The following is a 72,089-nucleotide window of genomic DNA, read 5'->3' as shown; positions in this document are numbered from 1 at the left end:
TTTGAAGGGAACTTTTATAAAATGTAATTCGTTTTCGCCCGGACGAAAGCTCCTATGTGATAATATGTTTGAAGATATTCTGACCCGCAGCAAGTACATTATGAAGAGCGAGAATGCCTTGACAATACTCACATAATATTGCACCTTAGATGACTGAACCTTACCGGCCAAAGTTCTAACCTAAAGTATTTCACATGGGAGATTTTGTCCCTGCAGCGACGAATTATTAGGTATTTTGTCTTGACTGTGAAAAGTTCCAATAAAAATAAGAATAAAGCAAAGAAATGCACTTGTTTGTAGAAAGGTTTTTGATTTATTATACCATCTCGTCTATGAGAAATATATGGTGGAACAAAAGTCCTTTCGCATCGTAATACAGCAGCAATATTCATCCTGGCAGGAGCCACAACCCGCACTACACGGAGAAAACACAGGTGTGCTTGTGAGACACAAGTGTGTTCTGTACTAAAGATGGACGCATATCACTTGTGATTTACCGTTTATCGCACAAGAATGACTCCTTATCAAGAAGTGACTTGTAATCCTACGCTGATCCAATGTGGACAGGCGACACCTCGTTAGTAGTATAATTGGATGGTTCTGTCGCCGCCTCCGCCTCAGGGCTCCCAGGTGCTCCTCCGCCTCCGCCACACGGGAGGTCCTCCCAGAGGCCTCCTCCGCCTCCCGAGGGGCCTTCCCAGAGGCCTCCTCTGCCTCCCGCGGGAAATTTGAATTGGTAAACAAAGCCACGTGCTTTTTGACAGCTATCATCGACAACAACGCATCGCTAACCTCAGTACTGCCATCTTGACGGGCCTAAACCTCAGTGGTAAAAACTTAACCTAACTAGCGCGAGATTTGAATAGGTAAACAAATCCACGTGTTTTTTGACAGCCACGTGCTTTTTGATAGACAACAACGTATCGCAAACCTCAGTGCAGCCATCTTGACGGACCTAAACCTCAGTGCTACCAACTTAACCTCACTAGCGCGAGATTTGAATTTGTAAACAAATCCGCGTGCTTTTTGACAGCTGTCATCCGCCATCCGTAAACTACAGAGCACCGTGCTGCCCTCTTTATCGCAGTAGCTGCAAATTCGTCACCTGTCATCGGCAGTGCTGCCATCTTGGCGGGCCTAAACCTTAGTGCTACCAACTGCACCTCACTAGCGCGAGATAAACAAATCCACGTGCTTTTTTGAAAGCTGTCATCCGCCATCTTTAATCTATAGAGCACAGTGCTGCCCTCTTTAGCTACTTACCTTTGAAATGTGGTGGCGGATAATTTGAAAAATGCTTTTTGACAGCAGCCATCTTTGAGCACCGTGCTGCCCTCTTAAACAAACTCACGTGCTTTTTTTTCTGACAGCTTTCATCCGCCAGCTTGCATCACAAACCTCAGTGCTGCACTCGTTAGCTAGATACCTTTGAAATGTGGTGGCGGCAATTTGAAAAATTCTACATTCTCTTGTTTGGAAACAAACCCATGCGCTTTTTTGACGGCTATCATCCGCCATCTTTAATCCAGAGAGCACCGTGCTGCCCTCCTTAGCTACTTACCTTTGAAATGTGGTGGCGGCAAATTCCACGTGGCTTGTTTGGAAACAAATTCCACGTGCTCTTGTTTGGAAACAAACTCACGTGCTTTTTTCTGACAGCTGTCATCCACCATCTTGCATCACAAACCTCAGTGCTGCAGTCTTTAGCTACATACCTTTGAAATGTGGTGGCGGTAATTTGGAACATTCTATGTGCTCTTGCTTGCAAACAAAGCCACGTGCTTTTTTGACAACTGCTATCCGCCATCTTTAATCAATAGAGCACTGTGCTGCTATCATGCGGGCAATTTCGTCAGCTGTCATCCGCCATCTTTCATCCACAGAACACCGTGCTGCCCTCTGTAGTAGCGGGCAATTTGAAAAGTTCTGTTAGCTGCCATCCACCACCTTTAATCAAGAGAGCCCCGTGCTGCCATCTTTAGCTAGATACCTTTGAAATGTGGTGGCGGCAAATTGAAAAATTCCACGTGCTCTTGTTTAGCAAACAAACTCACGCGCTTTCTGACAGCTGCCATCCGCCATCTTACATCGCAAACCTCAGTGCTACACTCTTTAGGTACATACCTTTGAAATATGATGGCGGATAATTTAAAAAGAAAAATTCTACAGCAGCCATCTCTCGACGCTAATTGCATAAGGTGGTGGCTATACATGACTCCTTAAGGGAGCCTACGCAAGATGGCTGCTATACACAGGTACTTATGTGACTCCATTGGGATGCTTGCGCAAGATGGGAATTATACATGGCTCCTTATGAGATGCCCTAGGGGTGCTTGCGCAAGATAGCGGCTGCTCTTATGGGACGGCTTAAGGGTCCTTGAACAAGATGGCTTGAGACGCCCTAAGGATGCTTGAGCAAGATGGCGGACACAAGATGGCGGCTATACACAACTCCTTATGAGACGCTTTAAGGGTGCTTGCGCAAGATGGCTGCCGCTCTTATGAAGAAGGCTAGCTTAGAGGCTAACGTGTCGTGCTAGTGCGATTCATTAAATTTGGGACTTAAATGCAAAATGTTAAATATCTCGAAAACGGTGCACCGTAGAGCAAAACGGACAACATTTTTCTGCCCAGTACCCAGGTTCGCAGTATGAGGAACATGATAGCATAAGAAAAACATAGTCTAATGATGGGATCAACGGTTCGGTTCCCACTTAGGCCCTTTGGCATTCGCTCTGTTTTAGCTTGTATTGAAGCGAGTCTTCGTAACATGATCAGGTCTAGCTATGGTAGAGAGTATAACGTACCTTGCTGATTCGATTCATTAAATTTGGGGCTTAAATGCAAAATGTTAAATATCTCGAAAACGGTGCATTGTAGAGCAAAACGGACAATATTTTTCCGCCTAATACCCAGGTTCGCAGTATCAGGAACAAGAAAAACGGACCCTAACCTCACATTGAGGGACAATAGAGCGTCGCTAACCACACTGCTGCCATCTTGACGGCGGTAAACCTCAAGGCTGCCACCTTATGCATGTTGTAGCGCGGAATTTATAATCCAACAACAGAACATTGCTAAACTCTCTGCTATCATCTTGAAAAGTTCAGTGTTCCAAACACTACTTCGAAAAACGTAACTCATCGCTCCTCGGGGATTTTATTAGGTAAGACGTAACCCCTAGGTTCCATTCCTTGTTCTGAACATGAAACCATTTACAAATAAAGATTAATTTTCTACACTTAACAAAGTACAAGCGTTCTTGCTGATAGCGATCGATGGGGTTGTTGCTCCTTTAGCCCTTTAGCCCTTTTGCCTATTAGCCCTTTAGCCCATTAGCCCTTTTGCCCTTTAGCCCTTTTGCCCATTAGCTCTTTAGACTATTAGCCCTACAAGGAATGTGCGGTAATCTAATCTTCTTAGAACAAAGGTATCCCCTGACATGTTCTAAACACATGTTGTATCGAGTACAGTGTTCTATTTTAGTCTTGATTATTTATTTAGTGTTCTAAACACTTCAATCAATGTTCCGATCACATGATAAAGTTCACGGCATAGAGTGCAAAATTCATATTTGTTTACATTAGAAGCTTCCTTCCATCCTTCAGACTTGAAGGCACCAAAATGAAGTATATTACATGATTTCTTCCTTCTATATACAGTGCACTCAACAAACTATATGTCAAGTTTTAAATTTGCATGTTTAGAAGTCCATATATTTTATTCGTCCTACAACCCAGCCCTAAAGCATGGCTAATAAAAGTCACATTATTGTAACTTATACTAACACACATTGAGTTTGCACCTGCGAGATATACAACCACAGAAACACTCTCCAATTTGTAAAATTTCGCACTATCGGAATTTATCGTTTTCCATTGTAATAATTTAATATTTTGACATGTCTCCCTTACGTGGTCTATGGCAGACAGTTCGTACGAACTGAATAGAACACACTACGATACGTCCATCTACTGACGTTCAAACCAACCTGACCTCAAGGTTTACTTTTCATGTCAACGTGGTGCCCTTCGAATACCCTCATATCAGGCAACCAACTTGACAGATTGCGCTTCGCGGTTTCTCCAGAAGATTACATTATTATTTTCATCTATTAACAAATACATTGCAGTCGGGCGATATTCATGTGGCGGTGTGCGATTACAGTCGTAGAGCAGCCAAATGAAATTTAAACATGAATTATATAACAACAAAATTCTGCAAACATTCACAAATCGTCATTATGCACGAAGCGGAACACAGAAAAAAAGACGTTAAAACAAGAAACGCCTGATGATTAATAATTTATTAGGAGTACTGAAATATAATATTTAGAAGTTTTCTCAAATACATTTGCAGAAAATAACGTGAAACGCTCCTCAACGTGTAACGTAACATGATCACAACGCAGTCACAATTTTCAATTGCTAATTGCGCATCACACTAGTTATAAGCGATTTCCAAACATGTTGACAATTTATAACGAAAGACCGGCGCACGCAGACAGATACAAACAGATATTTCTCTATAAGTAATTAACTACTTACGGAACTATCTAAATTAATCGGTTTAGCTCCATATAATATCCCTAAGGATGCCATGCCCGAATCTGTGAAATTGGAATACTCTACACTAGGAGTCATTTGTTCTGTCGCCATGGCAACATTCTTGTCTGGCGGAGGTTGTTACAGTATCCCACACGTAGTGAGTGCACAGGAAATCGCAGAGCAAGGCCAATCTTTCCTTAGTATCATAGAATACGCACAAATTCTTCACATCTTTTATTTGCCGTACATATTAATCGTGTCACATGCTACAGTAAACAGAAAGAAATATGAGAAATTTTTCAATGTAACCACTGAAATAGATCGCGTACTTTTGTCGGATAATGTTAGTAACATTAATGACAAATTTAATATAAGTTCTTCTTATATTCACCGGCACAAAAATGTAATTTTTCAATTAATACTTGTATGTTCTCTATTAATGATTATGTACAAAGCTGATTTTGTTCTGAATCTCACAGAAAGTGGGTCTTACTATGTTAAGTTACCCGATGTAGCTTATTTTTTGTACACTATTTGCCACACTGAATTCGTGAACACGGCCCTCTTACTAGAACAATGATTTGTGATGCTGAAAAATCTCTTTTGTCGTAGAATTGCTCTAGCAAGTGAAACTATAATAATATCTCCAAATCTTTATACAACTCTTCTGGACCTTGTTTGAGTAGAATTTCTCGTGCTGTCAGATATCGGGAAGACAGCATGCTCTCGCGTTTGAGAAAATATAGGTACGTGCACCACACTTCGCGAGCTGTAGTAGAAGATGTTAATTCTGTATTTGATTTAGAATTGCTACCTAGGTTTGCTGGCTGTTTTATCAGTGTTCTGTGTAATACCTACATATTTGTGAAAGCATTTCTGGCGAATCTGTAGGTGGGCATCAGTTTTATATTTTTGTGGGACTTGCTCGTTCTGGCTCAGATATTATGCACCACAGCTTCTTGTTATGCAACAACACGCGAGGCACGAAACACATCTATCGTGACCAACCTGATTCTAAGTCAAAAAATGATAACCATTTGGTCAATGTAATTGTCGTCATTTTCTCTGCAACTCGTTGATGTCAAATTGACTTTCATGGCCGGGTTTGGTTTTTTCTAACTCTTGACAACAGTTTATTTTGTGCTTTACCTGCCATTACACTCACATATCTGTTCATCGTATTTAACTGATATTTTTCTGCAGGAAGCTTGAGTTACGTTAACCGTCCTTTAATAATGCCAGATCACTTTGAATGAACGGCGAGGTAATTCCCTTCCCCTCAGGGTATTACACACTGTACATGAATATGCTGGGATCTCTACTGGCAGTTACCATTTCACTCGCTTCCTTGTAGGTTTGCCAGGAAATGTATCAGATACTAAACACCTCGACATATTCTGGTGGACATGAACATTAATTCATGTTATCGTATGTGATATACCGGCAAGGAAAGGGTTAAAATTAAGTTGTTACAAACAGCCTATTATGTACTAAAATGTCCTCTTTTTCGATGAAGAGCTGAACTGATTTTCAGGTAACTGAATAACGCCATTTGTTTGCAAATCAAGCACTAACCCGTACTACACATTTGGACATAGCCCACGAGTGGAGTTTTGGGGTTGCATAAGTCATAGTCGCTTAGGTTCAGAGCTCTATGTCGAGAGAGCTCCCAAATGACAGTGAAAAGAGAATTAAACGGGAAAGAAAGGAAAGAATAATGATGATGAATATAACACTTTACGGACTCAGAGAGAAGTAACAGTGGTCCAAACTTTATTACCGCTCTAGTCCTGTGTTCTGTGCTCAAGATATGAAGAGTTGAAAAACCTGCTTTACCAATGGATAAAATTTTATTGCATAACGCACACTTGTATATATTCATAACAGATCAGGTCTGTCGCCGAAGGGTCAGATTCCCTCTATTTTCTATATAGACTTTCCTTAAATTACTTCAAGGAACTTGGAGATGTACCAAACGACTCCCTCGATACATTATTCCAATCGATATTTCCCCTTTCTCTAAATAAATATGTGCGCCGATTTGTCCCATTTAATTGCAACTTTATCTTCATGTTACGATCTTCCCTTATGTTTAAAACGTCACTCAGATTCACTCGTCCTTTTTGTAAACAACGCGATTATCTAAATGACTTGCCTCCACAAAGCAATATTTTTATCGCACTGAACCGTAACGAGCTCTAATGTTTGATGGAATGATAAGAGAACAGCGTATTGCATTTTACATTAGCATGTGGCAAGTCAGAGGTGTTTGTTGAGTAATGTGCAGTGTTCCCAGTATTCTTGGAAACTTGATTTCAAAGTGAGGTATCTCAGAATCCTACCCACGTCGCACTGAAGATGTAACATTATATTTGTGCTGCAGTGTTCCTCCTATTGTGCCTACTCATATATTATCCACTTGTAAACTGAATATTGCTTACTCTATGTATTCTAAACGTCGAAGTACGTGACGATACGATATCTGAAACAGGGTATTCACATAATTCAAAAATGAAAATAATGTATATAGAATCAAGCTCTCTGTTTCTACTTGAACTCACAGTGTGAAAGCTTTGATTAACGGTATTCAAGACAGTATTAAATTATTGGGCTTCGAGAATGATGTAAATTTATCGTCAACTATAACAAATCTCCAATGACCTTGTTGTTGTTGTTGTTGTTGTTAGTCGTTTAGTCGCTTTCGACTCTCCGTGACCCCATAGACCAAAGTGCGCCATTTCTTCCTGTCGTATACAATTTTCCGAAGTCTTTCTAAATTGAGAGCCGTGGCTTCCTTGATGTCATCAATCCACCTCATCCGTTGTCGCCCTCTTCTCCTGTTACCATCAGTCTTACCCAGCATTAAGGTCTTTTCCAGTGAATCATGTTTTCTCATGATATGACCGAAGTACTTTAGTTTTTGCCTGAGTATTTGACCTTCCAGTGAACAGCCTGGGTTGATTTCCTGTAATATGGACTTATTAGATCTCTTCGCAGTCCACGGAACTCTAAGGAGTTTTCTCCAACACCATAGTTCAAATGCATCTATTCTTCGGCGCTCAGCCTTTCTTACTGTCCAGGTTTCGCTTCCGTACATTGCTACTGGGAAGACCATAGCCTTCACTATACGAATCTTCGTTCTTAAAGTTACGTCTCTACTCTTGAAAACGTTATCAAGGTTGGCCATTGCCTTCCTCCCAAGGAGCAAGCGTCTCTTAATTTCATGGCTGCAATCGCCATCAGCAGTTATTTTGGAGCCCAAGTAGATGAAACTAGGAACAACCTCCATTGTTTCACCATTTATATGCCAGGAGGTGATAGGTTTAGTTGCCATGATCTTCGTTTTCTTGACATTCAACCTTAGTCCAGCTTTTGCACTTTCTTCTTTCACCTTCATTAGTAGATACTTAAGTTGAAATATAAGTAGACGGATAAAATATTTAACTTAAACCATCCGGTCCGATTTCTTGGATGTAACAAAAATTTAGCGATACTATTCTTTGACTATGTGGTAAAATTTTCAACATTGTTGAAGACTGTCAACGCAGTCGGGTTTTGTAAAAGAAGTGCGAGTGTATTTCATTTAAGAGGACAGGTAGACTGTTTAGCTTCAAGTGCATGATAACATTTCTTGGATCTCATTAAAACTTCGCACTTATCACACATCATCCTGTTCTTGGCCAAGTGAGAACGAACGGGTGAAAGTGAAATAGTGGCCACCAGTGGAGACAAAATTCCCTTTGGAAATATTTCAGACATTGAATGTTCTACTGAGGTTGTGAGCTGTAAGACTCGCATGTGTTCTGTTTTAAAACAGGGAGTGAATTATGTACAAACTTTTAGCACACATGTAATTAGAAATAAGTTGCTGTGTTGTTGATGCAGAATAGGATATTCACTGTCGAGATTTCAGGTGATAATTAGTGGATTCCAAAATTGTAAGCAAGTTACATATTTGTTTTCATTAGTAGCTTCCCTCCATCCTGCAGACTCATCGGCGCGGCCTCCAAAATTTTGTTAAGTTTGAACTGATATTCCAGCATAAGCTTGTATCTGTTTTACACAATTCTTGCAGTCTCCATACAGTGCACTATAGAATCTATATCTCAAATCTCACATTTACAAGATATTGAAGTCCATCAATTTCATTCTTCCTATAATCCATCAATGATGTATAGATAATTGGAGTCATATTTTTTGTAACTTACTCTACCACACATTGAATTTGTTACTGTCACCTTGCACGTACGATAGACACAATGAAAGGAACACTCTCCAATTCCTAAACCTTCGCATTATCGAAGTGAATAATAGCTTTACTTCTTTGCCGTTTCTCCGTTACGTGGTCTATGCCAGACTGATAACACGAATTGAATGAAACACACTACGACACGTCAATCCACTGACGTTCAGACAAAACCTGACTTCAATTATCATACTGTGTTACATTTCATAGCGCTTCGGATCCCCTTGTTTCAGGAAACAATTTCCTGGGTTATTATATAATTATTTTGTGTATTAACAAATGCATTGCAATTGGGAGATATTCCGGCGGCAGTGGTTGCTTTTAGTAAAAGATCAGTGAAATCAAATTTAAACATAAATTACAGAAGAACAATTAATACAGCAAATATTTACATGAAGAAGAATATTACAAGGAATTCTGTCAGTATAAAAGATCGTGATTACGCAAGAATATGAATAAAGAACAAAATACAGTAAAACAAGACACAATTAGAAATCATGATGTAAATATCTTAGAATTGTTCGCACAGAACTTTACAGAAAAAAAGCGTAAAATATATACTAATTGTGTATCACAGTAGTTGTAAGCAATTTACAAATATGTTGACAATTCCGAATGAAGTACAGCGCACAGAGACAGATACAAACAAATATTTATCTATTAGTAACGAACTATTTTCAGTAATTTCACCGTTATGGAAACTATCTACATTCTTTGGTTTAGCGCCATATAATATCCCTACGGGTGCGGTGCCCGGATCTGTGAAACTGGAGTACTCTACACCAGGAGTCATTTGTTCTGTCGTGATGGCAACATTTTTGTGCGCTGGTGGTTGTTACACTTTCCATAACCTGGCGAGTAGGTTAGAAGTGGAACAGCAGGGCCAATCTATTCTTAGCGCGATAGAAACCACAGGATTATTTCTGGGTTTTTGCTTACCGCTCATATTAATCATTTCGCATGCTACAGTAAACAGGAAAAAGTATGAGAAGTATTTCAGTGCAATCACTGAAATAGATCGCGTACTTTTCTTGGAAAATATAAGTAACATTAATGACAACAATAATATAAAACGAGTTTGAAAAAGATTTCTACAAGCTCATGAATAACAGTGTGTTTGGTAAGACTATGGAAAATGTTGACAAACGCGTTGATGTAAAATTGATTACAAACTGGGATAATATTAAGAAAAGGTATGTTGCTAACTATTTAATAAGTAAACCAAATTTCCACAGCTGCACCATCATACATGAGAATTTAGTTATTATACAGATGAATCGTGTTAAGGTTAAGTATGACAAACCTACCTACGTCGGCTTTGCAGTACTTGAATTGGCATTCATGTATGAATTCCATTACGATTATATGATGAAGAAGTACGCGCATAATGCGCAATTGCTCTACACAGATACCGATTCGTTTATTTATCAAATCAAAACTGATGACTATTACAATGATATAAAGCCAGACTTGGGTAGGTTTGATACAAGTAACTATCCTGCAAATAATCAATATCATCTACCGCTAGTGAACAAAAAGGTTCTAGGTAAAATGAAAGATGAATGTGCTGGGAATATTATCGATTCATTTGTAGGTACTAAATCCAAGTCATATTGCATAAAACTCTTAAATGAATTACAAATAAAGAGATTGAAGGGGGTTAAAAAGAATGTCGTTCAGAATCAGCTAAGTTTCGAAAACTATAACAATTGCATTAAAAGTAATCCATCTGTTTTGCATAAGCAAATGTCTGTCATTAGAAGCAAGAAGCACCAGTTGCACACTCATTTAATTAGTAAGGTAGCCCTTAATAATGTTGATTGCAAACGGTTTTTCATTCAAAATTCTACCAACACGCTAGCCTGGGGGCATAGTAGTATTGATAGGTACTACTTTAGATAAAGCAGATGTACACATTATGCAAGAGGTGTGTACTTACGTTACGCTGTCTTACATCACAATTCACTGTACATATTGTAGGGAGAGGTACGCTGAGAGAGTAGTACGGCAAGTTTAAACATGTACATTCAAGAATTGCATCGAGAAGTACGCAAACATCACTAGGGTAAAAACGATTCGAGATAAAACTTGTACATACAAGATGTAAATAAATAATGTAAAATTGGCATATTCTTTTATTTTAGGTTAGGTATTACTTTCCTCCCGCTCCTTATTTGCAAGATAGAGTTTTTGTTTATTAGTCATAGAAGAAAGAAGGTGATGAGCAGATTCGTAAGTATAGTATCGTCTAGTTCGGTAAGTATCTCGAGAGTAGAATTTTTTGTCAAAAAAGCCCATAGCTTTGTTTCCAAACAAGAGCACGTGGAATTTGCCACCACCGGGCAGCACTGTTCTCTCTGGATTAAAGATGGCGGATGACAGCTGTCAAAGGTAAGTAGCTAAAGAGGGCAGCACGGTGATTAAAGATGGCGGCTCTGGATTAAATATGGCGGATGACAGCTGTCAGAAAAGCATATAGGTTTGTAAAGCACGTGGAATTTGCCGCCACCGGGCTGCACTGTTCTCTCTGGATTAAAGATGGCGGATGACAGCTGTCAAAGGTAAGTAGCTAAAGAGGGCAGCACGGTGAATAAAGATGGCGGATGACAGCTGTCAAAAAAGCATGTTGATTTGTTTCCAAACAAGAGCACGTGGAATTTGCCACCACCGGGCAGCACTGTTCTCTCTGGATTAAAGATGGCGGATGACAACTGTCAGAAAAGCATATAGGTTTGTAAAGCAAGTGAAATTTACCGCCGCCACATAGAGAGCAGCACGGTGCTCAAAGATGGCTGCTATCAAAAAGCATTTTTCAAATTATCCGCCACCACAAGGAGGGCAGCAGTGTGAATAAAGATGGCGGATGACAGCTGCACGTGGATTTGTTTATCTCACGCTAGTGAGGTTAAGTTGGTAGCACTAAGGTTTAGGCCCACCAAGATGGCAGCACTGCCGATGACAGGTGACGAATTTTACATCTAAAGAGGGCAGCACAGTGCTCTGTGGTTTAAAGATGGCGGATGACAGCTGTCAAAAAAGCACGTGGCTGTCAAAAAGCACGTGGCTTCGTTTACCACGCGCTAGTTAGGTTAAGTTGGTACCACTAAGGTTTAGGCCCGTCAAGATGGCAGTACTGAGGTTAGCGATGCGTTGTTGTCTGTCAAAAAGCACGTGGCTTTGTTTACCTCGCACTAGTTAGGTTAAGTGACAGCTGTCAAAAAAGCACGTGGCTGTCAAAAAGCACGTGGCTTTGTTTAAATCGCGCTAGTGAGGTTAAGTTGGCACTACTGAGGTTTAGACCCGTCAAGATGGCAGTACTGAGGTTAGCGATGCGCTGTTGTCTGTCAAAAAGCACGTGGCTGTCAAAAAACACGTGGCTTTGTTTACCTCACGCTAGTTAGGTTAAGTTGGTACCACTGAGGTTTAGGCCCGTCAAGATGGCAGCAGTGAGGTTAGCGATGCGTTGTTGTCGATGACAGCTGTCAAGAAGCACGTGGCTTTGTTTACAAATTCAAATTTCCCGCCAAAATTCAAATTTCCCGCGCCGCGGGAGGAGGAGGAGGCCGCCGAACTCTCCCATTATACTACTCCGATACGTTTATAATTTCCTCCTCCTCCTCCGAAAAATCTGAGGCAGAGTCCTTTATTTCATCGGACAAAAAGTCAGGTTTGTCTTCTTCATTGACTTAACGAGATCTAATATAGAAATATACTTCATGTAAGTACGCCTAACTTTGCCTAATTACCCGAAAAGTACAGAGGATATGACATTTCAAAGAAATATATTTTAGTTACATGACCAGGCGCGCGGTTCGCTTTGTCAACCAACTTTGTGTTCCAGGAATTTGCTCGAAGTAATAGCACACGTTTCGTTTCCACGGTTGTCGAAACTCGACTGGACTGAAGGTCAAGAGTGAGAGCAAAGGTATTAGGTGCGAGGTGGTGAAAGACTGACAGTTCTAGCAATTATGGCATAAAAAAGCGCGATGGTTGACAAAAACAACCAGCGCGCCCGGTCTAGGATTAAGTAATTGTTCCTTGATTTTCCCGCGTTCGGCTTTTAACCTTGACCTTCCGTTCGAATCCCTACATCAGAGATGATTCTTGACTGCACCCGGACTTTTCTTGAATTATATTGAGAAAATATTATTTAGTTGTGCTTGAATATGGAGTGGAATATTTATGGACCTGATGTAAATTGGTCATTTTGAAAGCAAAGATTTACTCGATACTAGTATTGAGGCAAGGCAGGCGAATTTTACAAATCACACAGGTAAGTTGTAGCGGGGATTGGCGCATATACATAAAAAGAATGGTTCGATATTGAAAGAAAATTACAAGTTGAAAATGTGAAGTCAACAAGTTCACCAAAAAACCAGGTCGTGGGAAAAGAATTTAAGTAGAAGCAGATTTGCATAGGTCAAGTGTAGTGAGAAATTGAATTTAAGTTACAAAACTGTAACAAAGAGCTCGTCTCGTGCCCACGTGGATGTAAAACCTCTTTACCCCATCGTAAATTAAAATTAATTTCTGATAGAAAGATCGACGGGTGAACTCATGCGACAAATTAAATCTTGAAATAAAATAAGATTAAGATACATTAGGAAATTGAATACATTTGCTCACCAAAAGAGAATCCAGAGATCGCGAACATCATGTCCGCTGGACAAGATCCCGAAGCAGAGAATGAAGCTCCCTTCGACGCGCTTCCGGAATATAGACAGCGCTGGGTGTTGCAACAGGGCACAGCCAAGCAACTTGAATGACCAATGACCGCACAGGAGTTGCCTTTCGATTCTATTTAAGGCAAAGAAATTTAAATGTTTGATTTGACGCTTGGGGTATTGTCCTTGGAAACTTCGTTTGTAGATAGCCTCTTGTGTCCCGTTCGGTTGTCGTATGAGCCCAAGATCGAGATCGTTGCTGGTTTGCAGTCATTTTCAATCGGCTCCAAAATCGGCAACTCGAAAACAATGATAGTATGACACTTGCACCGCGTTTCCAAACTATTGCTCAATGTATGAGAATGCTGGCTTTGTTATGTAGGAACGAGAGTTCAAGAAGAAGGGTTTCGTGCTGAATGCTTGCAGCGATCTTCATGAGGTTCTGTAACCTTATCAGCACTGTAATTAAAACTGAGAAACTAAGAGGACTTTTCCACTTTGCGAAACTTACAACAAGGTATTTCACCCCGTTTATCGGCCTGTTCGGTCCTTCTTACAACTTCGTCTAAGTCTTGTTGCAGTTGCTCACAATTCAATGCTCGAAACATTGTGACATCATTCATTAAGTATTTATATAAAAGTGTTTACTAAAACAGCTTTAGAAAATCCGCCCATTCGTTCTACTGGACAGATTGTTTATTTTCTGATTTATGCTCTCCTGAATAACCTGCCGGTGAATTGTGAGACATTAATAGCTCTCAACCTTCAGCAAAATTCGAGTAATCATAAAATAAATTCAATAAATGATCACAACAATAATTTCACACGAAAGCTTCCCGTAACCCGCAATACATTCTCTACTTAGCAGGTTGCTAAGCAACTAACACATTCATTAATATTCTTCTATGTGTGATTTTCATCTTTGGTATCAAGCCAGAAATTATACACTTCCTCTGATCACGTAAGAATACTATTCCCTGATGTATACCCTTCCATTCTCTAACCTTTCCCAGTTTCCGAATATATTTAACAGAGCGTTCCTTGTAAGTTACTCGCTGCTAAGAGAAGAAAATGTACGTACAAACAAAGCAGACCCCATCATGATATTCGCCTTCAACAATATCCGCATACACCTATCGAAGGATAACCTACCTACACTGGAAAGTGTTAAGGCCAAGTATCTTGAAAGAGATCTCTGCCTGGCAAAAGAAAAAGCTCCATCGAGAATAAGCTCCGAGATCACAAGACAACCATTCTCTGAAGAAGAACTGCGGTTAAAAGTACTATTTCTTGTACCACACAAAACCACGATTTATATCAAGAAATGCAGGATAAACACTCTAATATATGGTGAGATTTTAACTAAACAAACGACAAAATGACGTCAGAATGGATGAATTCTGACCACGATCTGCGGCTTCTTATTAAATGTTCAAACGACAGGTATATAATAACTAATTTTCTGACCTACTTATAACGAATGCTGTGGAGAGCACGGGTACTGTAGTATATAAAAAATAACTAGCATAATAATAGCACGTTTCTGTACTTGCACGATGTTAATATATTAATAATAACAGCATAAACTTAAACATATTCCACGTCGTTTGATCTAATCAACACTATTTTTATAAAGTAATGCTGTGAATTTTATCACCCAACTGTTCACGAAATATCACTTTCTTCTGTCATGGAGCGTTAATGCATCGACATCGTAATAGTTACTGTGCATATGATTAATTTCTTTTTACTATTTCTCCTAAAGATGAATGCAGTGAAACCAATTTATGAATACGCTTATGATAAATGAGAGAAGAAAGAGAGAAAGACGAAAGTATTCAATACCAAATGGATAGTTATTAGTGTACCGAGGGGTACACCTCAACACCGCACATTTAAAATATGCGCCTGGAAGAACGCTAACACTTAAAGTTTACAACAGGCATTTCAAGTGTTTGGGACTTTTCTCCATAGGTGTCTCTATTAAAAACCTGATGTACTGCACTCTGGTGCAAAATGGAACAACTAGAAATTTAGAGAAATTTTGTGTTTGTAGGTTTTCTGAACTGAATTGAACTTCTTTGTTTTTCATACTTCTATGCTGTTAAAATTTCTTACTCATCCCGCCAGCTTTGGAGTCTGGCCAATCAAAAATTCTGTGTATTTATTTTTCTGACAGTGATAGGCTTCTTGTCCAGTATAAATGAGGGGTTTGTGTCTGATTATAGTCCATAGCCTTCTCTAACTTTCCTCTCGGGTATAAAAGCTGACGCTTTTTCGAATTCACTTGTCATACTTATCGTCGTGCTATGGAGTGTGTGTGCTAAGAGAGGAGGCGGGGGCCTCATCTATCGGTAAGCAGAACACCAGCAAAGGTAATGGCCACCGTTTTCTATCTCAGTAATTATCTCCGCGAGCTGACTGGAGGGGAAGTTTCCAATCTTTAACTATGTAACATTCCGTTTCCTAAAAAGTAAACATCTCATGTAAAAGTTCGAGTAAATCAAGTGTACTGAAATTCAGGAATGGAAAGTACAACACCCTCTCCAGTTCCCTGTCAACTTGCATTTGAGGTGACTATGTTTTGTAACCGTTTTCTATCTGTAGCCTTGTAACTTAAATTTCCTCCATCCAGTCCACTCAGTAGTGTGGGATTAGCCTCTGCATGGTCGGACCACTAGCCCAAGTAGGGGTTTTTGTCTTTTATTTCCAGGAGCGCGAGTGTCCGTTTCCATACATTTTGATATTTGGGTCAGTAACTTACTCTGTACCTTTTACGAAGGCCTGGTAGAATGGGTACTCGATACCCCTGTGTAAACTTAAAAAGTAATTAATATGGTCTTGTAGATTGCAGGTTGTGCCTAGGGAGAGCTGAAAGTGGAATTTTATTGACCAAAGACGCTCTAATCCGAATTGTGAAAGTAAATGGTTGCCTTGAGTAGGCTGCAAGGGTTGGGAGCGCAGTCTCCTTGGTAGAACTGTAGAGCATTGTGGCTCTTTCATCATTGCAAAATATACTTGTGTGAAAATTGAATGGTGCCTTTGGAAGATCATATCTTGTAAACTTTGGAGCAAAGTGCTCTTGAAAATTGTGATTTAAATTTCCTATAAAACAAATAGAGAGATTCGTCTCCTTGCCTATCTAACTACACGCACGCAACAGTAGTGGTGTAGGGACTTCGTAAATAGAGAGCTGGAAATAAGTCTTTCTGGTTTCGGACTTATTTCAACAGTCTAACTTTAAATTTAACTTCAACTGCGGTTGTTTTCAAGAGTTCCCGCTACAATAATATTTTCAGAAAATCTTTCATATTCTTAATTTTACCTTCAAGATTCAACAAGTACATATTTCTCCAGCATAAAATGAAGACCCCTTACGTCGATTTTATTCGTTAACTTGGACATTGACTTGTTGGAAAATTTTAACCCAACATGAATGAACATCTCATCTCATCATCATTATCATAATCATCACAAGTGTTTTATTTGTCTCGTCAATCTTTGTTAAATCTTTAAGCTGAAGACATTCCATAATTGGAACGAAGCATTTATATTTAGAATTATACTCGGATATTAATCTGAATTATGTTATGTAAATAATAAACTAGCTATAAGGAATTGACAAGTATTGGAAGGTGGGAATCTGCTTGTAATCTAACCTTAGTTGTGTTGAGCCAAATACAGGACAAAATATGAGATTTATAAGCTGTAGTTATTAGTACCTCTACAGAAACCCGTGCAGAGCCACAGTCCACTTTAACAATTACAGCGAATGTATGCAGCGGTGTGTTATCAAGATTCACTTTGAGATGCCCTATAATCCTCCCTTGACGTTGTGCGTTTCACGCAAATCTAATAAATAGACACTGAATGATATTCTCTGTAAATTTGTGCCAAGTAAATAATTAAAGCACTGCATTCAATATTCAGGGAATAAGTGGAACATTTTTGGTGCTGATAAAAATCGTATTTCTTCAAATCGATTACCTAAATGACTAGACTACACGTTATAGATTTATCGCAATTAAACGCACCGACAGAAAAATGTGTGAGCTTTTATGTTGTCGTAATAACTTTAAACCCAGCATACCAAATCCAGCAGATCCATTGAAGTCCCTGTTTATTCTTTCTGACAGTGTGTACATATCCTCAAGTGCATTAGAAAACATTTGGTAGTAGTACATAGCCTAGTCTTGCCATGCAAATACAATGGATACTCTGAAAAATGTGTTGGCGTTGATTGCACCTACTCATAGTAGAAAAGCTAAAGCACTTGCTTTCAGAATGTTCACCACATACTACAAATTTCAAGGAAGGTTGCTACATGCTATTTTTCTCGTCACCCCGACATGATATAATTTTGAAAAATTTTTCTGGTAGTTCTACATTTTCTCGTGGAAAGAATTGCCACTACATTTCTTAAGTTTACTTTTGCAGGATGAAACACAGCAATAATATCTTGTTTAACACTCGCAATAAACATCCCGTGAATAGAACGTTTACAATAAACACTGTCTCGGCTCTTGTATATTTATCAATGTGCACAAAACATTTTAATGTAAATCCACAGCCTGTTTAGAGACATTTGACCGGGTCAGGAATGGAACGAATGAAGCCCCATTTAGCGGCAAGGACGGGCACTGTGCCGGCTGCCAAAGCCTGTTACACTCTTCTGGGGCAATCATTAATGACTGACAGACGAAATAAAATGGTATTAGAGAGTGTTGCTGGAATGAAAGGTGACAGGGAAACCCGGAGTACCCGGAGAAAAACCTGTCCTGACCCCACTTTGTCCAGCACAAATCTCACATGGAGTGACCACGATTTGAACCACGAAACCCAGCGGTGAGGGGCTGGCACACTGACAACTGAGTTACGGACGCTTCTATTTTCTTAATCTTACGTTTAAATATAAACCATATACTCACCATAAGCTGAATACACAAATCAACGCCTTTTACAATTAATTTGAAGGCTTTGTTGTTTAACAGTGGAGGGCTAACACGAAGTCTAGTGGCGACTCTGGAACTAGAACGTATTTAGCGCTATGTAAACTGCCACTAATCATGTGGGCAGCGGATTTACATATTCCACCGTTTGTATTCCAGTTATAGTCCAGCCTATCAGAGGCTCAGAGCAAGGTATTGATTAGATTGGATATTTCCAGGTTACAATTCCACCTTCATTAGCACAATCTCTTACAGAATTATCGGTGTTCTTAGTGCGGATGATGTTATGAAAATAATAATTCAAAGAAAAACGACATATTTATGGAAAATCCGATGTATAATGCGATAAATTTGATCAATATTTCGGTATCGAATATCGATAAATTGAAAAGAAAATGTCGGTATTTCGTAGAAACCGATATATCGTTGCCATCCCTAGTCCCGTTATATTTTACTTTTAGTGGAGTGTACCTTTCTCTCTTTAGAGATCGTAATCTGATGTAATTGTGTGGCTACGATATATTGCTCATGCCTAGAGGTCTCGTTCTAATGTTTTATTGAGTGTAATACATTCCTCACGTTCTTACACTTAAACATATCATTAAAAATATTTAACAGAAATATAACTTAATTTAACAAATACTATCAATCATTAAGAACAATATATAGTGCTATGCAGACAGTAATAATAGAAAGTAAAACATGACAGTACAAATGAAGATGATTACAAGAATCTAAATTTGAGAATTGGTGGCAGTTGAGAAGCAAAGGTCAGGGAGTGTGTCTGTACAAGGACTTCCCTCCCGCAGACCACTGTGTTAGATACCACGATGGCCTGTCTTGCACGGTGTGGAGACATGTGCTGAAAATGACATGTAACGTTGCACCTGTAAGAGCTGAATCGATAAGGTACCTTGATGGTTACCTCTGCAGAAGGTGCAGTGGGGCTAAACATTACCTCATGTCTTGGGTTCCTCTGCCTTCAGTGAAGGTCTTCGAAACACCAAACATCTCAACATCAGGTCGTCCATAGCACAGACAGTCTATGATAAATGATTTCTAGTGTATGAGGAAGTCCATGGCATCGGGGAAAATGGCAGCACGAGAAGGATAGGCATGTTCGCCCTTAAGAAACCTCAGTAAGATTTGAAACACACTCCGACCAACCAACCAATATGGACCGAGAAAAGAAGTCTATCTACCTGCCTACAGTGCCGTGTTATAAGAATAAATACGAACTGGACGACGTGGAAGTGAAGGGTCTCAGCATCAGTTCCCAGGAGTTCATCGAATGGGCGCTGAAAGTGCTCAGGGGTTCTCTTTTGATACTCAGACATCACTTACATTCGTCAGACTGAGACATAATTTACTTTGATTGCTTTATTTTTGAATGAAATTGTTTTTGTGTATACTTTGTCTTCGGCAAGCTCCGAGTGAGAAATATTTTGAGAAGAAAAAGAAAGAAAATAAGGAAACGCAGTAAAAACCTATAACTAGCAACTACATTTCTAATTTTATGAATATATTCTCAATCACTCTTCACTCATCAATCAAGTCAGGTAGAAGTATTCAGCAAGTGATTTCGGGAGATCATCTTGAATGTCCTACGAGAACGCAAATCTCTAATGTTAGGAGGGAGGTATTCCACAACATAGAGGCAGTTAATACGAAGAAGAGGTGGTAAGCACTGGAGTGACGGAGACATGTACTGTAGTAAGAGAGGGGTGGGTATAATAGGAAGAGAGGTAATTTATGTTTTATGAGAGGTAATCCGGTACACCTGAGTTTAGAATTCCATGCAGAAGGGATAACATTGGAAGACAGCGACGCTGATGAACACTTAGCCATGACAACTCCCTATAAAAAGGAGAAAATGTGAGAATCATACCCAAGTTAAAATATAAATCTGATACGTGTGTTTAAAATCCGTTCTAGCATCTTATTTCTGTCTTAAGGTATGACCGTAAGTACAGTGTCACTGTATTCTAATTACTAAAGTGTGGGGTTGTGTTAGCAGTTGAGAAATGATGGGAATTCTTGTAAGTCCTCTTATGGTACACCTTGCATTCAGGTGCACTGTTTTTTCTAGGCTATGTGAGCATTTTTTTCCTGTATTACTTACAATGATGAATGAAAGGATATGTGTTATCATCAAGTTACTTTCTCGGTCGTGGATTTGATATTTCGGTCTCTGGATGTGTAAGTGTGCGAGTGATATTTCAATTGGACGTGTATCAATGTCTTGAATCGTGAAACAATCCAGGAAGAGGAGACAGAGATGATGAAAGAAGAAAAGTAGGAAGATGTTGCTATCAGTACAGAACCACCATCGAGTACACAGGTCCAAAGGACCATTAAAAACAAAAGAATGGCAAAGCGGCAGGTATGGACAGTATCGCACCGGAGTCCTTGAAAGTGGATATTGGTACTTCAGTAGAGATTCTGTTTCCACTTTTCAAGAATATTTGGGAAGAAGAGAAGATCCCCATAGATTGGAATGAAGAACTCTTTATTAAGCTTCCGAACAAAGGAGATTTATTAGAATGTGGTAACTGGAGAGAGATTACCCTCCTCTCGATACCAAGTAGTAATCGTAGAAAAGATGAAAAGGCGAGTTAACTCAAGGCTGAGGATGGTACACTTTGCGTACTCAGAGGTAAGTAAATGTGTTCCAAACTTTATTACCAGACTAGTCGTGTGTTCTTTGCTTAAGACATGAAGAGTTGGAAAACCTGCTTGACCAATGGATAACATGTTATTACATAGAGCATACTTGTTTGTATATGTTTACCACGGATCAGGGCTACATTACGTCGTTCAATTCAATCATCTTATGTCGCTGTTGCTCGCTTAGCACTACCCGGGGGACACGTGCAGGGAAATCTTGCGGACGTGAGCCCAGATGCCATTGCAAATAGAATGGTTGAAGTCACCCGAGCCAAGAGGGATAAATGCCACACGAAAACTGTGAAACGTAAGCTCACCGAGCTCAAACTTGGAACAGTGAAGAATGAGGAACTGTCTAGACCATTCTCTATTCAGGAAGTTGAAGCTGCTATCAAAATGCTGAAAACCGGTAAGGCTGCTGGTCCTGGTAATATCTTCAAAGAAATTAATTCGAAATATGGATCCACATAGCATAAAGTGGATCACTTCTCCTTTTACTTACATCCTTCAGACTAACACCCTGCCAAATCAGTTCAAACGGTCAAAGGTGATCGTCCTTCTTAAGCCTGGAAAGTCAGAGCAGAGACCTGTAAACTACGGCCCAACACAACTTCTCAGTTGCACACATAAACTCTTGGAGCGAGTCCTCCTCACTAGGATAGCACCACTCACTGACGCTGTAATTCCCCCAGAGCAAGCTGGTTTCAGAGGAAATCGTAGCTGCACTGATCAAGTTTTGTCTCTTACCACTCACATCGAGGCAGGCTTCCAAAAGAAGTTAAAATCAACAGCTGTCTTTATTGATCTGACAAGCGCATAAGATCCTGTCTGGCGACATGGACTAATTCTTAAAGTGCTGGAAGTAATTCCCTGCTTGGAAATTGCAAACCTAATTTCCAACATGCTCTGTGAGAGAGAGTTTGTATTATTCCTAGGCGATTCTAAAAGTCGTAAAAAAATTAAATAACGGTCTGCCACAGGGATCAATGTTGGCCCCAGTTTTCTTTAAACCTCTACATCCATGACTTACCACCAACCACAGCTACTAAGTTCATATGTGCAGATGACATTGCACTGGTAGCTCAAATCAGAAATCTTGAGCATTCTATCAGCAGACTTGTTCAAAATGGCAACATTCTTCAAGTCTTGGCGTTTGATCCCAAGTGCTTGTAAGACCGAGGTTTAATGTTTTCATCTCAGCAACCGACTCGCAAACTACGAGCCATCTGTTTTATTCCTTGGTGAAAAACTAAAATACAACCCGTTCCCGAAATATCTAGGAGTAACACTGGACAGAACTCTGAGCTACAAAGAACATCTCACCAAGCTCTCTCACAAAATCGCTACAAGGAATAACATCCTACACAAGCTTTGTGGCAGTTCCTGGGGAGCCTCGGCTGACTGCTTACGGTTAACGGATATCAGTCTTGTCTACTCTACGGCGGAATACTGTGCCCCGGTACGGCTGGAAAGTGCACATGTGCATAAAGTGGATACTAAGTTGAATGATACCAAGTGTAAAGTCAACACCTCGCCACTGGTTACCCGTACTTAGTCATATCGCACCACACCACATGAGGAGAAAGGAAGCTCTGCTGAGAGAAGCAAAAAAGATCTGGTCATATTCCGCATTGCCAGTTCACCAGGAATTTTGTTACCCATCGTCAGGACGACTTCGATCTAGGAGACCAGCAAGTATACTCGCCGGCCGACTCTTGAGGGATAATTTAAATCTAAACGAGACCTGGCGGGATGGGTAGTCAATTACATTATCTGGAACAATTGCTCATGACCTAAATCCAACCCAGAAAATTAAGGGATTCGACCTCCCAAGGAAACTACGGTGTCGCCTCAACAGACTGAGAACTGGGCATGGAGGCTGAAATTTCTTACGCCATAAGTGGGGTTGGATGGATTCTCCAATGTGTGAATGCGGTGAGGAGGAGCACACCATGGACCATGTCATAATGCGCTGTTCTCTTCATACCTAATCCGGAAGCCCCAGTGACCTGTTTCGTCTTTCAGAAAGTGCTGTAGAGTGGCTGAAACACTTGGACCAGGACTTATAAATTTTTAGTTGTAATCACCATACGATTAAATAAATAAATAAATACAGATCAGGCCTAACACTCAGGTGTCAGATTACCTTTAATTTTCTACCTAGACTTTTCTTAGATTATTTCAAAGAACTTGGAAATGTACCTAACGTTTCCCTCGATACATTTTTCCAATACATAATTCCTCTTTCTATATATAATTATGTGCGTCAATTTGCCTTACTGTATTTCAACTTTATCTCCATATTATTATCTTTTCTTTAAAACCCCACTCAGACTCGTTTGTCTTACTCATAATCAACGCAAGTATCTAAATGACTTGTCTCCACAAAGCAATAGTTTTATCGCAAGGAACCTTAACGAGATCTACATTTGATGGAATGATAACAGAACAGCGTATTGGATTATAAATTAGCATATGGCAAGGATTTACGAGTTGGTTTTATTTTATCAGTTTGTCAGAGGCGTTTGTTGAGTTATGCACAGTGTTCCCAGCGTTCTTGAACACTTTATTTCAAAGTGAGGCATCTCAGAGTCTTACCCACGTCGAGCTGAAGACGTAACATTATATTTGTGCTGCAGTGTTCCTCTTATTTTGTCTTCTTATGTAGCATACAAATCTAAACCGAATATTGCTTACTGTGTGTCTGTGTGTATTTTAAACGTCTTAGTATATGATGATACGATAATTCAAACAGGATATTTTCAAAATTCAAATAATAAAAATAATACAAATAGAATCGAGATCTCTGTTTCAACAAGAAATCACAGTGTGAAACATTTGATTAACGATATTCCAGACAGTATAAAATTATTGAACTTTGAGAATGGTGTATATTTCTCGTTAACTATAAAAGATCTCGCATGATCTTCATTTCGTACAAATATCCTACAATATCATCAAAGCACACAGCACACATATAAATAGAGGGATGCGAACGATTTCATGGATCTAACAAAAAAATTTCAATAATCTTCTTACCATCATCCTGTCTTTGACTAAGTGGGAAGAGTTCCTAAATTTTTGTAGACAGGTAGATTATATAATTTTAAGTGCATGATAACATTTCTTGGATCTCATTAAAACCTCGCACCCATCGCACATTATCCTGTTCTTGATCAAGTGAGAACGAATTGTTGAAAGTGAAATAGTGGTCACCAATGGAGAAAAAAATTCCCTTTTGAAATATTTCGGACATTGAATGTTCTACTGAGGTTGTAAGATGTAAGACTGATATGTGTTCTGTTTTAAAACAGGGAGTGAATTATGTACAAATGTTTAGCACACATGCAATTAGAAATAAGTTGCTGCGTTGTTGATGCGGAATAGGGTCTTCACTGTCGAGATTTCAGGGGTTAATGAGTGGATCCCAAAATTGTAAGCAGGATACATATTTGTTTACATTAGTAGCTTCCTTCCATCATCCAGACTCATAATCGCGGCCTCAAAAAATTATTAAGTTTTAACTGATATTCCAGCAAACGTTTTTATCTGTTTTACACAATTCTTGCAGTCTCTATACAGTGCACTTTAGAACCTTTACCTCAAATCTTACATTTACAAGATACCGAAATCCGTCTATTTTATTCCTCCTATAATCCAGCAATGTTGAATGGATAATAGGAGTCACTTTTTGTAACTTACTCTATCACACATTGAATTTGTTACTGTCATCTTGCCCTTACGATAAACACAATGAAAGGAAAATTTTCCACTTCGTGAAACATTGCATTATCGAAATTAATAATAGCTTCATTTTTTTGCAGTGTACATGTTATGTGGTCTATGCCAGACTGATAACACGAACTGAATGCAACCCATTACGACACGTCATTCTACTGATGTTCAGACAAAACCTGACTTCAATGATTATACTGTGTTACATTTCATAGCGCTTCGAATCCCCTTATTTCAGGCAACCAATTTTACCGATTTCCTTGGCGATTATATAATTATTTTTGTGTATTAACTAAAGTATTGCGACTGGTAGATATTTTGGTGGCAGTGCTTGATTTTAGTAAAAGATCATTGAAATCAAATTAAACATTAATTACAGAAAACAATGCAGCAAACAATTACATGAAGAAGAATATTACAGGAATTCTATCAGTATAAGAGATTGTGATTACGCAAGAAGACGAATAAACAACAAGATAATTTAAACCAGATACAATCAGAAATCATGAATAAAAAGAACTTAGAAGTGTTCGCAAGAAAATTAAAGAAGAAACGTTAAATATTCCATTACTCATTGTGTATCATAGTAGTTCTAAGCAAATACCAAATATGTTGACAATTCCGTATGAAGTACGGCGCACAGAGACAGATATAAACAGATATTTCTCTATAAGTAACGAACTATTTTCAGTAATTTCACCCTTATGGAAACTATCTAAATTCATTGGTTTAGCGCCATATAATATCCCTATGGACGCCATGCCCGGATCTGTGAAACTGGAGTACTCTACATTAGGAGTCATTTGTTCTGTTCTGATGGCAACATTTTTGTGCGCTGGTGGTTGTTACCTGGTTAGTAGGCTGGAAATGGAAGAGCAGGGCCAGTCTATTCTTAGCGTAATGTGCACCGCAGGATTATTTCTGGGTTTTTGTTTACCGCTCATATTAATCATTTCGCATGCTACAGTAAACAAGAAAAAGTATGAGAAGTATTTCAGTGCAATCACTGAAATAGATCGCGTATTTTTCTTGGAAAATGTAAGTAACATTAATGACAACAATAATATAAGTACTTCTTATTTTCACCGGCACAAACGAAATCTAATTTTACAACTAATACTTGTATCTTCTGTATTAATATGTGGATACATAGCTGAATGGGTTCTGATTTTCACAAGTACAGGGTATTACTATGTTGTATCATTACAAGTAGCTTATTTTGTGTCCGGCATTTCCCACATTCAATTCGTGAATACTGTGCTGTTACTAAAACACCGATTTGCAATGCTGAACGAATATATTTCTCTGTGGAAATCCTCTAGCAAGTGTAACTATAATAATTTCTTCACATCTTCACACACCTCCTCTCCAGCATATCTCAGTCGAATTTCTCCTGCAGTCACGAGCCGAGTGGACAGCATGATCGCCAGTTTTAGTAACTACAGGTACGTGCATCACACCTTATGTGTTGTAGCAGAAGAAGTTAATTCTATATTTGGTTTAGAATTGCTGCTTAGGTTTGTCGGTAGTTTTATCAGTATAATATTTCATACCTATCTCGTTTTGAAGAGCATTGTTGACGAATCTGATGATGGGTACAAGTTGTCCATCGTGTGGGACTTGATCATCCTAGCTCAGATAATGAGTATCACAGCTTCTTGTTATACAACAACACGCGAGGCAGGAAACACATCATCTATCGTGACCAGCCTGATTCTAAGTCATAAGAATGAAAGAGGTGTTCTCAATGAATTGTCGTCATTTTCTTTACAACTCGTTCATGTCAAAATCACATTCACGGCCGGGTTTGGTTTGTTCACCCTTGACTACAGTTTATTTTGTGCTTTCCTTGCTACTACACTCACATATCTCATCATCGTACTTAACTGACCTGTTTTTGGTGGAAGCTCGTGTTACCTTAACCTTCTTTAATAATAAGTTATCGCTCAAAATGACCGCAGAGGCAATTCCGTTTCTCCCAAGATATCTCACACTCTCCAGGAAGATGCAGGGATCTCTACTGGCAGTTACAGCTTCACTCGCTTTCTTTTAGGCTTGCCAGGAAGTGTATCAGTTCCTAAGCAACTCGTCTTATTCTGCTGGTAATGAGCATTAATCAACTGTAACTTATTTGATACACCAGAACGAAGGCGTTAAAATTGCAGTAAATCACCATGACTTCGATTAATATCTGAACTCTTTTCCAGGTAATTAAATTACGCCGTTTTTGACAAATGTCGCACAAACCTACACTACACATCTGAACATAGCCCATGTGTTGCTTTTTGGTATGCTGTGATGTCAACGAATAGAAGACTCTCTGCGAGTTTACACGGTTCAGCTGCAACACGGCCCTACAGCCCCTTTGATCGAGACTCATATGTACTCAGTGTTTGCAATTTAAAAATGTCTTGTTTAAATCGTTCCATATTTTCTGCTCATCATACAAAATTCTTTTAAAGGAAAACAATAACATTGTTTAACCGTAGTCAAAGCATTTTAAGTCTCAAATAATCTTTAACGACTAATACAAAGAATGGTACATATTTAGGCCATATTCTAGGCGTTATCCTGCCAATGGAAATGTATTACTGTGATCAAACTAACGCAATTTACGAATAAATTAAAACATTACTTTGAGGGGAATTTTTGTCCTGACTGTTCAAAGTTCGAATAAAAATAAGAATAAAGCAAAGACATTAACTTATTGCTAAAAACGTTTTGTATATCGTCTCGTCTATGTGAAAAATATGGTGTAACATAATTCTTTTCACATTGTAATATAGCAGCCATATTCAGCCTGGTGGGGCACAACCCGCTCTACAGCAGCGATCGCACAGGTGTGCTAGTGAGACAGTACTGTGGTCTGTACTAAGGATGGACTCATATTATTTCCCGTTTACTGTTTATCGCACATAGAGACTCATTTCAAATCAAGAAGTGACTTGTCATCCTAATTTGATCGATGTGCACAGATAGCGCCTCGTTCTCCATCTGCCGTCAAATTTCTTTTTTTCTGCCCTAACTTGGATTTTTATCTCCTTGACTTGACAAACACCCCTTTCTGCTGTGATTGATAATTAAGGCGAAAAATATTAAAACGGCTATCCTAAATTACCGACGATACTTCAATCGTTCTAAATGTTTTTCTGCGTGCTCTCGCCTCTTTCGGGTGTTGCATATGATTTATTTGTTTCGGTTTATCTTAACACCACGGGTCGGTAGATGCAGGGTGGGTCTTGGCTCAAAAGTGGTCACGGCTGTTCCTTGGTCCAACAGCTCTGAACTCTGACCAGCCAACCGAGTAGAGGAGGGGTGGCCACGGCTCTACCACAGTCTAATACACACAGTCGCGAAGCTCCTTAGTGATGAAATGGCATCCTGTTGACAAGCGGAACAACACCAGCGCTCGTAGCGGCCAGCAAGCCGGTACTGTTCTCTATCCAACAGCTGATTGTACCTCCCCGTAAGTTATAAGTATTGCAGCCACCTGAACAACTATTTTAATAGTAAATTTTACAAAACACGCTGATAGACTAGAATATTTATTACTATAGCATGGAAAGCCTTGTTAAGGTTAGCCATTTTCAAAGACCTTTTACTGAACTGAATTTGGTTAAAATCTCAGCAACCTAAATGACTGAATTTTAGGTACTTCGTGTTTTTTCTATGGCACTGAAAACTTTCATTACAAAATTTGATGATGTAGTATAATCTTAGTTTCACAAATAATTTCAATAGCAACAGCTTAGTACCTTCACAGCACTCCTGTGGAGAATTAGGTATTTCCATTAGGGAGTTAACGAACAGCATTCTCCTCAAACATTCATGAAAGCCTATTTTCACACTTGGTTACACGTAGTCAGGCCACCAAAAGCACTATTATGTTCATAATTTTTGAAATGACTCCCTGTCATCTAGAGAATCTGTCTTATCTTCTATAAACTGTCTGCATGTATTACAATCGTGAACAGAGAGAAACAAAGTAAACCGAACACATATTTCATGCTATTTAACTCACCAAAATCTTTTGACAGTTCGACATTCGGAACATCTATAACTGACTGAACATTAACACTATTTAATAATGTTGACAATTTAAGTTTATGAGCACTTTTATGTCCAACATTAAATGGTCCCAACTGAATACCTCATAGTTACTACTCTCTTTTGAAGTGTTATTAAATAGTTGACTGAATGTAGCACTGTTGAATGCAGAAATGAACTGCTTTGGAGAATGATTGGAGCAAAACCCTCCTTTCTGCCTTATTATAGAGAAGAAATGTTCCAGGTGATTCTGGTTTATTTTTCGCATAATTGGTATCTATTATCATTACCAGCAATTCATTTTTCAACACCCCTAATGCAACAATATTCATTATCAACGCCTTTATACACTTTATCCTATTTGTTACATCTTTATTGTACACATCCACAAATCTCCAAGATTCTACGAATTCTCTAAAACCAGGAAGTACTTCAAAATGCTCAGAATGACATGTGACGGCATTTCTCAACTTAACTGGACATTTAAGACTATAACAATTAAAATATCAAATAAATCATTCAACTTCTGGCAAAACACTGCAGTAGGCAAGGCTGCTGGACGCATACTGCCACCTGACACAAGTGTTTCAATAGCGGTTGCCACAGAGTGGCTTAGCACACGACAAGCAGTGCTAACTTTCATTTTTCAAAAAGGTGGCATCTCTACAGATATTTTGAAAGCTTTGGTGCAAGTTTATATTTTCTTTTAGTGTCACTTTCATATAAGTCTTTGACATATTGCCAAGGTGCAGTTCCTACTTCACCACTTTCTAAGCTGTACACCATATTATATTTAAATAAATTGTTCCTAACAGTTTTTATTAAATGAGGTGTGTCATAAAATAAATAAATATTGTTATCACCAATTGTTATGTATGGCTTTGATTCAGTAATGCCCAAATACTTTATGCACTCCATAAAATTAGGGTCTTGATCACATACACAAGTCTTAACAGTCAATCCTATTTCTTTCAGTTTATCTACAACAGTAAAAGATAAGTTTTTTAAAATGCTTGGCACTTATTCCATCCTGAGTGAGACAATATAATAACGGCTGCCTGAACTTGCTAAAAAAAAACCATTTATCATCATAACAAATGCACTATTTGCAACGTTTGGTGTACGTTCACCTCCTAAATCTTCAAACCCTATAATATTGTCACTAGAAGGATCATATGCCATGTTGCACATTAATGACATTTCATCCACTGAAATATTCACGAATCTTTCATGTTCTGGAAAATACTTTAGTTTTTCTTTCAGTAGTTCAAAAATACCTTCAGTTAATCCACATTTAAGCCGAACACCCTCCATGTACTTCTGCAGTGTTTGTACTGAGGGGAGATCAAAGTACTGACACAGAAATCGGTAGCCTTGCGGATTACAGTATAATAAGTTTAGAGCGAATAACTTAATTTCCTGATTCCATCTAACTCCACACTTATTTTTTAGGGGTTTCCTAATTTGGTGTAACAATATATTAAGTGCCTCCTTCGTCAGCTATTTAGAACCTGTACATTTCAGTTTTTCTCTGTCCGAAAGAACACTTTTCCTACCTACTTTATGCTTTCTACCTTGACATTTGCATGTGCATGTACACATCTTTAGCTCCCTACACTTCCGCCACAAACGAACCACTTCATCTGACTTATATTTGCACTTCTTCTTCAGGCTATCAATCATTTCATTCAATTTGTGTATTTCTTCTGCCGCTGACACTTCCACTGGATTACTCGATACAGATGGTGCGATGTCTGAAGTAGTCTCTGTCCTAACAGCAGCTCCTGTCCTCTCAACACCTCTTGACTGCCTACAAGATAATTTCTTCTTCTTTGATATGGGTCCATCATCTCTAATCAATAACGTTCGCTTTAAGGAAATCCTTGGAGGTTTATCTGGAATGTCCAATACAGTTGGAACTGCATTCCACACTAATTTCTTCTTCCCGACTGACATACTGGCTGTCTTCAAAATGATTCGATCACAACTTTATGTTATTGTACAAATAATTCACACCTTTCTTCATTAAATCAGCCCTCCTGCTATTTACAAGCCATTTACTACACCTGAAAATTAAAATATCGCTACGTGTTAGAGGAAAGGTTTGGGTTAAAACGTTATTTAATTTCATAATAGGGTGGGTTTCCCCCACTGAGTTATACTTCTGGATAACTGACAAACCAAAAACCTACTTATTTGAACTTCTATTTATACATCTTCACAATATTGGTCTATTATACAAAAATATAAACCGTAGCCAATAAGCCTTGCCTTACCTTTCAGCATCTTTAGGAAACCTAAAAAATGATAGCTCTGGTGTCTTCTTCTTGTTATTGGAACAGTTAACTGCACTACACACATCTCCTCTCCTGAACACCGTCTCAATTTAACAGAAAATGAATCAGTTGTGATGGAACTACCCCACACTAACCTTGCAAATTATACACAACTTACACATCTCAGTAGACCAGAAGCTTGCTTGCCACATGGAGCGCTGGAGTCGCTTGGATGAAAAAATGGACCAAGCTTCGCGACTGTGTATATTAGACTGTGGCTCCACCGTTGATCTACGCCTCTGAATTCGGGAGACGGGATACGGCAGGATCTCACGGCTGGCTCGAACCGACTGCTATCCCGAGAATGGTTTTCCATTCTCCTGCACCAAGGCGAATGCCGGGACATTTCCTTGTACATGCCACGGCGTCATCCCTCTCACTTTCTCGGAAACAAGTCTCCTCGCCTGATAGATGGCGTCAGTGTCTAGGTGGCCCGCCTCACCCTTTAGGGGAGAATGAGAAGGTAGTGTTTATCTTAACAGTACAATCCTTGTGATGTGTACTTATCCTCCATTTTCAAAATGAGATGTTTGTCATAGGTATCTTTTGAATTTTCATGATTTCGTCGGATTTCTTTCCATTTTTGTGGCTTGGGCCTCTTTTCATCTCGTTTAATTTCACAGACTGGAAATGACAGGCGGTATGCTTCCCGGCATATTTTACTTGTGGTCGAGCAAACCTTTCTCTGTTTTCAGACCCTACTTCGATTTACATATCTGGCGACGATATGTTGCTCTTGCCTAGATGACTGGTTCAAATGTTTTGCTGATGATGATGTTTGTTGTTTAAAGGGACCTAACATCGAAGGTCATCGGCCCCTCAAATGTTTTGTTGTGTGCAATACACGCCTCATATTTGTAAGTAAGTAATTCGTTTTTATTCTTGGCGAAGTTAGGACTCAAGTCCCTCCTTTACACTTAACCAAAACATCCGTAAGTATAGTGTCACTTGTGTGGGGTTGTGTTAGCAGCGATTGTTGTTGGCTGTGCAGTGCAATGAATGTGAAAGACCTCTCATGGTAGAACTTGCATTTTGGTTCACTGTTTTGTCTAGGCTATATGAGCATTTGTTTTATAATGATGACGAATGTGATATGTTTTGTCATCAAGTTACTTCTTCGGTTATGGATTTGATATTTGAGTCTGTGGACGTATGGGTGTGTGAATGATTTGTTAATAAGACGTATATCACTGTCTGGATTTCCAAGATTTTTTTAAAGAGTACCATGCATTATTATACACCGCTATGCAGAACTTAAGATTGAGACAGGTAACGTAAAATAACTTATCAGCTACTCAGTGGAAATGAATCAAAATGCGGTATCAAGTTTCCTGAGGTCTCCCACACGTGCTTAGAAACATGGCGTGAGGTCCGCGTGACTATAGTGCAAAATGGGTCTGGCCCTACAAAACGAGACTGTTGAAGGAACGTGATAAGGCTGTGTCAGTCAATCAGCGAGATGTTTCGGTGCTCTGTGGTGGTGTTATTCATTGCAACATGGCTCGGGGACGACATTTGGATGACTTCACATGCGGATGAATCATCGGGAAACTGGAAGAATGACGAAGTGTGATGAGTGCAGCCTAATAGTTTGGTACTGCTCACAGCATTGTTTCACATGCATAGAGGACATTCCGAGAAACAGGCACTGCTGCCCATAGGGGAGGAGGGGATCGAACACGGTCAACTACAGCTGCAGATGGCCGCTACATTGTGCAACAGGCAAAAAGATACTCACGACAAAAAGCGGGTGCAATTGCAACCACATTTAACAGGACTGCAAGACACCTAATCTCACACTCGGTAGTGGCGCAGCGACTGCATGGGGAAAGGCGATGGTGCCAAGATCAGGTCGTGACTGACGGGGATTGAGGTCGCGTGCTCTTCTCAGGTGAAAGCACGTTCTGTCTGAGTGAAAGTTGCGAACACGTAATATACCCAGGAACATTGTCGAACATGATCATTTTGGTGGTCCAAGTGTTATGGAGTGCGGAGTCATAATGTTGCGTGACACACCGTTCTCCAGAACTTTGAACGGAGTACATTCACCGGTCAACGTTATTCTGACAGGGAAATCCTTCCCCATGTACGTCTTATCAGGGGTGCATTCGATCCTGACTTCATTGTTATGGATCACAATGCAAACCGCATCGAACAGCGCAGGTGAAGGAGCTCTTGGAACGAAAGGATATTCGGCGAATGGACTGGCCTGCGCATTCCCCCGACTTAAAACCCATCAAGCACGAGTAAGACATGTTAGGCAGACGTATTGCAGCACCTCCACATGTAACAAGACCATCCAGAAGTTCCCATCCATGCTGGTGGAGGAATGGAAACCCCTAGCAAAAGAACTCCTTACCAGTTTTCTGGCCAGCAAGGGAACACTTTGCAGAGCGTACATCGCTGTCCGTAGTGATCACACACCCATTTAAGAACTATGTCCCTTCTATTGTGAAGTCCAGGAGACCATCATGAATCTCAGTGACTTACTGTACATATAATGTATTGTCTCGGTATAAATGTGTCATTTCAGCTCGTCTCATCGTATAATCCTTTCAGCTGCCTACTGTATCTTACTGTAGCAGATTTTCATATGTATGGTTCAAGTTTCATCAAGCTCTGTTACTTGGCAGTGACAAAACATGCGGAGGTTACTTTCGTCGCCAAGTTTTGCACAGCGGTACATTTGGCATATTTCGCCAATGAAATGCTTATTCCTCAAGAAAATTTAGCTTTTACGTTTATTCTTTATTTTGTTTCGAAGTAGTTGTGGTACCGTAATAAGTTTATTTTTCTGAGAACCAGTTCCAGGTTAATTGCGCTCGGCGCATTCTCTTGTCTTTTGGCCCTCTGCCCCTGTTCTTTGCAGTCGCAGTATTTTGTCTACGAGAATTCCTTGGGATTGTTATTAAAGAATGTTTTATTGCGTGGGAGGTATATGATTTGTTGACTACATCTGAGATCAGTAGCGAAGAAGAAACTTGAAGTTTATGGGATCAAGTCTGACAATAGCCACAATAATCAGAATACCATGACAGCGAACTGTCCCCTAATGTATTTATTCGGTTGGAATAAGAATGGAATTTAGCCTTCGGTCTGTGTAATATCGACCTATTTGGAGATGCTGATGTTAGTAATATCCTTTTAAATTGTTATTGTCTTTTATCCTTTACGACGGCTATAAGCTAATAGTTTTTTGCGTGGAAATCATAAAGATTCATGAAGTGAGCTGTCTTATTTTGACAGAATCCCGACAGGTGGCGACCTTCCATCACATCTGTCATGAATGTATTTCCTTCGATCTGCGATTTGTCTTTTTTCCCTGACTAGACTATTTATAAATGTTTGGTTGAAAAATAGAGGCAGATTTACATGCAATTGGCCTTCCTAATTTATAAACGTTACTTTAACCGTTTTATTGGTGTTGATGTTGACCCTCACTTACACAAAGAATTCGGTGGTGTTCATCTTCATAGCACTCAAAGGTTTGGTAATCTTGCGTTTTGTTCTCCAGTATTCATATTTTGTCTTTAGACTCACATGTTTGCCATAATTAACCGTGAATGGTTGATTGATTGCTATGTTTCATGATGACTTGATGGCTCGAGTATGGGTCATCTCATCATTTTATTTCATTCATGATTTTTTTCCTTTCATGATTATGTAAATGAGTTTTGATGTACGTTCCATTATTCTGTATGCGCAGCAGTGTGGATACTTTTCTACCTTTAGGCAGAAATATGATTTTCTATTGGGAAGACGGTGTACTGCTGTAGGGAGAGAGCCTAGTTCTGATCATTATATTGCCTACTACACGCGGCTCACGTCCGTACAAAGTCTGTATGAGGATGCGTTGATGATGTTGTGTTGATACAGTGAATGTAAACCCTCTCGTGATTGACCTTGGATATTGAGACACTCCTCTGTCTATGGCATTATAAGTTTGGTTTGGTGGCTGAAGTAGGGTGTATATGTGAGGCCATTGGGCCATTGCTTCAGTCCTGCATTGCTATATGAGTGTCTGGACGTGTGGGCGGGTAAATTATGTCTCAATGTAAGGTTTCTCTAGGAATTAATTATGAGTTCCATTATTGTTGGCATATTTTTTCACTTTATATAATTTTCCCTTCGTTTACTCTTTACTGTGTTTTATTTCCATGATTAATTCAAATGCATCTATGGCAACCTGCGTGTTGATTTAACCCTAGACCGGGCGCGCGGTTGACTTTGTCAACCAGTTACGTTTTCAGTCGTTTACAGGCCTCCAATCGCATAAACATTTCATGTAACGGAGTTTATTCTTTTGTTTCAATGTTATTCTCCAAATAAAATTAAAAAACTTGTATTAGTGATTAATATGAATGTACTTAAAATGGATAATCTTGAATATATGAACTAATACTGATAGGGACATGAATTCTGGGCCTATTTAAAATGAGTTAAGCAGTAGATACATAATGAAATGAAAATAATGGTCATATGTTAATATTTTCACAATTATAGAATGAAATTATCAGATATAATAGCAAAATTGACCGAATAAAAATACTTTGTTGTCATGTCCAATAAATCTTTCACACCTTATCACCCGAGCAATACCATAAAATCACTGCGGTTCGCAAATTTAGCATCGCGATCACGGCTGTAATTCACTTCCTCCCGCCTCCTAGAAATGTACAAATTTTTCCAGTATAATAGTTCATCGACCATCTCAGCGTTTATCAAATGCATGAAACAGTCAATTTCTGTTGATACATTCCTCGCCTCCCCTTCCAGTCCTGACATTATTTTTACAATATTCCTTGCTTTCACCCTCGAAGTAAGTTTTGAAAACACAGCCACGTGCTTTTTGACAGCTGTCATCGACAACAACGCATCGCTAACCTCACTGCTGCCATCTTGACGGGCCTAAACCTCAGTGGTACCAACTTAACCTAACTAGCCTGAGGTAAACAAAGCCACGTGTGTTTTGACAGCCACGTGCTTTTTGACAGACAACAACGCATCGCTAACCTCAGTACTGCCATCTTGACGGGCCTAAACCTCAGTAGTGCCAACTTAACCTAACTAGCGCGAGGTAAACAAAGCCACGTGCTTTCTGACAGCCACGTGCTTTTTTGACAGCTGTCACTTAACCTAACTAGTGCGAGGTAAACAAAGCCACGTCTTTTTCGACAGCCACGTGCTTTTTGACAGACAACAACGCATCGCTAACCTCAGTACTGCCATCTTGACGGGCCTAAACCTTAGTGGTACCAACTTAACCTAACTAGCGCGTGGTAAACAAAGCCACGTGCTTTTTGACAGCCACGTGCCTTTTTGACAGCTGTCATCCGCCATCTTTAAACCACAGAGCACTGTGCTGCCCTCTTTAGATGTAAAATTCGTCACCTGTCATCGGCAGTGCTGCCATCTTGGTGGGCCTAAACCTTAGTGCTACCAACTTAACCTCACTAGCGTGAGATAAACAAATCCACGTGCAGCTGTCATCCGCCATCTTTATTCACAGTGCTGCCCTCTTTGTGGTGCGGATAATTTGAAAAATGCTTTTTGATAGCAGCCATCTTTGAGCACCGTGCTGCCCTCTATGTGGCGGCGGTAAATTCCACGTGCTTTACAAACCTATATGCTTTTCTGACAGTTGTCATCCGCCATCTTTAATCCAGAGAGAACAGTGCTGCCCGGTGGCGGCAAATTCCACGTGCTCTTGTTTGGAAACAAATCAACATGCTTTTTTGACAGCTGTCATCCGCCATCTTTATTCACCGTGCTGCCCTCTTTAGCTACTTACCTTTGACAGCTGTCATCCGCCATCTTTAATCCAGAGAGAACAGTGCTGCCCGGTGGCGGCAAATTCCACGTGCTTTACAAACCTATATGCTTTTCTGACAGCTGTCATCCGCCATCTTTAATCCAGAGCCGCCATCTTGAATCACCGTGCTGCCCTCTTTAGCTACTTACCTTTGACAGCTGTCATCCGCCATCTTTAATCCAGAGAGAACAGTGCTGCCCGGTGGCGGCAAATTCCACGTGCTCTTGTTTGGAAACAAAGCTATGTGCTTTTTTGACAAAAAATTATGCTCTCGAGATACTTACCGAACTAGACGATACTATACTTACGAATCTGCTCATCACCTTCTTTCTTCTATGAGTAATAAACAAAAACTCTATCTTGCAAATAAGGAGCGGGAGGAAGGCAATACCTAACCTAAAATAAAAGAATATGCCAATTCTACATTATTTATTTACATCTTGTATGTACAAGTTTTATCTCGAATCGTTTTCACCCTAGTGATGTTTGCGTACTTATCGATGCACTTCTTGAATGTACAAGTTTAAACTTGCCGTACTACTCTCTCAGCGTACCTCTCCCTACAATATGTACAGTGAATTGTGATGTAAGACAGCGTAACGTAAGTACACACCTCTAGCATAATGTTTACATCTGCTCTATGTAAAGTAGTACCTATCAATACTACTATGCCCAAAGGCTAGCGTGTTGGTAGAATTTGGAATGACAAACCGTTTGCAATCAACATTATTAAGGGCTACCTTACTAATTAAATGAGTGTACAACTGGTGCTTCTTGCTTCTAATGACAGACATTTGCTTATGCAAAACAGATGGATTACTTTTAATGCAATTGTTATAGTTTTCAAAACTTAGCTGATTCTGAACGACATTCTTTTTAACCCCCTTCAATCTCTTTATTTGTAATTCATTTAAGAGTTTTATGCAATATGACTTGGATTTAGTACCTACAAATGAATCGATAATATTCCCAGCACATTCATCTTTCATTTTACCTAGAACCTTTTTGTTCACTAGCGGTAGATGATATTGATTATTTGCAGGATAGTTACTTGTATCAAACCTACCCAAGTCTGGCTTTATATCATTGTAATAGTCATCAGTTTTGATTTGATAAATAAACGAATCGGTATCTGTGTAGAGCAATTGCGCATTATGCGCGTACTTCTTCATCATATAATCGTAATGGAATTCATACATGAGTGTTTTAGCCAATTCAAGTACTGCAAAGCCGACGTAGGTAGGTTTGTCATACTTAACCTTAACACGATTCATCTGTATAATAACTAAATTCTCATGTATGATGGTGCAGCTGTGGAAATTTGGTTTACTTATTAAATAGTTAGCACCATACCTTTTCTTAATATTATCCCAGTTTGTAATCAATTTTACATCAACGCGTTTGTCAACATTTTCCATAGTCTTACCAAACACACTGTTATTCATGAGCTGGTAGAATATTTTTTCAAACTCGTTAACCGCATTCGTTCTTAAATTATTGTTCATATCGATATATGGCTTTAGCCACGGTGACTGATTAAATTCTAGTACGCGATGAATTTTGGGTAACTTCAAACCATGCTGCAAACACTGTTTTAAATTTCGGTAATGAATGATATACTTAGATTTATCGCACAAATTAGCAATGAGCATTTTCGTCGTTGATGCGATGTACGGGGGCTTCATATTTTCAGGGCAGAACGGTAGGTCATTATGAGAAGTGTGTAACTCTTTAGGATACTGTAAGTCAACTTCGAGGAAATAACCTTTATCAGCTTCATCACCTAGGGCGTGTAGCTGTAAAGCATCAATTTCGCACTGCGTTAGCCAGCGGAATCCACTCACCGGTAGATGCTGACTCATCGCCCACCCATACTGATTATTAGCATCGAGGTAAACGATATACTGAGATTCCTGACTAGAATCTAAACTCGGCATATACTTATTATTCGCTTTCGAATACCGCCCGCTGCACTGACTTAGACCGCCTCGAATAGATGATTTTATAAAGTGCACCATATCAATATCAGTTAGCAGTTCCAAATTCACCTGCGTGTGTTTTAATATCGCGTCCCAACTTAACCCAGGCGCAGTAAAATACTGACATGGGTCAAGGCTGTAGGTTTTCTTGCAAACACAGCGAAAATTTTCAAAAACATCAGCTAACAAAATTACATCCGTCTTTAAATATAAATCGGAGTATTCACCCAGCGTTTGAATGTGGAACTGCTCCCAGATATGTTGTGCATGTAAATAGTCATCATCACTAATATCTGCTGAATTCAGCGAGCTGTAAAAGGATTGTTTCGATGGTAAGGCACGTTCTTCGAGGCGTTCTAAGCAGTCGAGATATTCATAACAAAAAACACCCTTACGCCGAAGTAAATTAAACTGCGCTTCTTCGGGAAAAACGCGTCGAATTTCCGTAAATTGTTCAGGCTGTAAATGACTAGAAAGTTTATCGAGGCTACTCGCCATAAAGCGAAACGAGTCAAGGAATCTCAGTTTTATAGAATGCTCAGCATCTACTTTTACAGACTTTGCAAACGCAATGTACCGCTCTTTATTCTGAGGGATTATATCTACTTTTTCATCTGAAACTCCAAATTGTGAAATGATGAAATGAGAGTCGTAACCAGATAAGTTATGAAAAATTACAGGGATAAATTTAGGAACTCTGTACTTAAAATTACAGCTATAATGAGCGGCACATCTGTAGAAACCAGTTAAATGATCATGATCAAAAACTTTAGGGTCATTTTCGGAAAATTCCCCATCACAAATGCTACACATTGTAGCACGTTCATGATCATTTAACTGAATTTCGGTGAGTGGCTTCATAGGAATATTACTATTTAGAATACGACCGAGACGAACTGCATCACTTTCAAGTCTTTCTAAAAATACTTTAGCAGCATCATGTCTTCGATACAGCTCTAACTTGTTAAGCGTACTATCGTAACTACACTTGATGTAATACGCGAAGCTATACGGGACATGCATGTGCGTAGTATTAGTGAAAGAGTTGTCAGGATTACGTGAGCATGTGTTGCATGGCGTGAGGATGGCTTCAAAGTCTGCATAAATCACGAACGGTACCCACATCTGCTTGTGAAAATTTGTAATTTTAAAACATTATTGCCTGTAGTAGGTATCTCTGTACGTACATGATTGCAGTCATTCTTGGAATGCTTCGTTAACTGATCTTCAGTTTTAAAATACTGCAAGCATCCATCACATAGCCACTTTTTACCATCATGTTTTGACAACTGACTACTAACAAGTCTACTCAGATTTTTAATCCAGCAAAAGTGGCTATTTTCACTGTTTTCAATATAGAGTAAATTAACATGAGTACTCTTCTTATGACATGTATAATACAGAGGACCTACTACAGACTTTTTCTCTACACCATACGCATTAATGCTAATGTTATTTAGTTCCTCAAAGCGCTTAATATCTTTTAACTGTACAGGAAATTCTATACTATCGAAATTTACCTGCGTTGAATAGTGTGGATAGGATGATGTTCTCTTAGCTACGTCTGATTTCGCAGGATTTAAAGCCGACATCACCGCCCATGCAAAACATGCTTCGTCATTGTTTTGGATGTTTACAACAGCTTCTTTTCGCTGAATCCATGTCGGCAGCTCGATGTACGATGAACCTCGCATGGGATTGTACTTATTGATGTTAACTTCTAGATACATTATTTCAACTAAAGCCCACCCTGATTCCTTTTCCTGAAATTCCTCGCTCTTAGTTGAAATAATGTTAGAGACATCCCTATGTACATCACCAAAATTAGTCGACTGACTTATGACAAAATTCTTCGTATTAAATGATTTAATGTCCGTTATTTCGGATTCATTCGTGCTTTATGTACAAGGCGAAAAGTTCAAAATTAACTTTAAATAAATTATGATTGGACAAAGATTTAGCAAGAAGCTGTTGTACATCCGGTTGAACGCAATTTAAAAAGTTTGAAGTGCTCTGAAACTTTTGACTAGTGCGAATTCTGTAACTAGCAATCCTACTTTTAAATGCTGTATTAATTTCCTCGATGTTTGCGTTACTACCACTTCTACACGCATTATTTTTATGTGCATTACTCCGTAAGTGTCCCTGAAAATGCGAAGATGGTACATCAGTGTTACAGTGCTCGCAGTGAATAGTTTAAGTTCATTTTTCCTAGGTTTTTTACTACTAGTACTTTCTACAGTTACATCAGTAGCTGCACGCTTTTTCCCTACTACTACCTGAGGGCAAGTAGATATTCGATGTACCTCTGCTAAGTGAGCCTCGTATCGCTCTACGTTAGCGAAATACACACTACAAACTTTACATAAAGCAGATGTTATGCTAGGGTGTTTTGATTTCATATGGCGCATGAAGTTATCACGCCTTGTAAACGTTATATTACATTCCTCGCAGCAGGGGAACATCTAAAAGAGAACGACCGATAGAGATTAGGTGAAAGTTACGGAAGAAACCAAGTTTCAACGTATAGAGGTTGGACATGGCTGTGAGTTTGAAATTATAAGATTAACCTCGTCTATAGCATGAGGATTGAAGAGAACAACTATTTATGATTAGCTTAAAGTTACGATGTTTTAGAAGAAACCAAGTTTCAGCCTGTTGAGGACAGACATAGCTATGTGTGTTTGAAATTATAAAATTAACTAGGCCTATAGCATGAGGATTGAAGAGAACGACTATTTATCAATAGACTAAAGTTACGATGTTCGGAAGAAACCAAGTTTCAATGTATAGAGTTCGGACATTGCTGTGAGTTTGAAATTATAAGATTAACCTCGTCTATAGCATGAGGATTGAAGAGAACAACTATTTATGATTAGCTTAAAGTTAAGATGTTCGGAAGAAACCAAGTTTCAGCCTGTTGAGGTCGGACATTGCTGTGAGTTTGAAATTATAAGATTAACCTCTTCTATGACATGTAGATTAAAGAAAATAACTATTTATCAATAGACTAAAGTTACGATGTTTTAGAAGAAACCAAGTTTCAGCCTGTTGAGGTCAGACATAGCTATGTGTGCGTGTTTGAAATTATAAAATTAACCTCGCCTATGGCATGAGGATTGAAGAGAACAACTATTTATGATTAGCTTAAAGTTACGATGTTCGGAAGAAACCAAGTTTCAGCCTGTTGAGGGCAGACATAGCTATGTGTGCATGTTTGAAATTATAAAATTAACCTCGTCTATAGCATGAGGATTGAGGAGAACAACTATTTATGATTAGCTTAAAGTTACGATGTTTTAGAAGAAACCAAGTTTCAGCCTGTTGAGGACAGACATAGCTATGTGTGCGTGTTTGAAATTATAAGATTAACCTCGTCTATAGCATGAGGATTGAAGAGAACGACTAAAGTTACGATGTTTTAGAAGAAACCAAGTTTCAGCCTGTTGAGGACAGACATAGCTATGTGTGCATGTTTGAAATTATAAGATTAACCTCGTCTATAGCATGAGGATTGAAGAGAACGACTATTTATCAATACTCTCAAGTTACGATGTTTTAGAGGAAACCAAGTTTCAGCCTGTTGAGGTCAGACATTGCTGTAAGTTTGAAATTATAAAATTAACCTCGTCTATAGTATGAGGATTGAAGAGAACAACTATTTATGATTAGCTTAAAGTTACGATGTTTTAGAAGAAACCAAGTTTCGGTCTGTTGAGGACAGACATAGCTATGTGTGTGTTTGAAATTATAAAATTAACCTCGTCTATAGCATGAGGATTGAAGAGAACGACTATTTATCAATAGACTAAAGTTACGATGTTTTAGAAGAAACCATGTTTCAGCCTATTGAGGTCAGACATAGCTATGTGCGTGTTTGAAATTATAAATTTAACCTCGTCTATAGCATGAGGATTAAAGAAAAATGACTATTTATCAATAGACTAAAGTTACGATGTTTTAGAAGAAACCAAGTTTCAACGAATAGAGGTCAGACATTGCTGTGAGTTTGAAATTATAAGATTAACCTCTTCTATGACATGCAGATTAAAGAAAATAACTAATTGTCAATAGACTAAAGTTACGATGTTTTAGAAACCAAGTTTCAGCCTGCTGAGGTCAGACATAGCTATGTGTGTGTTTGAAATTATAAAATTAACCTCGTCTATAGCGTGAGGATTGAAGAGAACGACTATTTATCAATAGACTAAAGTTACGAGAAGAAACCAAGTTTCAGCCTGCTGAGGTCAGGCATAGCTATGTGCGTGTGTGAAATTATAAATTTAACCTCTTCTATAGCATGAGGATTGAAGAGAACAACTATTTATCAATAGACTAAAGTTGCAATGTTCGGAAGAAACCAAGTTTCAACCTACTGAGGTCGGACATTGCTGTGAGTTTGAAATTATAAGATTAACCTCTTCTATGACATGCAGATTAGAGAAAATAACTATTTGTCAATAGACTAAAGTTACGATGTTTTAGAAGAAACCAAGTTTCAGCCTGCTGAGGTCAGACATAGCTATGTGTGTGTTTGAAATTATAAAATTAACCTCTCTATAGCATGAGGATTGAAGAGAACGACTAAAGTTACGATGTTTTAGAAGAAACCAAGTTTCAGCCTGCTGAGGTCAGACATAGCTATGTGCGTGTTTGAAATTATAAATTTAACCTCGTTTATAGCATGAGGATTAAAGAAAATGACTATTTATCAATAGACTAAAGTTACGATGTTTTAGAAGAAACCAAGTTTCAACGAATAGAGGTCAGACATACCTTAAAATCTTCGCGCTGCAAACTGTTACTCGGATGAATAAAATGCGTGCGTTCAAGCCTGAAACTCGAATGATAATATTCTGGTCGTACCTAAAAGAAAAGAACAAACATATATGAATGTAGTGTAGGGTGTATCAGCTAGCCTAGTTATCTTTACAACTCAAAGTTCGAAAACATACCTTAAAAATGAATGTGCTGCAGACTGTTACTCGGATAAATAAAATGCGTACGTTCAAGCCTGAAACTCGAATGATAATATTCTGGTCGAAACTAAAAAGAAAAGAACAAACATATATGAATGTAGTGTATGGTGTATCAGCTAGCCTAGTTATCTTTACAACTCAAAGTTCGAAAACATACCTTAAAAAGATGCACGTGCTGCAGACTGTTACAAGGATGAATAAAATGCGTACTTTCGAGCCTGTAACTCGAACGGTACCTAAAAAGAACAAACATATATGAATGTAGATGTCTAGCGTAGAAGTTGCTTTGCAAAAAGTAACTAACAGTTCTACCTTACCTTAAGATAAAGGCTGAAGAATAATATTCACAGCAGACAGTACTTAGACGGGAGATGTGTGCGTGATAAACGCATACAGAGAACTGTGAGCACTTCACGCAGACTGCAGCGAGTAAATATGCTGCTTGTTACCAAGCGGATGTGAAAATCGCTGACAACTGCAGTACAGTCGGAACGAAGTGTTTATGCAACAAGAGCTCTCCTGAAGTCCCGCAGGCTGATGTATTTAAGCCGGAATCGAACCTCCAGTTGATGCCGAGGTGTCAGAATTTAAGAGTTCTGCAGCGGATCGAGCCTTAGAAAGTTAGCGCGCGATCCTCGCCTTCTCGACTTAAACGGGAGGGTACTAAGCTACATCCGCGGTATTCCTTACCTGTAGGCACTTAAAAGTATTGAGCTAAAACTACATTTAGCTAGATCACGTTATGACGATCGCGCAGGTCCCTCGCCTAGCATTTGCTATTTTTTACAGCTTCCAGTTCGAACCCGCTATCATCCGAAATAGTGAGAATGATTGAAGAGTGTTTGAGGGTGATTCATTTGTTGGATGGAGGGGTTAAGCTGTGTGCAGGCTTCTTCGGTAGGAGTAGGCTATGTCGGGACATCTAGTTACCGATTTAAATTCCTAGTCAGGAAGGGCAAACGGTCGTATAAAACTATGGTGTATGATCTAAGAGGCGGGGTGTGCAAAAAAGCCAGCATTAAGTAAGGGTTGTTGATGGGGGCGTTAAACCTTGTGCAGGCTCCTTCGAAAATGATTGTGAGTACAAGAGTGTTGAGGGAGATTCATCTGTCGGATGGAGACAATAAGCCTTGTGCAGGCTTCTTCGGTAGGAGTAGGCTATGTGCCGGTACCGGTACATCTAGTTATAAAACCCGCTACAACACATTTATCGCGTATACTGCGATTTCTCGCTGTATCACGAACTATTGTTTTACAGCCGGATGCCCTTCCTGACGCAAAACTAAGATTTTAAATCGCAAGAATTTGTTGAGTTGCCCTTCCTGACGCAAAACTGATAGTATCTAAGCTCTTACATCATACACTATTGTTTTCGACCGGTTGCCCTTCCTGGCGTCAAAGAACTCGGATTAAGAATCTGTTTGACAACTTGAGAATCGGGGGCTTACAGCTCGATGCTCTTCTTAGATTTTAAATCGCTGTATCACGAACTATTGTTTTACAGCCGGATGCCCTTCCTGACGCAAAACTAAGATTTTAAATCGCAAGAATTTGTTTTAAGACTAGTTGCCCTTCCTGACGCAAAACTGGCAGTATCTAGCCTCTTACATCATACACTATTGTTTTCGACCGGTTGCCCTTCCTGACGTCATACATAGGCTAAATGCTACACATTCCGTGGCAGAGCTGGGAATCGAACTCGGACCTCCGGGGGTAGCAGCTAATCACACTAACTACTACACCACAGAGGAGGACTATTTCAGTTTTACAGAACAGAATATTTTACAACCTTAATTGGTACTGTGTTTTAACCTCTCCGTACAATCATAATATGTTAAGAGCTTACATAGGCTGAATGCTACTCAGCTAAGAAGACGTTCGTGAGTTACAAGTCGCTTATCAGCACACCGTGTCTTCGTTCAAGGTTACTACAGCCGGAAGATACGTGTTCAACTTCAGCTAACACTTGCATTCCGCGCTCGCTCAGAATGACTGCGTCGATACAACTTCAAAGACTGTAGAACAAACCCATAGCCTACAGTTTAGTTTAGTGTGCATTCCTCTCACCCGGTAGTCTCGGGTTCGATTCTCTTGGGAATAAAAATGTGTTTTACAGATTTTAAATCGCAAGAATTTGTTGAGTTGTCCTTCCTGACGCAAAACTAGCAGTATCTAACCTCTTACATCATGCACTATAATTTTCAACCGGTTGCCCTTCCTGACGTCAAAGAACTCGGATTAAGAATCTGTTTTACAACTTGAGAATCGGGGATTTACAGCTAGATGCACTTCTTAGATTTTAAATCGCTGTATCACAAACTATTGTTTTACAGCCGGATGCCCTTTCTGACTAAGATTTTAAATCGCAAGAATTTGTTGAGTTGCCCTTCCTGACGCAAAATTGGCAGTATCTAGCCTCTTACATCATACACTATAGTTTTCAACCGGTTGCCCTTCCTGACGTCAAAGAACTCGGATTAAGAATCTGTTTTACAACTTGAGAATCGGGGATTTACAGCTAGATGCTCTTCTTAGATTTTAAATCACTGTATCACAAACTATTGTTTTACAGCCGGATGCCCTTCCTGACGCAAAACTAAGATTTTAAATCGCAAGGATCCGTTTTACGATCGATTGCCCTTCCTGATGCAAAACTGGGAGTATCTAGCCTCTTACATCATACGCTATTGTTTTCGACCGGTTGCCCTTACTGACGTCAAATAACTCGGATTAAGAATCTGTTTTACAACTTCTAACACGAGAATCGGGGATTTACAGCTTAAAGATGGCGGATGACAGCTGTCAGAAAAGCATATAGGTTTGTAAAGCACGTAGAATTTACCGCCACCACATAGAGGGCAGTACGGTGATTAAAGATGGCGGTTGACAGCTGTAAAAAAAAGCATGTTGATTTGTTTCCAAACAAGAGCACGTGGAATTTGCCGCCACCACATAGATTGCAGCACTGTTCTCTCTGGATTAAAGATGGCGGATGACAGCTGTCAAAGGTAAGTAGCTAAAGAGGGCAGCACGGTGAATAAAGATGGCGGATGACAGCTGTCAAAAAAGCATGTTGATTTGTTTCCAAACAAGAGCACGTGGAATTTGCCGCCACTGGGCAGCACTGTTCTCTCTGGATTAAAGATGGCGGATGACAACTGTCAGAAAAGCATATAGGTTTGTAAACCACGTGGAATTTACCTCCGCCACATAGAGGGCAGCACGGTGCTCAAAGATGGCTGCTATCAAAAAGCATTTTTCAAATTATCCGCCGCCACAAAGAGGGCAGCTCTGTGATTAAAGATGGCGGATGACAGCTGCACGTGGATTTGTTTATCTCACGCTGGTGAGGTTAAGTTGGTAGCACTAAGGTTTAGGCCCACCAAGATGGCAGCACTGCCGATGACAGGTGACGAATTTTACATCTAAAGAGGGCAGCACAGTGCTCTGTGGTTTAAAGATGGCGGATGACAGCTGTCAAAAAGGCACGTGGCTGTCAAAAAGCACGTGGCTTTGTTTACCTCGCCCTAGTTAGGTTAAGTTGGTACCACTAAAGTTTAGGCCCGTCAAGATGGCAGTACTGAGGTTAGCGACGCGTTGTTGTCTGTCAAAAAGCACGTGGCTGTCGAAAAACACGTGGCTTTGTTTACCTCGCACTAGTTAGGTTAAGTGAAAGCTGTCAAAAAGCACGTGGCTGTCAAAAAGCACGTGGCTTTGTTTACCTCGCGCTAGTGAGGTTAAGTTGGCACTACTGAGCTTTAGACCCGTCAAGATGGCAGTACTGAGGTTAGCGATGCGTTGTTGTCTGTCAAAAAGCACGTGGCTGTCAAAAAACACGTGGCTTTGTTTACCTCAGGCTAGTTAGGTTAAGTTGGTACCACTGAGGTTTAGGCCCGTCAAGATGGCAGCAGTGAGGTTAGCGATGCGTTGTTGTCGATGACAGCTGTCAAAAAGCACGTGGCTTTGTTTACAAGTTCAAATCTCGCGCCAAAATTCAAATCTGCCGCCAGAATTCAAATATCCCGCCAAAATTCAAATTTCCCGCGCCGCGGGAGGAGGAGGAGGCCGCCGAACTCTCCCATTATACTACTCCGATCCGTTTATAATTTCCTCCTCCTCCTCCGGAAAATCTGAGGCAGAGTCCTCTATTTCATCGGACAAAAAGTCAGGTTTGTGTTCATCATTGACTTAACGAGATCTAATATAGAAATATACTTCATGTAAGTACGCGTAACTTTGCCTAATTACCCGAAAAGTACAGAGGATATGACATTTCAAAGACATATATTTTAGTTACATGACCAGGCGCGCGGTTCGCTTTGTCAACCAACTTTGGGTTCCAGGAATTTGCTCGAAGTAATAGCACACGTTTCGTTTCCACGGTTGTCGAAACTCGACTGGACTGAAGGTCAAGAGTGAGAGCAAAGGTATTAGGTGCGAGGTGGTGAAAGACTGACAGTTCTAGTAATTATGGCATAAAAAACCGCGATGGTTGACAAAAACAACCAGCGCGCCCGGTCTAGCATTAAGTAATTTTTCCTTGATTTTCCCGCGTTCGGCTTTTAACCTTGACCTTCCGTTCGCATCCCTACGTCAGAGATGATTCTTGACTGCACCCGGACTTTTCTTGAATTATATTGAGAAAATATTATTTAGTTGTGCTTGAATATGGAGTGGAATATTTATGGACCTGATGGCAATTGGTCATTTTGAAAGCAAAGATTTACTCCATACTTGTATTGAGGCAAAGCAGGCGAATTTTACAAATCACACAGGTAAGTTGTAGCGGGGATTGGCGCATATACATAAAAAGAATGGCTCGATATTGAAAGAAAATTACAAGTTGAAAATGTGAAGTCACCACCTTCACCAAAAAACCAGGTCGTGGGAAAAGAATTTAAGTAGAAGCAGATTTGCATAGGTCAAGTGTAGTGAGAAATTTAATTTCAGTTACAAAACTGTAACAAAGAGCTCGTCTCGTGCCCACGTGGATGTAAAACCTCTTTATACCATCGTAAATTAAAATTAATTTCTGATAGAAAGATCGACGGGTGAACTCATGCGACAAATTAAATCTTGAAATAAAATAAGATTAAGATACATTAGGAAATTAAATACATTTGCTCACCAAAAGAGAATCCAGAGATCGCGAACATCAGGTTCGCTGTACAAGATCCCCAAGCAGAGAATGAAGCTCCCTTCGACGCGCTTCCCGAATATAGACGGCGCTGGGTGTTGCAACAGGACGCAGCCAAGCAACTTGAATGACCAATGACCGCACAGGAGTTGCCTTTCGATTCTATTTAAGGCAAAGAAGGTGAAATGTTTGATTTGATGCTTGGGGTATTGTCGTTGGAAACTTCGTTTGCAGATAGCCTCTTGTGTCCCGTTCGATTGTCGTATGAGCCCCAGATCGAGATCGTCGCTGGTTTGCGGTCATTTTCAATCGGGTCCAAAATCGGTAACTCGAAAACAATGATACTATGAAAGTTCCAATGTGTTTCCAAACTAATGCTAAATGTATGAGAATGCTGGCTTTGTTATGTTCGGTGCTGTAGGAACGAGAGTTCGAGAAGAAATGTTTCGTATTTAATGCTTGCAGCGATCTCCATAAGGTTCTGTAACCTTATCAGCACTGTAATTAAAACTGAGAAACCGAGAGGACTTTTCCTCATTACGAAACTTACAACAAGACTTTTCACCACGTTTATCGGCCGGTTCGGTCCTTCTTACAACTTCGTCTAAGTCTTGTTGCAGTTGCTCAGAATTCAATGCTCGAAACATTGTGACATCATTCATTAAGTATTTATATAAAACTGTTTACTAAAAACAGCTTTAGAAAATCCGCCCATTCGTTCTACTGGACAGATTGTTTATTTTCTGATTTATGCTCTCCTGAATAACCTGCCGGTGAATCGTGAGACATTAATAGCTCTCAACCTTCAGCAAAATTCGAGTAATCATAAAATAAATTCAATAAATGATCACAACAATAATTTCACACGAAAGCTTCCCGTAACCCGCAATACATTCTCTACTTAGCAGGTTGCTAAGCAACTAACACTTTCATTAATATTCTTCTATGTGTGATTTTCATCTTGGTATCAAGCCAGAAATTATACACTTCCCCTGATAACGTAAGAATACTATTCCCTGATGTATACCCTTCCATTCTCTAACCTTTCCCAGTTTCCGAATATATTTAACAGAGCGTTCCTTGTAAGTTACTTGCTGCTAAGAGAAGAAAATGTACGTACAAACAAAGCAGACCCTATCATGACATTCGCCTTCAACAATATCCGCATACACCTATCGAAGGATAACATACCTACACTGGAAAGTGTTAAGGCCAAGTATCTTGAAAGAGTTCTCTGCCTGGCAAAAGAAAAAGCTCCATCGAGAATAAGCTCCGAGATCACAAGACAACCATTCTCTGAAGAAGAACTGCGGTTAAAAGTACTATTTCTTGTACCACACAAAACCACGATTTATATCAAGAAATGCAGGATAAACACTCTAATATATGGTGAGATTTTAACTAAACAAACGACAAAATGACGTCAGAATGGATGAATTCTGACCACGATCTGCGGCTTCTTATTAAATGTTCAAACGACAGGTATATAAAGACGAATTATCTGACCTACTTATAACGAATGCTGTGGAGAGCACGGGTACTGTAGTATATAAAAAATAACTAGCATAATAATAACACGTTTCTGTACAAGCACGGTGCTAATATATTAATAATAACAGCATAAACTTAAACATATTCCACGTGGTTTGATCTAATCAACACTATTTTTATAAAGTCATGCTGTGAATTTTATCACCCAACTGTTCACTTAATATCACTATCTTCTGTCATGGAGCATTAATGCATCGACATCGTAATAGTTACTGTGCATATGATTAATTTCTTTTTACTATTTCTCCTAAAGATGAATGCAGTGAAACCAATTTATGAATACGCTTATGAGAAATGAGAGAAGAAAGAGAGAAAGACGAAAGTATTCAAAACCAAATGGATAGTTATTAGTGTACCGAGGGGTACACCTCAACACAGCACATTTAAAATATGCGCCTGGAAGAACGTTAACACTTAAAGTTTACAACAGCTATTTCAAGTGTTTGGGACTTTTCTCCATAGGTGTCTTTATTAAAAACCTGATGTACTGCACTCTGGTGCAAAATGGAACAACTAGAAATTTAAAGAAATTTTGTGTTTGTATGTTTTCTGAACTGAATTGAACTTCTTTGTTTTTCATACTTCTATGTTGTCAACATTTCTTACTCATCCCGGCAGCTTTGGAGTCTGGTCAATCAAAAATTCTGTGTATTTATTTTTTTGACAGTGATACGCTTCTTGTAACTTTTCGACTGTCCAGTATAAATGAGGGGTCTGTGTCTGATTATAGTCCATAGCGTTCTCGAACTTTCCTCTCGGTATAAAAGGTGATGCTTTTTCGAGTTAACTTGTCTTACTTATCGTCGTGCTATGGAGTGTGTGTGCTAAGAGAGGAGGCGGGGGCCTCATCTATCGGTAGGCAGAACACCAGCAAAGGTAATGGCCACCGTTTTTCTATCTCAGTACTTATCTCCGCGAGCTGACTGGAGGCGAAGTTTCCAATCTCTAACTATTGTACCGGTTACGACCTGTATATAAGTATTTTTTCAGCATACGTTACGTTTATTTACCACGCGTAATGTTCCGAGCGCGTCTGGTTTGTTTACCAGCAGCGAGGACCAGCTAGCGAGTGTGTGACGACTGTGAGCTGTGACGTAGCCACAGGGGCTAGCTAGACCGCCTGCTCGTCTCAACACGTGTTACCAACCTTGACTGGTATTTTCTGGATTCCACGTCACTTGTTCTAGAGAGTTCGAATGAGAAAATTTGGAAATTTCTATAATAATTATGCTAGCGAATCGAGCGATATGTCATCTTGTTTGGGATTACCTAAACGTCCCAATGCTCGAGTTTCAAGCAAATCCATCGAGGGATTAGGGAGATATTCAATCAAACCGTATTATGACTTAGACATCCCGGATTGAATAAAAAGGGGACCTACTGTAGCCTATTGACACAGTCTCAACTGAGTAGTCAGCGGGGACACTCTTGCTGCTACTATCATCGTGGAACTCTGTCATTATACAAGTGTGGGAAGACGATTCTTCCAAGTACTATAAGTGGACTCATAAGACTTCGAGTGTTGTAGAAAATTTTCTAAGTGGTCGTGAAATGGACTTGTATTATTTACATGGGTTCGAGACCAGAATTCTTCTAAGTGTTCATTGAATGGACTTGTATTATTTACGTGCCTTCAAGACTGAAACTTTTCTAAGTGTTTGGACTTGTATTATTTACGTGTCTTCGAAGCTGGAATTTTTCTAAGTGTTCACTGAATGGACTTGTATTATTTACGAGTATTCGAGATTGGAAATTTTCTAAGTGTTCGTAAAATGGACTTGTGTTATTTACGTGGAATATTTGCAACTGTTGAGGAACTCATTCTTCTAATAGACAGTGATTGATTAACATTGCTAGTGATGAACTTTAACTTTCCAACGGCTTTGAACAAAGTTAGGATTTCACTTGCATTTACTCAAAGACTTGTACATTTGCCAGTGTTGGTTTAAAAGACTTATAAATTTCGTCAGTGAATTTATTTATGTGGAAGGACTTGTGTTTTCGTCAGTGGTCACTCAAAGACTTTATGAATTTCACCAGTGATTAACTTTAAATATATTCAAACTTCCAAGTGAATGGACTTGTGTTTTCATTCGATTTAGGCAAAGACTTGCACCTTCGCCAGTAACGAACTTTGAGTTTAACTATAATTTCACAAGAAGGGACTTGTGTGTTTTCGTTGCCAAAAGTTATACAGGGAAGGGGATCTTCCTAGTGATGAACTCTAAAATTATTAATACCACTCATATCATTTTAGGAGTGTTGGAAGTCTTGATGTACAATAATCAAGATCTCTGCTTATAAGTTGATCATCCAAGGTATTCATGGACTCAGTGCTACTAGTGACCTTGGGAACATCAATCCTCTCAGTCTCATTGGGCTGAGGTAGTACATGACTATCTACAACATCGCCTGGATCATCGGGGTTCAACCCGGGCCTCAGAGTTCGAGACATCTCTACTTGCCGTCAATCCAGACAGTCCAGTTGCCTCTGTCTGGAGTATCTGGAGTCCCTGGAATCCCTGGACTCTTCTGGAACGTGCTTCAACCAGCTTGGCTTGGTGAGCTGGAGAACCCCAGCCATACTATTGGAATACGGGGAAGACAGTCCATTTCTACTTAGAGGTGATGTGCAAATTCATGACTTATTTGAATAAACTCTGATACAATCAGAGTCAAAGTTTTTCTGTAGATAGGACCCTACCTCCTGTACCGAGCCCTAGCTACAATTAATCCAGTTTTTCGCACTGAGAACTCTATTTCATGCTACGTTAAAATTTAATCTGAGAGTCGGGCTCTTTTACTGGTACATTATGTAACATTCCGTTTCCTAAAAAGTAAACATCTCATGTAAAAGTTCGAGTAAATCAAGTGTACTGAAATTCAGGAATAGAAAGTGCAACACCCTCTCGAGTTCCCTGTCAACTTGCATTTGAGGTGACTATGTTTTGTAACCGTTTTCTATCTGTAGCCTTGTAACTTAAATTTCCTCCATCTAGTCCACTCAGTAGTTGGGATTAGCCTCTGCATGGTCGGACCACTAGACCAAGTAGGGTTTTTATCTTTTATTTCAAGGAGCGTAAGTGTCCGTTTCCATACATTTTGATTTTTGGGCCAGTAAGTTAACCTGTACCTTTCACGAAGGCCTGGTAGAATGGGTACTCGATACCCCTGTGTAAACTTAAAAAGTAATTGATATGGTCTTGTAAATTGCAGGTTGTGCCTAGAGAGTCCTGAAAGTGGAATTTTATTGACCAAAGACGCTCTAATCCGAATTGTGAAAGTAAATGGTTGCCTTGAGTAGGCTGTAAGGGTTGGGAGCGCGGTCTCCTTGGTAGAACTGTAGAGCATTGAGGTTCCTTTCATCATTGCAAAATATACTTGTGTGAAAATTGAATGGTGCCTTTGGAAGGCCATATCTTGTAACCTTTGGAGCAAAGTGCTCTTGAAAATTGTGATTTAAATTTCCTATAAAACAAATTGGGAGATTCGTCTCCTTGCCTATCTAACTACACGCACGCAACAGTAGTGGTGTAGGGACTTCGTAAATAGAGAGCTGGAAATAAGTCTTTCTGGTTTGGGACTTATTTCAACAGTCTAACTTTAAATTCAACTTCAAGTACGGTTGTTTTCAATAGTTCCCCGACAACCAGATTTTAAGAAAATCTTTTATATTCTTAATTTCACCTTCAAGATTCAACAGGTACATAATTCTCCAGCCTTAAGCGAAGACCCCTTACGCAGATTTTATTCGTTAACTTGGACATTGACTTGTTGAAAAATTTTAACTCAACATGAATGAACATTTTATCTTATCATCATTATCATAATCATCACAAGTGTTTTATTTGTCTTGTCAATCTTTGTTAAATCTTTTAGATGAAGCCGTTCCATAATTGGAACTAAGCATTTATATTTAGTATTATACTCAGATATTAATCTGAATTATGTTATGTAAATAATAAACTAGCTATTAGGAATTGACAAGTATTGGAAGGCGGGAATCTGCTTGTAATCTAACCTTAGTTGTGTTGAGACAAATACAGGACAAAATATGAGATTTATAAGCTGTAGTTATTAGTACTTCTACAGAAACCTGTGCAGAGTCACAGTCCACTTTAACAATTACAGGGAATGTATGCAGGGGTGTGTTATCAAGATTCACTTTGAGATGCCCTATAATCCTCCCTTGACATTGTGCGCTTCACGCAAATCTAATAAATAGACACTGAATGATATTCTTTGTAAATTTGTGCCAAGTAAATAATAAAAACACTACTGCAATATTCAGGGAATAAGTGGAACATTTTTGGTGCTGATAAAAATCGTATTTCATCAAATCGATTACCTAAATGACTAGACTACACGTTATAGATTTATCGCAATTAAACGCAATTAGTCCTCCTGTTTGATGAAATGATAAGAGTGGGGTTCGTTGTGTATTGCATTTTACATTTTAGCAAGTGGCAAGTACGCGTTGGTTTTGTTGCATCAAATGGTAACATTTTATCAGTTGCGTTAGAGTGTTTGTTGACTTAAGTCCAGTGTTCTTCACGAACATGAGATTAATTTCAAAGTGATGTTTCTGAGATTCTTACCCATGTCGCGCTGAAGAATGATTCTGACTAAAATGTAGCTTTATACTGGTGCTGAAGTGTTTATCCTATTCTAGTAACCATTTCTGAACTGAATATTGCTTCACGTTTGTATTCTAAAAATTGGAGGATGTGATGTATCGATAATTGAGCAGGACCTCTTCAGAATTCAAAGCTTAAAAATAATATGAATAGAATCAACCTCTCTGTTTCAACTTGAAATCACGGACTGAAAGCTTTGAATAATGATATTCTTCATCGCATCGAAATATCATGCTTCGAGTCTGGTGTAAAACTATCGTCCAACTATGTTTAAACTTCGGAGAAGATTGACTGCACAGCCAACATGAATAAGTAGACATATAGTCGATATAGGATCAAGATCAATTTCTTGGATCTAACAAATTTTTAAAGATAACCTTCGCAATATTACCCTGTTCTTGACCAAGTGGAAACGAATGGTTGGAAGTGAAACAGTGGTCACCAATGGAGACTAAATTCCCTTTTGTTATAGTTCAGACATTGAATGTTATACTGAGATTGCAAGCTGAAAGAGTAATCTGTGCGCTGGTTTAAAACGGGGAAGTGAATTATGTACAAACGTTTAGCACACATGTAATTACAAATAAGTTGCTGTGTTGATGTTGCGGAATATGTTCTCCGCTGTTTAGAAGTCAGATGATAATGACTGGATCCGTGAAGCGAACTTTCAATCAAAACGAGGAGCTGAAGCGCAAGCAAGATACATATTTGTTTACATTAGAAGCTTCCCTCCATCCTTGAGACTTGAAGGCAGCAAAATGAAGTAAATTACAAAATTTCTGCCTTCTATATACAGTACACTCAACGAACTATATGTCTAGTCTTAAATTTGCAAGTTTTCAGGTTCATATATTTTATTTATCCTAAACCCAGCCGTAAAGCATGGCTAATTAAAATCACATTATTGTAACTTATACTAACACACATTGAGTTTGTTACTGCCACCTTGCATCTGCGAGAGATACAACCACACAAACACTCTCCAATCTGTAAAATTTCGCACTATCGGAATTGATCGTTTTCCATTGCAATAATTTAATTTTTTGACATGTCTCCCTTACGTGGTTTATGGCAGACTGTTCGTACGAACTGAATACAACACACTACGATACGTCCATCTACTGAAGTTGAAACCAACCTGACCTCAAGGTTTACTTTTCATGTCAACGTGGTGTCCTTCGAATACCCTCATATCAGGCAACCAACTTTACAGATTGCGCTTCGCGTTTTCTCCAGATGATTACATTATTATTTTCATTTATTAACAAATACATTGCAGTCGGGCGATATTCATGTGGTGCTGTGCGATTACAGTCGTAGAGCAGCAAAATGAAATTTAAACCTGAATTATATAACAACAAAATTCTGCAAACATTTACTAATCGTCATTATGCACGAAGCGGAACACAGAAAAACTGACGTTAAAACAAGAAACGCCTGATGATTAAAAATGAAAACCATTTGGTCAATGAATTATCGTCATTTTCTCTGCAACTCGTTCATGTCTAATTGACTTTCATGGCCGGGTTTGGTTTTTTTTTACTCTTGAAAAGTGTTTTTTCTGCTTTTCTTGCCACTGCGCTCACGGATCTGTTCATCGTATTTAAATGATATTTTTCTGCGGGAAGCTTGAGTTACGTTAACCGTCCTTTAATAATGCCAGATCACTTTGAATGAACGGCGAGGTAATTCCGTTCCCCTCAGGGTATTACACACTGTTCATGAATATGCTGGGATCTCTACTGGCAGTTGCCATTTCATACGCTTTCTTGTAGGTTTGCCAGGAAATTTATCAGATACTGAACAACTAGACATATTCCGGTGCACATGAACATTAATTTATGATATCGGATGGTCATACCGGCAATTAAAGGGCTAGAATTAAGCTGTTACAAAAAGCCTATTATGTAATAAAATGTCCTGTTTTTCGATGTAGAGCTGAACTGATTTTCAGGTAACTGAATAGCGCCATTTTTTTTGCAAATCAAGCACTAACCCATACTACACATCTGCACATAGCCCACGAGTCCAGTTTTGGGGTCGCATAAGTCATAGTCGCTTAGGTTCAGAGGTCTATGTCGAGAGAGCTCCCAAATGACAGTGAAAAGAGAATTAAACGGGAAAGAAAGGAAAGAATAATGATGATGAATATAACACTTTACGCACTCAGAGAGAAGTAACAGTGGTCCAAACTTTATTACCGCTGTAGTCGTGTGTTCTGTGCTTAAGACATGAAGAGTTGGAAAACCTGCCTTACCAATGGATAAAATGTTATTACATAACTCACACTTCTATATATATTTACCACAGATCAGGGTCAGATTCCCTCTTAATATTATCTCTAGACTTTTCTTAAATTATTTCAAGGAACTTGGAAATATACCAAACGCCTCCCTCGATACATTATTCCAATCGATATTCCCTCTTTCTCTAAATAACTATGTACGCCGATTTGTCCCGTTTAATTGCAACTTTATCTTCATATTACGATCTTTCCTTCTTTTTAAAACGTCACTCAGATTCATTCGTCCTTTTTCTAAACATCGCGATTATCTAAATGACTTGTCTCTACAAAGCAATAGTTTTATCGCGCTGAACCGTAACGAGTTCTAAAGTTTGATGGAATGATAAGGGAACAGCGTATTGCATTATACATTAGCATGTGGCAACTATTTGCGAGTTAGTTTTATTTTATCATTATGTCAGAGGTGTTTGTTGAGTAATGTGCAGTGTTCCCAGTATTCTTGGAAACTTGATTTCAATGTGAGGCATCTCAGAATCTTACCCACGTCGCGCTGAAGATGTAACATTATATTTGTGCTGCAGTGTTCCTTTTATTGTGCCTACTCATATCTTATCCACTTCTGAACTGAATATTGCTTACTCTATGTATCCTAAACGTCGAAGTATATGACGATACGATAATTGAAACAGGGTATTACATAATTCAAAAATGAAAACAATACAAATAGAATCAAGCTCTCTGTTTCTACTTGAACTCACACTGTGAAAGCTTTGATAAACGGTATTCCAGACAGCATTAAATTATTGGGCTTCTAGAATGATGTAAATTTATCGTAAACTATAACAAATCTCGAATGATCTTACTTTCGTTTAAATATCCTAGAATATTATCCAAGCTCAAAGCTTTTTAAAAAATAATTTGAAATATAAATAGACGGATAAAATATTTAACTTAAACCATCCGGTCCGATTTCTTGGATCTAACAAAAAATTAGCGATAATATTCTTTGAACATTTTCAACATTGTTGAAGACTGTCAACGCAGTCGGGTTTTGTAAAAGAAGTGCGAGTGTATTTCATTTAACAGGACAGGAAGACTGTTTAGCTTCAAGTGCATGATAACATTTCTTGGATCTCATTAAAACTTCGCACCTATCACACATCATCCTGTTCTTGACCAAGTGAGAACGAACGGTTGAAAGTGAAATAGTGGCCACCAGTGGAGACTAAATTCCAGTTTGAAATATTTCAGGCATTGAATGTTCTACTGAGGTTGTGAGCTGTAAGACTCATATGTGTTCTGTTTTAAAACAGGGAGTGAATTATGTACAAATGTTTAGCACACATGTAATTAGAAATAAGTTGCTGTGTTGTTGATGCAGAATGCTGTCTTCACAGTCGACATTTCAGGTGATAACGAGTGGACCACAAAAGTGTGAGCAAGATACACATTTGTTTACATTAGCAGCTTCCCTCCATCCTGCAGTCTCATAGACACGACCTCCAAAGTGAAGTTTGAACTGATATTCCAGCATACGCTTGAACCTGTTTTACACAATTCCTGCAGACTCTATACAGCGCACTTTAGAATCTATAACTCAAATCTTACATTTACAAGATATTGAAGTCCATCAATTTTATTCTTCCTATAATCCAGCAATGATGTATGCATAATTGGAGTCATATTTTTGTAACTCACTCTACCACACATTGAATTTGTTACTGTCACCTTCCGCGTACGATAGACACAATGAAAGGAGCACTCTCCACTTCCTAAACCTTCGCATTATCGAAATTAATAATAGCTTTATTCCTTAGCCATGTCTCCGTTACGTGGTCTATGCCAGACTGATAACACGAATTGAATGAAACACACTACGACACGTCAATCCACTGACGTTCAGACAAAACCTTACTTCAATTATCATACTGTGTTACATTTCATAGCGCTTCGGATCCCCTTGTTTCAGGAAACAATTTCCTGGGTGATTATATAATTATTTTTGTGTATTAACAAATGCATTGCAATTGGGAGATATTCCGGCGGCAGTGGTTGCTTTTAGTAAAAGATCAGTGAAATCAAATTTAAACATAAATTACAGAAAAACCATTAATACAGCAAACATTTACATGAAGAAGAATATTACAAGGAACTCTATCAGTATAAAAGATTGTGATTATGCAAGAAGAGGAATAAAGAACAAAATACAGTAAAACAAGACACAATTAGAAATCTTGATGTAAATATCTTAGAATAGTTCGCACAGAACTTTACAGAAAAAAGCGTAAAATATTCACTAATTGTGTATCACAGTAGTTGTAAGCAATTTACAAATATGTTGACAATTCCGAATGAAGTACAGCGCACAGAGGGAGTTACAAACAAATATTTATCTATTAGTAACGAACTGTTTTCAGTAATTTCACCGTTATGGAAACTATCTACATTCTTTGCTTTAGCGCCATATAATATCCCTAGGGGTGCGGTGCCCGGATCTGTAAAACTGGAGTACTCTACACCAGGAGTCATTTGTTCTGTCCTGATGGCAACATTTTTGTGCGCTGGTGGTTGTTACACTTTCCATAACCTGGCGAGTAGGTTAGAAGTGGAACAGCAGGGCCAATCTATTCTTAGCTTGATAGAAACCACAGGATTATTTCTGAGTTTTTGCTTACCGCTCACATTAATAATTTCGCATGCTACAGTAAACAGGAAAAAGTATGAGAAGTATTTCAGTGCAATCACTGAAATTGATCGCGTATTTTTCTTGGAAAAAATTATTAACATTAATGACAACAATAATATAAGTACTTCTTATATTCACAGGCACAAACGAAACCTAATTTTACTATTAGTACTTGTATCTTCTCTAATAATATGTGGATACATAGCTGATTGGGTTCTCATTTTCGCAAGTACAGGGCATTACTATGTTTTACCATTACAAGTAGCTTCTTTTGTTACCTGTATTTCCCACATTCAATTCGTGAATACTGTGATTTTACTAAAACACCGATTTGCAATGCTGAACAAATATATGTACTTGTGGAATTCCTCCAGCAAGTGTAACTATAATAATTTCTTCATATCTTCACACACCTCTTCTCCACCATACCTCAGTCGAATTTCTCCTGCAGTCAAAAGCCGGGAGGACAGCATGATCGCCAGTTTTTGTATCTACAGGTACGTGCATCATATCTTGTGTTTTGTGGTAGAAGAAGTGAATTCTATATTTGGTTTAGAATTGCTACTTAGGTTTTTCAGTAGTTTTATCACTATAATATTTCATACCTACCACGTTGTGAAGAGTTTTGTTGACGAATTTGATGATGGGTACAAGTTGTTCATCCTGTGGGACTTGATCGTTCTAGCTCAGATAATGAGTATCACAGCTTCTTGTTATACAACAACACGCGAGGCAGGAAACACATCTTCTCTCGTGACCAGCCTGATTCTAAGTCACAAGAATGAAAGACGTGTTCTCACTGAATTGTCGTCATTTTCTTTACAACTCTTTCATGCCAAAGTCACTTTCACGGCCGGATTTGGTTTGTTTCCACTAGACTACAGTATATTTTGTGCTTTCCTTGCCACGACACTCACATATCTCATCATCGTACTTAACTGACTTGTTTTTGGAGGAAGCTTGTGTTACCTTAACCGTCCTTTAATAATGCCTGGTCCCTCAAAATGGACTGAGAGACAATTCCGTTTCTTCCAGGATATCTCAGACTGTCCAGGTAGATCCTGGGATTTCTATTGGCAGTTAGAATTCCACTCGCTTTCTTTCAGGCTTGCCAGGAAGTGTTACAGATCCTAAACACCTCGACATATTCTGCTGGACATGACCATTAATTAACTATAACATGTGATACACCATGAACGAAAGGGTTAAAATTACGCTGCTACACAAAGCCTTGTTTGCACTAAATTGTCCTGACTTCGATAAATAACCTAACTGGTTTCCAGGTAATTAAAGTATGCCGTTTTTTGACAAATGACACACAAACCCACACTGCTCACCTGAACATAGCCCATGAGTTAATTTTTGGTATGCTGGGATCTCAACGAATAGAAGACTCTCTGCGAGTTTACACGGTTCAGCTGCAACATGGCCCTGCATTCCCTTTGATCGAGACTCATATGTATTCAGTGTTTGAATTTAAAATTTCTTGTTTAAATTGTTCCATATTTTCTGCACATCATACAAAATCCCTGTAATGGAAAACAATAAAATCGTTTAGCCGTAATCAAAACATTTTATGTCTCAAATAAACTTTAAGGATTAATACAAAGAATGTTACATGTTTAGGCCATATCCTAGGCGTTCTCCTGTCAATGGAAGTGTATTACAGTGGTCAAGCTGACACAATTTACGAATAAATTAAAACACTACTTTGAGGGGAACCTTAACAAAAAGTAATTATAAGATTTTTTGTCCTGACTGTGCAAAGTTCCAATAAAAATAAGTCTTTTCACATTGTAATACAGCAGCCATATTCAGCCTGGCGGTGGAACAACCTGCTCTACAGCAGCGATAACAGAGGTGTGCTAGTGAGACACGACTCTGGTCTGTACTAAAGATGGACTCATATTATTTGCGATTTACTGTTTATCGCACAATAATAACTCCTCTCAAATCAAGAAGTGACTTGTAATCCTAATCTGATCCGATGTGCACAGATGGCACCTCGTGACCCATCTGCCGTCAAAGTTTCTTTTTTCTCCCCTAACTTGGATTTTTATCTCCTTGACTTGACACACACCACTTTCTGCTGTGAGGCGAAAAATATTGAAACAGCTGTCCTAAATTACCGACGATACTTCAATCGTTCTAAATGTTTTTCTGCGTGCTCTCGACTATATCGGGTGTTACTTATGATTTATCTCTTTCGGTGTATCTTAACACCACGGGTCGGTAGATGCAGAGTGGGTCTCGGCCAAAAAGTGGTCACGGCTGGTCCGTCGTACAAGAGCTCTGAACTCGGACCGGCCAGCCGAGCAGAGGAGGGATGGCTACGGCTCTACCCTGGCTCTATGCCTCTGCACTCGTGAGACGGGGTACGGCTGGACCTCATGGCTGGCTCCAACCGTCTGCTATCCTGAGAATGGTTTTCCACACGGTTACTAGACTAGACGGTAGGGGTCACGTGCAGGCTGGCCTTGGCTCATGACGTCATCAGCTTGCAGTGAACGCGACCCATTGAAATTGTGCGTTTCTGTTAATGATTTGCTTGCTTTTATTTAACCACTTGCTTAATATTTTTCAATTTTGTCAAATATAATTGTCAGTTGGCATACGTAGATTATTATGTTGTAATTTATTTCAGTATTTTTCAGAACATTACAAGTAATATAATAACACTGTTCGCTTTGCGTATTCTCTATTCCTCCAGTGAATTCAGAACGATTTTGTACGTAGTTTTATTTCTAAAACTGGTTACTAATTTAAAGAAACATGACCAACCGCAGGGGATGCTTCTTATCGTTGTTTTGGCGATTGTTCGTGTTAAGTAGAACTGAAAATACCTAATATTATATTTATGTATAAGTTATTATTTATACATTTGTATTGGCCGGTGGAATGTTGGTAAAAAGACCCTGAAGAAACGTCAACCTCTTCTACCATATTAGGGGTCACCATTTTTTTGGGGGAAAAGAGGCTTCCGCAGGCTTAGGGCATATAGAAACGTGGTATGGAGAAAACCCTTACAGTCAGAAAATGCGATCAAAAGTTCAATATTTAAAAACACCTAATGAACACTCCTAATCATTACTATGGTAGTAAAACTGTATACATATTTACATTATATAGGTAACACACAAAATATTTACACCTAGATTTTTACTCGGTTCTTTTACATTACTTTAAAATCAGTCTGTCCAACAACTTTTTTAATTTTTTCACACCGGGCGAGTTGGCCGTGCTGTTAGGGGTGCGTGGCTGTGAGCTTGCATCCGGGAGATAGTGGGTTCGGATCCCACTGTCCGTAGCCTTAAAGATGGTTTTCCGTGGTTTCCCACTTTCATACCAGGCAAATGCTGGGGCTGTACCTCAATTAAGCCACGGCCACTTCCTTCCAACTCGTAGGCCTTTCCCTATCCCATCGTCGCCATAAGACCTATCTGTGTCGGTGCGACGTAAAGCAACTAGAAAAATTTCACATTTTTCTTCTTTTCATTAGGAAGTTCATTTACACCTCTTGTAAGAATTCATGTGCCTATGTTTGTTTAAGTTTTTCGTCCTTATGAATGTTCTGGTTCTAACAAGATATAAATGACAAAATCTTCAAGATCAGGATATTTCTTCCTAATGTTTTCCTTTTTACAACCTAAAACTCCGGACCTTTCTTAATGTACTTTCCATGAAAGGCACTAAATTCATTTTTCATTTTCTGCCTCTTAATCTGTTTACCCTCCAGGGTTGGTTTTTCCCTCGGACTCAGCGAGGGATTCCACCTCCATCGCCTCAAGGGTAGTGTCCTGGAACGTAAGATATTCGGTCGGAGGGATACAACTGTGGAAAATGACAAGTATTTCGCCCAGGCGGCCTCACCTGCTGAACAGGGGCCTTGTGGCGAGATGGAAAGATTGGAAGGGATAGACAAGGAAGAGGGAAAGAAGCGACCATGGCCTTAAGTTAGGTACCATCCCGACATTTGCCTGGAGGAGAAGTGGGAAACCAAGGAAAACCACTTCCAGGATGGCTGAGGTGGGAATCTAACTCACCCCTACTCATTATTCCTCCCGAGGCTGAGTGGACCCCGTTCCAACCCTCGTACCACTTTTCAAATTTCGTGGTAGAGCCGGGAATCGAACCCGGGCCTCCGGGGGTGACAGCTAATCACACTAACCACTATACCACAGAGGCGGACTGCTGGAACATACATTCATCCATAATCTCGGTTATTTTGGATATTTTCTTTTTTCTTTTTCACCCCTCCTCACCCCCGTGCCGATGCGGGTGAACTTGGTCATAAACGACATTGACCGCCTTAGAAATGTCATCAGATGACCAGTTTGAGTATCTGCCTTTTACTAGAGCTTGTTGTTAATTTTTAGGAATGTACCCTCAAAAACTTGAACATTATTTTTAATTTTATTACCTCGGTATTCGCTGCACTAAGATGGTCCTGCAGATCCTTATTTTGCTGTTTTAAGGCACAATTTTCTAGTCTAATTAACTCCAATTTTGCAGTCACTTCAGCAATTTTCTCATTACAGAAACACTGATGTTTACTTTTGTCATCTAATTCCTTCCTCAAGATTGCATTATTAATATTTTTTCTGCTTCAATTGGCGCCTGCGATTGTAAAATTTGCGGTATCTCCTTACGATGATTTCGTTTTTGTGCCCTTATTTCACGACCTTTACAGGACTGACTCGCTAAATAATTACTACTCAGTGGCAAATTTAAATGTCGTACGGCGTCAGGCCTTAAATCACGTCTAATTGAAAGGTTTAACAACTCACTCTTGAAGTCCCTTATATAATCCGAGTTGTCGAAGTGTACAGAGCACACACGAGCATTCTCAATAATAAACGAGTCAGCCCGTTTACAGGCATTAATCCACTTTAATTTAATGTCACTGTTCCTTGGAAAACGATGAAATTTAATGTCTAAATCCTTCTGGTGCATATCGTGGTTGGAGCAACCGGCGACAGCACAACACACCATGGCACAGCACAGCACAGCACAGCAGAACATGGCACAGCACACCATGGCAGAGCACAGCACAGAAAAAAAAAACTCTTACACCGTTGACAAAATAAACAGCATCACTAGGCTAATGGCGCTCTGCTTCGTTTAGCGAACATGGGGACCGGGTGACGTCAGGAGGCGTGGTTTGCTACTGCGCACCCAACTGATGACCCCTAACATCTAGTCTAATAACCGTGCTTTTCCATTCTCCTGCACCATGGCGAATGCCGCGACATTTCGTAGAATAGGCCACGGCGCCAAACCTCTCACCTTCTCCTACACAAATCTCCTCGCCTGATAGAGGGCATCAGCGTCCTCGTGATGTGTACTTATTCTCCACTTTCAAATTGAGATGGTTGGCTTAGGTATATTTTTAGTTTTCATGATTTTTTCGGATTTATTTCCACTTTTGTGGCTTGGGCCTGTTTTCATCTCGTTTAATTTCACAGATTGGAAATGATAGGCGGTATATTTTACTTGTGGTGGTGTAAAGCTTTCCCTACTTCGATTTGCATACCTGGCGACGATATGTTGCTCGTGCCTAGAAGTCTGGTTCCAATGTTTTTGTTACGGGGACACCTGTGGAGCAGAAAGAGGTGAAAGAAGGTGCGTTCTTGAATGGGTCTAACTACAAATTCAAACTAAAATTAAAATTTGAAATGAAAGTTATATTTCTTCAAAAAGCAACAAGTCAACAAATAACAGAATATCAGGTACAAGACTAGTAAAATCCAAGATTCACAACATTAACAATTTTGGGCTTTAAGCCCCTAGTTTACAATGTCAGAGATACCGGATCCAGTTTACAAAAACCTTGATTCAGACTAAGGAATCATTTATCCCGGCAAAAGAAAACGCTCCTTCGAGACTAATCTATGAGCTCACAAGACAACCATTTTCTATAGAACAACTCCGATTAAAAGTGCTATTCCTTGTAAGAGACAACACTAAGCTTTACCTCAAAAACTTCAGGAAGAAAAAAGCGAATATATGGATAGATTTTTACCAAACAGACGGCATGATGACGACAGAATGGATGAATACCGACTGTGAACTGCGGCATACCATGAAGCGCTTCTAATTTAATATTAATAAACCATGGAAAATGGGAGGCAAAACAATATGATTACGAGAGGTAGATAAAGACGAGTTATCTGATGTATTTATAACGAATTATGTGGAGCATCTTGGGACCTCTAGTATATAAATGAAATATTTACCATAATTACAGCACGTTCCAGTACATGCTGGGTGGAAATATAGTAACATCGCAGTATATCCTTATATATAATCTGTATATTTTTAATAGTAATGCTGTGAATATTAACATATAACTGCTCACGAAATATTCCTTTCATGTGTCATGGAGCATTAATGGATCGACATCGTAATAATTACAGTGTTTTGTTCAAATATTTTACTATTTCTCCTAAATACGAATGGAGTGAAGCCAGTTTATGAATCAGCTTATGAGAAACGAGAGAAGGAAAATAGAGAGGCAAATGTGTTAAAAGGATAGTTATTAGCACTTCTACAGAAACCTGTGCAGAGTCATAGTACATTTGAACGATTATAGCAAATGTATGTATGTTAGTTATAGAGGTCCAATAAGCCATGAATCATCCCTTGACATGGTTCGTTTCAGGCAAATCTACCTGAATGATATTCTTTGCGAATTTGTGCCAAGATAATAAACAAAACAACGCTTGCAAATTTCAGGAAATAATAGGAACACTTGTGTTTCTGATAAAAATAATTTTTCAACAAATCGATTACCTAAATGACTCGAATACACGTTTAAGATTTATTTCAATTAAACGCAATTAGTCCTCGAGTTTGATGAAATGATAAGAGAACAGCGGGGTTAAATGCGTATTGGATATTACATTTTAGCAGAGTACGAGTTGGTTTTATTCCATAAAATGGTAAATTGTGTTAGAGACGTTTGATGACTTGAGCTGGTGCTCTATTAGAACATTGGATTTATTTCAAAGTGATGTTGTGGAGATTCTTACACATGTCGCGCTCAAAATTGGTTTCGACTAAAATGTAGTCTTATATTGATCCCGAAGTGTTTTTCCTGTTCTGTCTATTTTTACAGTATCCAGTTTTGAGCTAAGTATTGCTTACTGTATGCATTCTAAACATAGAGGTATGTGTCGAGAGAATAATTCAAACAGGACCTTCTCAGAACTCAAAGCTTAAAAATGATACGAATAGAATCAGGCTCTCTGTTTCAACTTGACATCACAGTTTGAACCCTTGATTACGATATTCTCTATCATATCGAACTATTGTGTTTCGAGTCTGGTGAAAAATTATCGTTCAACTATGTTTAAAAATTGTAGAAGAATGACTGCACACCTACCTTTGTTAAATAGCAGGGAGAAGAAGTAGACAGATAAGATATTTATCATCAAGTATGCCGTCCAATTTCTTGGATTTAAGAAAGTTACAGAGATAACCTTCACAATATTATCCTGTTCTTGACCAAGTGGGAAGGAAAGTTGGAAGTGAAATAGTGGCCACAAATGGACATTAAATTCCCTTTTGAAGTAGTGTGGACATTGCATGTTCTACTGAGATTATAAGCCGTAAGATTGACCTGTGCGTTAGATTCCAACGTGGAAGTGACTTATTTTCAAATATTAAGTACACATGCAATTAGAAAGTTACTGTGTGGATGGTGCAGAATAGGTTCTTCCCTGTTGAGAAGTCAGATGATTAAAGTGGGTCCGTGAACCGCAAGTAAGATACAAGTTTGTTTCCATTAGTAGCTTCTGTCCATCCTCCAGACTTGAAGACAATGAAGGAAAGTTTCAGTGTACTCGTATGTGCAGTTTACATAATTCTTGCAGTCTCTGTACACAGCACATAAGTATCTATATCCATAGTCTTACGTTTACAAGGTATTGGAGGATATCTATTTTATCCAATCTATCATCTTGTCATGAACCAAAGTTAATAAATACCCCATTGTCGTAACTTACCCCATCACACATTGAATTTTATATTGTTAATTTGCACGCTCGATAGGCACAACCAAACAAACAAACTCCACATTATAAAACTTCCCATATTGAAATTGATCAGACTTTCAAACAAACCTGACTTCAAGGTTTATTTTACATTTCATGACAGCCTGGTGCGCTTCGAATCCCCTTATTTCAGGCAAACAAACCTGACTTCATGGTTTATTTTACATTTCTTGACAGCCTGGTGCGCTTCGAATCCCCTTATTTCAGGCAACCAACATTGCACAGTGCCGTCGCGGATTCTCCAGTGACTGTATAGTTATGTTTATTAACAAATAGATTGCAAATGTGAGACATTTCGGCGGCAGAGCCTGCGTATGTAGAGCAGTCACTAATTACAAAGAAAATATAGAGCAAACACGTACAAGAAGGCGAATATTACAAGGAATTAGAACAAAATAAAAATCGTGAAGAGGAATACAGGACAAAGAAAGTTAAAACAAGAAACAAATGATGATTAAATATTTCTTAGGACTACTGTAACTTGATAGTTAGAAGTGTTCTCACATACGTGTACAGAAAATGACGTGGAATATTCCTTAACTTGCAACGTAACGCGATCACAACGCTGTTACTCCGAAATACACTTCAAATACTCCATTACTAATTGTGCATAACTGTAGTTATAAGCAATTTCCAAACATGTTAACAATTTCTAACGAAGGCCGGCGAACAGAGACATATGCAAGCAGATACTAGAATACACTGTTTTTCATGAAAAGCTGAACTGAATTTCACATAATTGACTTACGCCATTGTTTTGAAAACCCACACTACACATCAGAACATAGCCCACCAGTGGAGTTTTGGTGTCGCACAAGTCACAGTCGCGCAGGTTCAGACATCGATGTCGAGTGAGCTCCCAAATGACAGTGAAAAGAGAACTCCCTCTTAATTTTTGTACCTAGAATTTCCTTGAATTATACCCATGAACATGGAAATGTACCAAACACATCCCTCGATACATTATATCAATCCCTATTTTCTAGTTCTATATATAATTATGTACCCCAATTTGTCCTCTTGAATTACAACTTTATCTTCGTATTTTGATCTTCTCTAACGTTTAACAGCTCCACTAATACTCATTCGTCTTAGTCATAATCAACGCCATTATCTAACCGACTTGTCTCCGCAAAGCAAGAGTTTTATCGCAAGAAACCTTAACGATTTCTAGAGATTGGTGGAATGATAAGAGAACAGCGTATTGGATTATAAATTAGCATGTCGCAAGTATTTACGAGTTGGTTTTGTTTTTATCAGTATGTCAGAGGCGTTTGTTGAGACATGCCCAGTGTTCCCAGTGTTCTTGAATACTTGAGTTCAAAGTGAGGCATCGCACTTTCTTACTCACGTCTCGCTGAAGATGTAACATTATATTTGTGCTGCAGTGTTTCTCCTATTGTGCCTACTTAAATAGTATCCATTTCTGAACTTAATATTGCTTACTCTATGTATTCTAAACGTCGGAGTATGTGACGATACGATCATTGAAACAGGGAACTTTCATAGTTCAAAAATTAAAATAATAGAAATAGAATCAAGCTCATTGTTTCTACTTGAACTCACAGTGCGAAAATTTTTATGAATGGTATTCCAGGCAGTATTAAATGATTGTGCTTCGAGAATGGTGTTAATTGAACGTCAACTGTAAATGATCTAGGATGACCTTCATTTCTTTTAAATATCCTAGAATATTATCTAAGCACACAGCTTTTAAGAATAAGTGGACATATAAGAAGAGGGATGCGGTCGATTTCTTGGATCCAACAACAAGGTATCGATAATATTTGTACCATCATCCAGTCTTTAACTAAGTGGGAACATTTTCAACATTGTTGTAGACTGTCAACGCAGTCGCGTTTGGTAAAAGGAGTGCGAGTGTGTGTCATTTACGAGGACAGGTAGACTATTTAGTTTCTAGTGCATGATAATATTTCTTGGATCTCATTAAAACTTCGCACCTATCAGACATCATCCTGTTCTTGACCAAGTGAGAGCGAACGGTTTAAAGTGAAACTGTGGCCACCAATGGAGACTAAATATTTCAGGCATTGAATGTTCTACTGAGGTTGTAAGCTGTAAGACTGATATGTGTTCTGTTTTGAAACAGGGAGTGAATTACGTATAAATGTTTAGCACACATGCAATTAGACATAAGTTGCCGTGTTGATGATGCAGAATAGGGCCTTCGCTGTCGAGAATCTCGGTGACTAAGTGCAGATCCCAGAAGTGTAAGCAAGATACATATTTGTTTACATTAGTAGCTTCCCTCCATCCTCCAGACTTGTAGGCATTGTCTCCATAAGTTTATTAAGTTGAACTGATATTCCATTACACGCGTGTATGTGTTTTACATAATTCTTGCATTCTCTAAACGGAAAATTTTAAAATCTATATCTATAGTCTTACAAGGTATTGAGTGCAGTAAAATTTTATTCTTCCTATAATGCAGCAATGATGTATGGATCATAGGAGTCTCATTATTGTAATTTACTCTATCACTCATCGAATTTGTTCCTGTCACCTTCGCGCACAATAGACACAGCGAAAGGAACACGCTCCACTTTGCTTTAGCGAATAATGCCTTTACTTCTTTGCCGTGCCCCAGCTACGTAGTCTATGCCAGACTGATAACACCAATTGAATGGAACACACTACCACACGTCGATCTATTGACGTTCTAACAAACCTCACTTCAAGATTTACATTACATTTAATTGCGCTTTGAAACCCCATTTTTCAGGCAAACAATTTTGCCGATTCCCCGGGTGATTATATAATGATATTTGTGTATTAACAAATGCATTGCAACTGGGATACATTTCGGTGGCAGTGCTTGCTTTTAGTAAAAGACCAGCGAATTCAAATGTAAACATTAATTACAGAAAAATATTAATACAGTAAACATTTACATGAAGAATAACACAAGGAAATCTATCAGTATAAAAAATCGTGATTATGCAAGAAGAGGAATAAGGAACAAGGTACACTAAAACAAGACACAATAGGAAATCATGATTAAAATGTCTTAGAAGTGTTTGCATAGAACTTTACAGAAAAACGTAAAATACTCCATTACTCATTGTGTATCAGAGTAGTTCTAAGCAATTTCCAAATATGTTGACAATTCCGAATGAAGTACGGCGCACAGAGACAGATGCAAGCAGATATATCTTTATAAGTAACGAACTATTTTCAGTAATTTCACCCTTATGGAAACTATCTAGATTCATTGGTTTAATACCATACAAGATCCCTACGAATGCCATGCCCGGATCTGTGAAACTGGAATACTCTGCTCTAGGAGTCATTTGTTCTGTCCTGATGGCAATATTTTTGTGCGCTGGTGGTTGTTACTCTTTCCATTACCTGGTTAGCAGGCTGGAAATGGAACAACGGGGCCAATATATCGTTAAGGTGATAGACACCACAGGATTATTTCTGGGTTTATGTTTACCCCTCATATTAATCGTTTCGCATGCTACAGTAAACAGGAAAAGGTATGAGAAATATTTCAGTGCACTCACAGAAATAGATCTTGTATTTTTCTTGGAAAATGTAAGTAACATTAATGACAACAATAATATAAGTACTTCTTATATTCACCGGAACAAACGAAATATAATTTTACAATTAATACTTGTATCGTCTGCATTAATATGTGGAGGCACAGTGGAATTGTTTCCGGCTTTCACTAGAAATGAGTATTACTATCTAGTCTTGAGCGATGTAGCTTATTTTGTGTGGTGTATTTGTAACATTCAGTTCTTGAATACTGTTCTTTTACTAAAACACCGATTTGCAATGTTGAACAAATA

This window comes from Anabrus simplex, chromosome 14 (assembly GCF_040414725.1).
Source record: "Anabrus simplex isolate iqAnaSimp1 chromosome 14, ASM4041472v1, whole genome shotgun sequence".
Lineage (NCBI taxonomy): Eukaryota > Metazoa > Arthropoda > Insecta > Orthoptera > Tettigoniidae > Anabrus > Anabrus simplex.
The sequence above is the reverse complement of the archived record's forward strand: the minus strand, read 5'-3'. Positions refer to the sequence as shown.